The sequence below is a fragment of the Setaria viridis genome, chromosome 4 (genome assembly GCF_005286985.2).
Source record: "Setaria viridis chromosome 4, Setaria_viridis_v4.0, whole genome shotgun sequence".
NCBI lineage: Eukaryota > Viridiplantae > Streptophyta > Magnoliopsida > Poales > Poaceae > Setaria > Setaria viridis.
In genome coordinates, this window is record NC_048266.2 from 8704518 (window position 1) to 8755445 (window position 50928).

General features: G+C 45.1%; 4 protein-coding genes across 4 annotated transcripts; all 4 read right to left on the reverse strand.

The window, feature by feature from the left end:
- Positions 1–4887: 4887 nt before the first annotated feature.
- LOC117853400 (TPD1 protein homolog 1A-like) lies at positions 4888–5193 on the reverse strand. The gene has a single exon (XM_034735774.1). It carries the CDS (start codon positions 5191–5193, stop codon positions 4888–4890), a length of 306 nt encoding a protein of 101 aa, XP_034591665.1.
- Positions 5194–11593: 6400 nt separating this feature from the next.
- Positions 11594–13901, reverse strand: LOC117851497 (NEP1-interacting protein-like 2). Its single transcript, XM_034733321.2, has 5 exons — positions 13462–13901; positions 13183–13361; positions 12860–12943; positions 12590–12748; positions 11594–11917 (listed from the first exon to the last, which is right to left on the reverse strand). The coding sequence occupies exons 1-5, from the start codon at positions 13592–13594 to the stop codon at positions 11789–11791; spliced, it is 684 nt and encodes a 227-aa protein (XP_034589212.1). The 5' UTR covers positions 13595–13901; the 3' UTR covers positions 11594–11788.
- A 1289-nt stretch (positions 13902–15190) lies between these two features.
- On the reverse strand, positions 15191–18072 carry LOC117852752 (uncharacterized). Its single transcript, XM_034734993.2, has 2 exons — positions 16964–18072; positions 15191–15582 (listed from the first exon to the last, which is right to left on the reverse strand). Exons 1-2 carry the CDS (start codon positions 17930–17932, stop codon positions 15505–15507), a joined length of 1047 nt encoding a protein of 348 aa, XP_034590884.1. The 5' UTR covers positions 17933–18072; the 3' UTR covers positions 15191–15504.
- Positions 18073–18784: 712 nt separating this feature from the next.
- On the reverse strand, positions 18785–28538 carry LOC117852751 (probable serine/threonine-protein kinase SIS8). The gene is made up of 13 exons (XM_034734991.2): positions 27781–28538; positions 26691–27128; positions 26263–26366; positions 24741–26095; positions 24487–24527; positions 23675–23743; positions 22627–22727; positions 21435–21513; positions 21233–21331; positions 21076–21144; positions 20202–20251; positions 19947–20123; positions 18785–19543 (listed from the first exon to the last, which is right to left on the reverse strand). The coding sequence occupies exons 1-13, from the start codon at positions 28312–28314 to the stop codon at positions 19429–19431; spliced, it is 3231 nt and encodes a 1076-aa protein (XP_034590882.1). The 5' UTR covers positions 28315–28538; the 3' UTR covers positions 18785–19428.
- Positions 28539–50928: the final 22390 nt, after the last annotated feature.

Below are 50928 nucleotides of genomic sequence, written 5' to 3' on the forward strand. Positions count from 1 at the left end.
CTACTAAAGATACAAGAGGGGTCTTAGCCTCAACCTTAATTATATAGCGGAGTTCTACATAGCAGTCCTAAGCCTGCAGGCGGCTTGGCTCCTATGGCAGATCCTCAAGATCCTCGTCCTCTTCACCAACAACTTCTTCCTTTGAAGAAAGGGAGGGGAAGCAAGGGTGAGCACCATATAAAAGGTACTCAGCAAATCCCACATTTGTTGTATTATTTCATGCAGGATTTCAAGGAATAGGTGGTAGTTTGCCTGAGAGCTAGTTTTATGCATAGTATATATGGTTGTAACATTTGAAAAGAATGTAATGCAGATATCTATAAGTTGTTGGTCCTAGAGGGGAATCTACCTCCCTACTAGTCCCCAAGTTTTAAGAGCATCAGGATCCGTCCGAGATTACCTAAGCCGGCTTCTGCCTTATCTCTAGACACACTTCAGGACAATCCTGAATCCCACTCTTTTTATAAAGCAGGTTAAGACTAATCAATGGGAGCTTTAACTATGTGAGCTCTTGATCAAGATCCTCGGCTATTCGAATAGTTTTCTAACTCTACGCATAGGTGTACACTTTACCCGCACATTCAATTAGCCCATACCTTGTACGGAGGCGGTACTGACCTACGAGACCCGTACCCACCCGTGTTTATTCCTAGCTAGACAACATTCCCTAACTCCGTCCATAGATATGGCTGGGGTCTAAACAGGGGTCACACTATGTTCACTCATGGACTCTATCCCAAAAAATATGCATCATAACTTGACATACAATGTCAACAGGTCCTACGAACCTCAACTCGTGACCCGTGCCGACCAGACCTGGGACTCTGTGAAGGTCCTGCTCCAGTCTATCTATTACCCACCGTGGCCCCTTGGGATGGTTTATTAGGTTCAGTTTGTGGGGTGTGAATCAAGACCTCACATGTTTAGGCACTCCTAAAAGCTATACCTTTTTGGTACATATGGTTGTACTGTCCACTAGAAAGACTTTCCCATGAGCCGGTCCTCATATGACCAGAGTAAGCTTTTAGGATAGGATCCTCTATCGAGGCTACCCTCTTACTCGTGGGTCCAACCTTAACTAGTTGCCAGACTCACTTTATTTGCTTTTATGCCATTTCTAAAAGTACTTTCACTCTTCCTTAGGATTTGTGAGTCATGATATGACCTAGTCTATACGGGGTTCATGATATCAAGGAGATCTCAAAATTATTAGGATGAGCTAAGCAAGGAAATAAAGGAAATATGCAAAGCTTATAAAATAAATCAGTTATTATCTTGGTTTATTTAATAAAGCTTGGGATCAAAAGATGATGATGATTTTTGGGACTTGCCTTCCTTGTAGTCTAGGTCGTTCAAAGCTTCTTCCTCGTAATCCAGGTTGTCAAAAGTGTTTCCGACGTCATCATTTTTTACATAATCGTAGTTATACGTAAGCAATCATAGCAATACATCAAACATGGTTTAAACGAGAGTAGAATTGGGGTTTAGGAGGCTTGGGTAATTTCCTAGAATTTTCTGGGATTGTTATAGAGCTCCTCGGAATAGTTTCCTAGTTTTGAGCCACATAAAATATGGGGTTTTTCATTAATGAAAGGAGGAGGATTTAGTTACAGGGGTTATGGATGTGAGATCTGGAAAAACAAGGTATGGTTGGGTTTTAAATGGTCTCTAGTATTTTTGAGGAATTTTTGGTGATTTTTAGAAGTTTCTAACATGGCTAGATGAAAATTGGTGTGCATTTACTCGTGTGGCCGTAGCGGAACAAGGTGGAGAAAGGGAGAGAGGCTGATGGGTGGGCCAGGTGGTGACGTGGCAGGGGAGGCCCACACAGTCCGCGTGGCAGGCCATGTGGTATGCCTGAGGGTCAGGTGGTGGACCAGGGGAGGGGTGTGTGTGTGGTGTACATGAAATGGGAGCAGGGAGCGGCAACATTGCTCAGGTTAGGACATCGAACCATCGCGGGGTGCAGGGCTCCTTGCCGGAGCGGGCCACACCGAGCAGCATAGGCTACGGGAGGGGGCAAGGAGTAGTCCAAGGGGTAGAGGTGGCCAAGGCGAACAAATGGAGGGTGTTATGGGCAACAGGTGGTGACCGGCGGCGAGGCGCGAGCTCGTTGGAGCTTTAAGCGGCAACGGAGCGAATTGGAAGTAGGGCCTAGGCAAGGTTTGGGGTCCTAAGAAGTATATGGCTGTGATCAGGGACCTTGGGGCGTGCACAGGTGCATTCGTGTGGGTTAGAGGTGCGCCAGAGCTAGGCTGGCGGCTCGCCGGAGCTCCGACAGCATGGTGGCCATGTGGAGGGGGAGCTAGAGTGGGTGAGGAGGGGAGGTGGCGGCGCGGGTAGCATGACAGCTATACCTGAGGGCGGTGAGGGTTCACGCAGGCAGCGTGATGGCCGGAGTTGGCCGGTGGCGAATTGGGGTGGGGTTTGGTGGTGGCGGAGCAAGGTCGGTCAGGCTTAGCTGCTCTAGGGCTAGGACCACACTGGGGAGGGTGTCTAGCGCCGCACAGAGCTCCTCGGCTTTGACCCGGCCCGGCTCTAGGGGATAGAACATGGCGGTGGGTGGAGGAGGCGCGGTGAGGGGAAGAAGTGGAGAGGGGAGAGGCGAGGAAGCAAGAGGTGGCGAGGGAGGCTCTTTATAGCCTAGCAAGGAGGCTTGGGGGCTCGGACAGGCTTGGTCGTGCTTATCCAGGCTGGCCGGCGATCAATGGCATGGCGGCGCGTGGCATGGCCGGCGGAGGTGGATAAGGACAGGGAGGGGCTAGGGGGGCTGTTCTGGGAGGGGGGCAATAAGTGCACCTGGTGCAGGCACATGCGGCGCACTCACCGGGGTGGTGAATCCGACCGGGAAGGTGGAGATCGGGGTGGCCATGCCACCGGCGGCGTGCCCTTAGAGCGTGACGAGTGGATAGGGGTGGGCGCGTCCTTGAGTAGGAAGGGAGGCTCTGACAGGCGCGGGTGATGGAGGGGGTATGGGTGATGGCGGCGCGCTCGTCAGGGAGTAGTAGGGGCGACCGGGAGTGCAGGTCCGCGTGCGCGGCATTGTTGGGCGCAGGTGAGAAGGAGAGAAAGGGGGATGCATGTGGAAGATGACGATGACGTCATGTTGGCATCACCATGTGGCCTGGGCCGCATGAGCGAGCGAGCGAGCTGGGCCGGCTGTCGGGCATTGCGAGCGAGAAAAGAGGGGAGAGGCAGGCCGGGCTAGAAGAGGTGGGCCAAAAATAAGGGGTGCTGGCCTGGTTGAGGTTTTGTCCTTTTCTATTTATTTGGGATTGAATTTGAGTTCAAATTTGAAATTCCAAACTTCAAATTTGAAAAATTTGAGGTATAGACTTTAAAAGAGATATAGCATGGGATTTTCCTGAAGTAAAGGGAGTAGTTAGTTCAAACATATGCATATGTGTTCATGAAAAACTATATTTCGATGCATAATTCAAATGCAAGGCTCTATGGTTTAAGTTGCTAGATAAATTTTAAGGAAAATTGGGATGTTACACTCCGCGTCCGCCACCTCCGTCGGGCAGCCTACCGCCGCTAGCCTTCCCTTTAAGGCCGCCGGTGAGGTCCCAACCCCCAAAATCTGGAACCCCTGACCCCCGAACTCCTAACCCTATCGGAGCTCGCCAAACCTCATTGGAGTTAACCAAGCATCACCGGAGGTGGGGAAGATGGGTTCAACAGGAAGAAGAGAAATTCGAGTGTCAGGGGGCTCCAAAATGCTCGAGTATAGTTTAGCTTTCCCTTTTTCTTTTGCCAAGTTTAGTTCTGAATCGGTCCATCTTTTGTTTACTGGCTCTCTACACCTGTAGCACTAACTATTTGGCACACAACTAACTTCAAGAGGAGATGGTTTCCAAATGGTGAAATAAAGCAGTGGGAGGCAGATATTTCATGCCAGTGGAGTGGCATCCTGGCGTGGAATGTCTGACGGTGCACCATGCAAAGATCAAAAGATGTGGGTACTGTGTAGTGGTTTCCGCCTGCCCTATTTTGAGTCTTTCACTCTTTTGACAGAGAGGTAGCAGAGGAAAACAGATTAGCATCCTCTGCTCCCTTGTGTCCGGGTAGGATGCTCCCCAGCACAGTTTTCTGCAATGTTTATAATATATTTTACACACCACAAGATTTACTTAATTTTTCAAGTGGTTTTTGCTAGTGACCAATGACCATTTTCTATTATTATTTTCTTTTTCTCAAGTAGTCAATACATTTAAAGAAGTGTCTCGGTATCAACCAATTGAAATTTAGTTTTTCTATCAATCAACGTCTATAACTGTTGGATCTTGATCCAACAGTCCATCTGGTCCTAACTCTCTCCTTTCTCTTTCTTCATCCTCCCTTCATCTTCCACACGCGGCATCTCCCGACGCCAGGCATGCCGCCCCCGCCGCCCCCACCTCCCCCCGGCTACGCCGGCCTTCGCCACCTCTGCCACCACCGTCCTCCACTTCCCGACGCTAACCCGTCGGGCCAGATGCTCCCGCCGCCTCCGCCGCCCACCACTGGGGTTCCTCAACCGCGCGGCTCCGGCAGCACCCTCGCCGCTTCCGCTCCCCCGCCATCTCTCCCACCTCCACCGCCGGCCGGCAAGCCTCGCGGAGCCCCCTCTAGTACCGCAAGCCATAGGTAACCTCCAACCCTGAATCCTCCAAATTTCCGAAACCCATTCTTTTTCTAGTAGAGATTTTGGTGATTGATGGATAAGCAAGATTTCAATCGATTGACGAGGAGTAAATCTCTAATCTAAAAGTAGTTTTCGTATATACACTAACCTAATAATCAAACGACGTCTAATTCATCTTCCACGTGTGCCATGACATACGAGTACACGCCACAAGAAGAAGGCTTATACATGAAGCGATTATGCGAAGCAAGGTGCGGCCGTTAGGAACTGCCACCGTCGTAGGTGGTGGCGAGGAGGGTCATGTCGTATCTCACGTAGCTGGTGTAGCCAAAGGAGACGGTGCCTCCGGGCGCGATGGAGCCGCCGTCGATGAGGAGGCAGTTGCCGTGGCCGACTTCGACGATCACGTCGGTGTCGACGGGCCGGACGGTGCGGAAGTTGTACCCGCACATGAGGTGGATGCCGGACACCGCGTCACCGCCGCGGTTGGCCACCTCCACGGCGAACCTCTTGGCCCCGTTGGACTGGCGGTGCCCCTCGTCCTGGGTGACCACGACGTCCCGCATGGCGTCTCACTGGTGGCGCCGGGCGGCGAAGGCCGGCCGCACGAGCAGGATCGAGGCCACCACCAGGACCGTGGCCATGGCCATGGTTGCTGTCGCCGTAACCATGTCGAGCTGCTTGCGGAAAGACTACGACGACGATGCCGGGTGGTGGATGCGTGTCTGGTGTGACTGTGTCCCGTCTTGAATACAGTGGCGGGCGCAGGATCTGGAGTATGGGTATTCAAAATTGGAGATGGCAAGAAATTTTTTTTGACAGAATAAATTATAGTTTTATAATACAGAATTAAGTGGTAGCATCATTGATTAATAAAATTGATCACAAATTGAAATTGTCTAGCTACTAATGATCAACATATCAAACTGGCAACATGTGAAATAAAAAGAGGCTAAAACAGCAAAATGGTAACAAAGATTACAACTTACAAGCTATAGGACAACTTTCTGTTCTACAATGCTTTGAAAATGAGCGATGATGTCCTTGGAATAACACTAGTTGCATTTGGCTTTCATTGCAAGATTGATTAACATTCTCCGGTTCAGGTTGTCTCTTCTTTGCAGCAGCCCTCGCCATGAAAATCCTCAAATCAGTAGCGGCACTACCCTTCCTCTTCCTGGTTCAAACCTAAAAGTTACACAATTTCAAGTTATCGGATATTTACAATTTCACATTGAACTAAATTCATGAGCATCCACATTTTGCAAGTTGATGTGCTATCCCAATTTGACAAACAATTGAAAATTCTCACCTCAATTTCACAAACAATCAGGAATAGCAGCTCACAAAATCCTCAAATCAGTAGATAGTAGGGGCCTTGGGGGCTTGGGGCCGGCTGTCGCCGCGTGCCCGCATCGGCCGACTGGACTTGCATAGGGTGGAGCCGGCGAGTCGTGGCGCCGAAGCTTGGCGCGCCCAGCCGCCCACGGCGGCCAGTAGCGCGTTGCGCGTCCGCCGCCGCCGGCCCGTCGGCCGCCGCGGCGCCGCCGCTCCGGCTCCGCGCCACGCAGGCCGCCCGCCACCGCTTACCGCCGCCTAGTAGCGCGCAGGTCGCCTGCCGCCGCCGACCCGTCGGCCGCCGACCCGTCGGCCGCCGACCCGTCGGCCGCCGACCCGTCAGCCGCCGCGGCGTCACCGCTCCGGCTCCACGCGACCGCGCCGCGCAGGCGCCAACCACACAGTCGCACAGGCCGTCCGCCGCCGCTTACCGCCGGGCGCCCTCCCAGTCCCAGCCCGCCAGCCGTCGAGCGTCGCCACCGCCGATCCGCCGCTGCTGCCGCCGGACGCCGCCTAGGGTTCGAGCACGCTGGCCGTGGTGCGTGATTCTGGCGTGTGCGTGCTCACGCGTGGGGGTGGGGGGAAATTGAGTGGCCGGATGGGCCGGATGGGCCAGTTGGGCCAGTCGAGGGAGAACGAGGTTGGCTTCCGGTGGGCCTTTTTGAGTGAAATGTCTATGCTAGCTTCTGTATTTTTGTTTTTTTCATACATATATCTAAAATACACTATGTATATGAATTTTTTTTTCAAAAATAATGGGTATTCAATTGTATACCATTGAATCTAAGTGGGCCCACCACTGCTTGAATATATGGACGCAGGTGGTGGAGGGCGGTGGCGGAGATGGTTTGGAAGCAGGCCCGTACATCATGCATGGCAAGTGGGCCGACCGCACCGGGCCTCCAAAATTTTGGGGCCCCCATGTGTACGTGAGTACGTGACCTACTGACCTGTCAATCTCTCTCTGGTGGCCTCTATTCCTGCCTGCATGCGAGTATGCGACCAGGCCTGCATGGCTCCATGCAACTTTTTGTGTTTTTAGCCTGGGCCCTAGAGATTGGAGAATCTGTTGCCGTGTTGCCGGACCAGGACCGTCCGATCCGAATCATCCGATACTGATTAGCAGCCTAGTAGGCCTGGCCTGCCGCTGCCGCCTGCCGATTATTCTAATTTCTAAATCTAATCGCTAGAGCGCCGCCGGCCGCTGCAATCTCGCCGAGTCACCGAGCTGCATGCGAAATTGCGCTGCCGCAATCAAGCCTGCATGCAGCGACTCCACCTGCCTCTGACCATCTGACGGCAGGTCTTCTCCACAACGGCACAACAGAACTACAAAAGGCAAAAGCTACCGCCAGGTAATGTAATGCTAGGTGACCGGCTCTATGATTTGTGTGCAATTGGGTCAATGATTTGTTAAATGTTAATTTAGCTTTGTTGCTTTGTAATTCATGAAACAGGGAGTCCTATTTATTTATCATTATATCATATCTTCTAGAAATAGAAAATATGAGGCAGGTAATGAAAAGCGCAAGAAGAAACAAAGGCTTGAACAATTTGCTCGGACTCAAAAGGGTGCTCTTGATAGATTTGTTGTTAAGAACTGTCAAACTAGTGCACAAGATGAAACTCCTGAGGCACATAGTGATGGAAATCACGGTGATAACACAGACAACGTTGAAGCTCACACTTTAGGAACTGAATCAGTGCAAGTTAATCCCAACAATGCGGATGGTGTTGATGCTACCCTCGATGGATCAGCTAGTATTGAAAGTGACAATGATTTGAGGGTTCCTTTTCAGCCTAACATATTTGATCCAAGATATTGGGATGGACTAGATCAAAAATAGGTTGATATTTTGGTCCAAAAGGGTCCTAAAAGGGACTTGTCTATTCAGAAAGGTCCTTAAGATAGGTTATCAAGGAGGTTTTCTGCAGCATTATATACTAGAATTTTATCAAATGGGGAAACTTGTGATAGAGAATGGCTGGTATATTCCAAAGAGCTTGATAGAGTATTCTGTTTTTGTTGCAAGTTATTAAGAAAGGGGCATTTAAGGAGTCAGCTAGCAAATGAAGGTCTATGAAGGTATGAGTGATTGGTCACATGTTGGCACTCGACTTAAAGATCATGAAACTAGTGCAGATCATATTACAAATATGGCTTCTTGGTATGACATGCGTCTCAGATTTGATAACAACCAAACTATTGATAAAGTTGCTCATAGAGAAATTGAGAAGGAAAAGGAACATTGGAGGAAGGTTTTGTTCAGAATTATTTTGATTGCAAAATTCCTTGCAAAGCATAACTTAGCATTTCGTGGTACCAATAGCTAGCTGTATCAGGACAGCAATGGCAATTTTCTAGGCATGGTTGAAATGATGGCTGAATTTGATCCGGTTATGCAGGAGCATGTTCAACGCATAACAAATGATGATATCCATACACATTACCTCGGTCATGGCATCCAGAATGAGGTAATAGATTTGCTTGCTGCTTCTATCAGGTCTGAAATAATTAGAAAAATAAAGGAATCAAAATATTTCTCAGTTATCCTTGATTGTACCCCTGATATAAGCCACCAAGAACAAATGTCTTTGATCATAAGATATGTTGACACATCTTCAGATTCTATTTGCATTGAGGAATCATTCTTAGGTTTTCTGGATATTAATGATACTACAGGCCAAGGGTTATTTGATGTTTTACAAGATGAATTGAAGAATCTTGACCTTGATATAGACAATGTGAGAGGACAAGGATACGACAATGGATCAAATATGAAAGGGAAAAATATAGGGGTACAAAAGAAAGTTTTGGAGATCAATCCTCGAGCCTTTTATTCTGCTTGTGGCTGTCATAGTCTTAATTTAGCACTATGTGATATGGCAAAGAGTTGCGGTAAAGCAAAAAAAAAATTTGGAATCATACAACATATCTATACAATATTTGGTAAGTCCACTAAGAGATGGCAAATTTTAAAGATAACATATCAGGATTCACTCTCAAGCCATTGTCAACAACTCGTTGGGAGAGTCGTGTTGACAGTGTTAAGGCTATAAGGTTCCAAATGCAGGATATACGAGAAGCTTTACGGGAAGTGTCAGATACTGATAATGATGCAATAATATGTAGTGAAGCTAAATCCTTGGCGACCAATGAGCTTGGTGACTTTGAATTTATAGTGGCAATAGTTATCTGGTATGAAGTATTATCTGCTATTAATTTGGCCAGTAAACAATTACAAGCAAAGGATATGCTTATTGATATTGCTATTGAGAAAGTGCAGGGGTTGATTTCATTCTTCACTAAGTATAGAGAAACTGGTTTTCCAAATGCATTAGAATCTGCAAAAGAAATTGCACATGAGATGGATGTTGAACCAACATTCCGTACCAAGCGTAAAATCAAAAGGAAACGGCAATTTGATGAGGCACCTGAAGATGAATCTATTGCTTCACAATCTACAGAGGAGTTAATTAGAATCAATTATTTTCTATCCATTGTTGATCAAGCTATTGCTTCACTTACAAAGAGATTCGAACAATACCAGGGATACGAAAAAACTTTTGGTTTTTTGTTTACTTCAAAGAAATTATGCTCCTTAGATGACAAGAGTCTGTTGTCTTCTTGTGCTCATCTTGAGGCTGCACTTAAGAGTGGTGACCATTCTGATATTGATGGCAAGGAATTACATGTGGAGTTAAAGTTCCTCCAAGATTTCATTCCAAAGGAAGACATGGGCCCTCTTGATATTCTGAAGTTTGTGAAACGGATGGACTGTTTTCCTAATGCCCTTGTTGCATACAGAATTTTGTTAACTATTCCTGTAACAGTTGCATCCGCAGAACGAAGCTTTTCCAAATTGAAGTTGCTAAAGACCTACATGCGCAGTACTATGAAACAAGAAAGGCTAAATGGATTGGCGATAATTGCGCTTGAAAATGATCTTCTAGAGAAGATTAAGTACGAAGATATAATTGAAGATTTCATTTCGAAGAATACTAGACGAATGATGTTTTTTAATGGAAGCTAAGAAGTTATTAGTAAGTAAGATTCGTCATTTAATCGTTTTGTATGAATACTTATGGTATTATGGTATTACACGAGGAAGTCTACGTGCACTTTAGCTTTTTGCATTTTATAAATATAGGCCTCACTTTATGTTTTGCACCAGGGCCAAAAAAAAAAAACATAGGTACGGGCCTGTTTGGAAGTTGTGGTCGGCGGTATGGAATCTGTGCTCGGGTATGGCAACCCGGCATCGCCCTCGTATGCGACCTGCTCGCGCCATACCATAGCAAGAAGAAGACGACCTCGCTGGTTTCCCATGTCCTTTCGACACGCGTGTCCTGCTCTTGCTTTTCCTTATTGAGATGTGCGTGCTCTGTTTCTATCCCATGGATGCCTATAACCCGCTGCACTCTCGTTTCAATCCCTCGATCCACCGCCAAGCAGCATGCCGCCGGCGCTGACGGACGAGATCGTCGAAGAGGTCGTCGTCCTCCGTGCCTCCGCCTCCGCCGGGCGACCCGACGAGGCCAGCGAGTCTCGTCTAAGCGGCCCTCGTCAGCAAGCGCGGGCTCCGTATCATCTCCGACTCAGGCTTCCGCCGCAGATTCCGCAAGTTTTACGGAAAACCCCCTGCTTGCTGTTCGCCTACAACCGCGGAATGCTATCAGCTTCGGGCTTCGGCCTTGGTGTTGGAAGGGGTTGAGGTGGAAATTTAGTTCATTTTTCACTTCAACCCATACGGATTGGGAGGAAAATGATCTTTCCAGTGGTAGTACTTTGCAGGCGGATATTGCATCGTGTAAGTATAATTTTGGGTCAAAGGATGGAGGCATCAAATGGCGCGAATGCCCTCAAGCCCGGACCGTTTAGTAAAGTTCAAATTTGTACATACATCAACTTATTAATACAGCGATATGCTTCAAACATCATGTACGTATATGTACTGGCACAAATGATCAGATCTAATACTAGGTCTGATTAACAGATAAACTGATTCCAAATTTGGATGATTTCCTTTTCTATTTCCTTTTGTTAACACAATTTGAAATGTATCAAAATACCCATAGGACTCAAATTGCATATTTATTTGTATTTGATGCAACAATTCCAATGGAAATTTAATTATAAATTCATTATTTTTTTTATTTCAGAATCGATTTATAAAGTTTGAAAACAAATCTGGTAAATTTGTTTTAATGTACTTCTTATTTTAAATTTAACCCTGCTATAATATTGTTCTTTTTTTTGTCAAAGACGTGAACCATCTTGTGTGGCAGTGAAGTCGTGGTCGTGATATACGAATTGGTGCTTACCTATTTAACCAGATGTGAGTGTGCTCAGTGTTTCATGTGTCGTAGTGAGTTCCAATTCCAAAATTACTTATATTTCAATTTTTTTTTAAAAACATTGCCCAAATTTATCTATATGTAGCATGTTGTGCGCCTGTGCATCCAGACTGATTCCATTGCTTCTTCCTCCGCAGCAAATGCATTTTTAAGGACAAATTGGCTATTAAGATGAAAATTGGAAATCATTTTTATGGTAAGCCATGTGAAATACATTAGACACTGCGTTCACAGTTTAGCATTATATTGCAATATACATGTATAATAGGATGGATAAAAGAAACTTCACATTGCGATATCTCCAGTTTTATGTGCACAAGATGAGTGACTAGAAAAACACGAACCGCGCAACCTCTGATGTATGGATACAAACAAGTTATAGGGCTTGGTACTTATAATTCTTTCTATATGAATGATGCCAGTAGACACTTTACAAAGGCATGAGAACATGGAGCCGAACATAATCTACCTACACACATCTTGCCTACATACAGGGCATGAACAGTGGTCCATGAACCATCTGTCCACGCAAGGCTGGTGGAAAGTGTGAGAACACTTCGGCAACTTCCTCACTGTCTCTCCGGCAACTACATCCTGGGGGAAGAGCAAACTGTTAGTATGTACTGTACAAGACAAAGTCCAACCGTAGCATGCCATTTCAAGAGAAAAAAAAAGACAGCTAAATTTGTCACATACAAAATAAATGTGGATACTTCATATTAAAAAAAATTCGACCCAAGGAGAAAGACACCCCGAAGGCATTGCTTGGAAGGTCGAGAAAAATGAATACTATACATCTGTCCATGTACTGCACTCTAAAGGAATGGATTGCGCCCCCAGCACTCTTATAATCTAAACAGAGCACCATCAAACTGTATGTTACACTTTAGAGTTAAGATAACTAGTCGAAAAAGCTGGCAACTCTTCGGAAGTAAGCCAAGCAACCATTAGGTGGACAAAGGTGATTCAACATCTGAGTTAACTATAATCAACCTACAAGGCAGAGTGATGGGCACTCCTACAGCTACAGTCCTGCTTCAACTCCCATCATCTTACTTTCAGTGATCTAATGTGTCAAATTACATGTTCCCCATGATTAATCAACTGCCAACCTCCAAAAGAAAATGACATATGCACGTCATGTTAATTTATCAAGACAAGACAAAGGCAGCTTCTAAACTATGAAATCCCCCAGACCCCCACGACATTAAGATTTTAATGCAGGTTAGTTTTCCACTAAACAAATATGTAATGTGATATTAGTACCTGGAGGCAAATAGCGCAAGACAGGTCTTCAGCAACCGATTCTTGCTTCTGATCAGTAACGACATGATGTGGTAACTTCTTTAGGGTATCTTGTGAGAGCCCATCAGATAAAACCTCTTCAAGAACATCGTACAGATCATCATTGTCTGCAATACCAACCTGTTGGAAATATCTATTGTTCATCTATAGAAATGGATGTGACCCTCTACTGTAAGCATTTGTGCGCTTTCTGTTAGTGAGGATGCCACCAGAGGTAATACAACAACTCACCTGCCAACGATATGCCATATATGCTGATGGCTCATACTGGTCTTGCACAGATCGAGCATGAAGGAGCTGCTCTATGAAATCACCCTGGAAGCGCAACAAAGAATTCTCTTAAAAGCACGCCGGCCATGAATCAACGACAATAATGGCATCGCAAAATGTAATTTTCCATTATCTGAGCTGAAAGGAACTAACAATAGCATACAAGAATTTCCTGAAACCAATGATATTTCTCGAGTTAACGCAAGACAATTATGGAGCACTCTGGTAATTGATTTGCGCAACAATCATGGGGGCTGAATTGCTGAAGAGAGAAGCTTACGGACCATGGAGGACGTGCTCTGCGGGCTCGATCGGTCCGCGCTCCAGTACGCGCGCGAAGCCTCCAGAACCTCGATGGAGAGCACCGCCCCCGCGAACGCCCCCAGCCCGGCTCCCCGGAGGACGCCGCTGTCGGAAGCCCTCCCCGCCAATGCGCCGGTGAACGCCCCCGTCAAGCCTCCAGCTTCAGACAACAAGCACCACAAATCCGCGTCAAAATTTCAAAAACACCAGAGCACGCAAACCAACAAACACAAGCAACACGCAGGCGCGCGCGCGCGTACCGACGGCGAAGAGGCCGGTGAGGGCCCCCGAGAGGACGCCTGAGACCAGCCGGGGGAGGCACGACCCCGTCGCCGTGCTGCGGCGCTCCTCCTCCGCCGACGCAGCCGCTGCTGGCAGCGGCGGCACCTCCATGGCGCGGCGTCGTCACGGCACGGGGGGGCCGCCCGGCCCTCCGTCTCCCCGCCGCACGCAGCAAGCCAGCCGGTCGAGCGTCACGGTGGCGCGCCGCGCGCGCCTGCCTACCGGGGTCGGTTGGGGGTCGCGCCGCGCGCCTGGTGGACTGGTGGTTGGTAGACGCGTGGAGGGGGGGCTCGCCGGGAAGAGATGGGGAGGGAGCGAGGCGAGGTGAGGGGGGAGGCGTGACCGTGACCGTGTCCGTGTGACGCACTCTCCAGCGTCCAGCCTCCAGGTTGCTGCGTGTGTTCCATCTCGGGTCTGTGTGCTTCGAGAAAATTGCGCGGAATTGCAAGTAACATCTGCCGTGCAAGGGCTGCGATGCGCGAGATCTTTGAATCTACACGCAACTGGAAATTACAAGCAGATAAGCATTTCCTTTTCTTATAAAAAGGAATGTACTAGCAAAACATGGCCTCAGCCTGTCAAAATATGGCTCGTTTAGGAACTTAAAAATTGATTAGCTTATTGCGAAATCCCCCCACGTCGATCATTGCTCAACTGATGGTGGTGCTAGTGCCACCACCATTCCAACAACCGGCGTCGCATCAATGGAGCACCTTCTCGCGTTCTGAATTTTAATGGCCCAGCTGGAGCCAAATTTAGGCACCGAACGTGTTGCGGCAGCTTATCTATCAGATGATTATTTCAGGGAAAGATGTCGGATAGGATAGCTCACGTTGAATATTCGGATGCTAATTAGGAAGATTAAATATGAACTAATTACAAACTAATTGTACAGATAGAGTCTAATTCGCGAAACGAATCTATTAAAGGTAATTGATCCATCATTAGCAAATGGTTACTGTAGCACCACGTTGTCAAATCATGGACTAATTAGACTTAATAGATTCATCTCACGAATTAGACTCCATTTGTGCAATTAATTTTATAATTAGACTATATTTAATACTCCTAACTAGTATCAAATATCCATAAATATACTTCTAATTACTATCAAACATCCAATGTGACAGGTGCTAAGGTGTATTCAAACACCTCCTAACAACCGCTAGAGCATGTCAATAGCAGAATTGTGACACGAAGGGAGCCAAGCATTGATTTCTTGGGTCCACCTTCATCCCTCAAGGGCTATGGGGCAACGTCATGTCATGACGCGGCCATATACAGTGCAGCTGAATGCAACAGCGCCGGTAGGATGTGGAGACAGTAGGATGTGGAGAGTACAGGGGTGTTTGTTCCAGAGACTAAAAGTTCGTTTAGATACTAATTAGGAGTATTAAATATAAATTAATTACAAAATCAATTGCATAAATAAAAGCTAATTCGCGAGATGAATTTATAAGCCTAATTAGTTCATGATTTGACCATATGATGCCCATGATTTGACCATGATTTGACCATATGATACTACAGTAAATATGTACTGATCATGGATTAATTAGACTCAATAGATTCGTCTCGCGAATTAACCATAGCTTATGCAATTAGTTAATTAGTATTCGAACATCCGATGTGACCCGAACTAAAAATTAATCCATAGATCCAAACACCCCTAAGATGATAGGGGGGCCAGAAGAGAAGAGTCACGCCTGATGCGAAGACAAGTCCCAATCACTGAAAGAAACACCACAGGAAGAGGTACAAAGTATAACGTTCAGCCTCAACAGGCGTGCACACCAGGTTCGTCACACATACAGACGATACTTATTTGGTAAAGATTCGAACATACAAACCACAGGCACATAGCACACTTCAGGGGCGAGAAGTACCAACTCAAAGCAGCCGATAATGGTCCAGTGTCCAGAAGGCAAGCACATCCATCTTTATTTATGCAGTAACCAGATACAGTGGCCGTCGCGGTAAGACCGAGGCCACGCCCAGCAGAAGGTACCCACAATGGGTGCTTAATCGTCGTAGTCATGGCGACGGTGGTGGTGGTGCTTCTGATAATGCTGCTTCTTCTCATCATCAGAGTCATCATCCTACCGAGTGGCAACAAGAAACAGTTAGCGGTGGAGAGGAAGTTCTATTCTTAGAGCTTTTATGGAGTCATCACTTTGTGCCAGCACTGTAAACAGAATATTCCATTCCTTCAACGGGCTACCTTTTGCATAAACATGTGCTAATCATGGACTAATTAGGTTTAATGGATTCATCTCGCGAATTAGCCCTCATTTATGCAATTATTTTTATCATTAGCCTATATTTAATACTCCTAATTAGCATCCAAACATCTGATGTGACATGGGCTAAACTTTAGTCCAAGGATCCAAACACCCCCTTTATGCGCTATACCAGTAGCAAGAGTTGAAGCTTGCCAGCAATGCATGGGGGGGGGGGGGGGGGCACCTCATTTCTGACCAATTTTGTACTGTACATTTTAAATCGTTCAAATTTTTTGACCTAATTTGTAGACTTCTGCGTGCAGAGGTAAATGTGTTATGAAATATATACTGCTACCTCCAGACATGAATATATGACGTTCAGACATCATCTTTTAGCCTGCCGCTAGTTCATTTCCCTGGTCGGAAATGTCATCTATTCCTGACCGGAGGGAGTATATAACTACTGAAGCACAGGGCTGTGTTCCTACAACTGGGTCACTCAACATAAATGAATCACCATTAGTGATTGTTTGTTTAACTAGACTACTTTACCCTAAAGGTGGGGAAACACTACCCCAGGGAAAGCTTGTGGGTCAGGGACAGTCACCCCACCGCGTGAGCCATGAGCTTCCAAACGGACAGGGTTATTTGGCCTGTGGCCAAATTCCACACAGACTTCCTGCCTGAGGAAAGAGCCGGGAAACCCCAAGAATTTCGAGCTTCCAAACTAGCACTTAGCGTGAAATGAATGTCATATGCCCACAGTTTGTATTGGACTTCATAGTAATACTACAGAACTCAAACACTAAGTTAGTTATGCACCCTGAATACCACATATTTTCATGACACTATAAGCACTAACAAGCAGTTCATAATGGATCGGCTTCATAAAGAATGTTCCTCACAACATGTTTTTGACACTGGATAAAACTTCCCAACTTCTTAAAACGCCTTGAACCTATATTTGTATCAGCAGCATCTATCTACAAGCTATTTTTTGCACCAAAATGCCATATATCTTGAATTTGTCTATTCCTTCCCACCAACAGATTTTCTAAAAAAGCTGTTATCAGCTAAACAGTCACCTATCTCGGAAGGTCAACAATTGCAAGGCCTAATACAATACACAATCAAGTCTCCTGCCTTTTCTTGAACTTTCATCACATTATATAACTTATAGCATGCATAAGCGCAACAAAGTAACTAAGGTAGATGAGTAAATATCAACACACCCCAATTCGAAGGGGAAGGGACTTACATGCTTCTTGCGGCCATAGCTCCCCTGGTACTCGTCGCCGCCGCCATAGCTCGGCCTCTCATACCCACCGCTCTGATGCTCCTCCCCAAACGGCTTCGGCTTCGGCTTCTCATACCCGTACCCAGAACCACCATAGCCCTCCTCCTCAGTCTTCCTGCCATAGCCATACCCCGAGGAACCATAGCTCTCCTCCTGAGTCTTCCTGCCATACCCACCACTGCCATACTCCTCCCCACCCTGCGGTCTGCTGCCGTACCCCGATCCGTAGCCCTCCTCAGCCTGAGGCTTCCTCCCGTACCCTGACCCGTATTCCGATCCATAGCTCTGCTCCACCTGCGGCTTCCTGCCGTACCCAGACCCATACTCCGATCCGTAGCTCTCCTCTACCTGCGGCTTCCTCCCGTAGCCGGAGCCGTAGCTCTCAGCCTGCGGATTGGAGCCATATCCAGATCCATACGCTGCTGACCCATAGCCCGCCTCCGGCCGGGCCTGGCCGCCGTAGCCAGAGCCGTACCCCCCGGACCCGTAGCTCTCCTCCGCCTGAGGCTTCCTTCCGTACCCGGATCCGTAGCTCTCCTCCTCCTGGTTCTTCCTACCGTACCCGGATTCGTAGCCAGATCCATAGCCGCCGCCGCCCTCCTCCGCGGCGGGCTCGGGCCTGGATCCGTAGCTGCCGCCGGAGGATCCGTAGGACGGCTGCTGCTCCTGCTGGGGGCGGAAACCGTAGTTGGGCTTCGCCTTGGTGTGGTGCCCGTAGGGGGACGGCTCGGACGCGGAGTAGTGGGGTGCGTCGTAGGAGGTGGAAGGCTCGGAGCACGGGTAGCAAGTCTCCTCGGACGGCGGCAGCGGGCGGCCGAAGGTGACGAAGAGGTCGTAGCCGCCGCCGTACGGCGTGGGGTCGAACTCGTCGAAGTCGTCCCCCTCGTCGGCGGCGCCGCCCCGGGAGCTCTCGTAGTACGCGGACGCCATGGCGGATCGGCCGGCTGCAGGCTGCTTGATCGGATGGCAGGTGGCGAGCGAGGGTTTGGCTTGGGGGCTTTGGGTCTCGAAGTGGGGATGGAAGCGTGTGTGCGTGGCTTGCTTGTGTATCGCGTTGAGGGAAGCGCGTTGGGACTTGGGAGCCGGGGGAGGGGGGGTGGATGGGATCTGGGGAAACGTGGGGGCACGTGGGTGCTGGTGGCCGGAGGGCCGGTGCGGGGTGCGTGCCTGCGTGGAATCGGGAAGACGGACGCTGGGATGCACGGCGTCGGCGACGGGCGCGGCGCGGGGGGGATGGCAAAAATGGGTGGGTTGCCTCGCGATCTGGCGGCCTCTGGGTCGTCTGACCGGCGCGACTCGTGACGTGAGCTTGTCCCTGGCCGACTGGCCGTGCCGCTGCTGCGTCGGCCGAGAGACTCGGAGGAGCAGAGCAGCGCCGAGCCACTTCAGATTCAGGACTCCAAATCTTGACGACCAAACGAACTTGCTGTACAAGTACAATGATCAACAAGCTGATAAAATTTGATCCCATCAATCGCATCACATCCAGTTACCGGGCCATTAGAGTTCATCACAGTTTTTCCGGCAACTGACTGGTGTACAATAACTGGAAAAAGAAATCTCAGCGCTTAGCTATCTCAGTCACAGCTCTTGTGATTTGTGAATTATGATCATTCGGCAACGAGCAACTCAACTACCCGACCACGACTGCTATAAACAACAGCTATAATGTTCAAACCGTGCAGCAGTTGGTGGTAGCTTCAGTTAGTGATCTACCCTAAATATGCCATCTGTTGTACACCAACAAATAAAAGAGTCCTCAAAACTCAAAAGAAAAACAAATAAAAAGAGGAAAGAAGAGAGGCTCAACATCTCCTCCCCCGTAAAGAATGATGATTTTAAGTACAAACAACAGATTTCCTTTTGTAATCTAATTGTCAATTACATCAAATTTGTCGAGACTGATATACACAAGAGCCTGCAAGTGAGATTCTTCAAGATTGAAGCTAAGGGCGAAACGACCTTTCTGTCAAAGAAGATTACAATTTGATGGGGCCTTAAAGATGGCCTTAAAGATGAATTCTCCATTAGGTTGGGGACTAACAAAAGTAAGGCCAAGACGATGGACCTGGTTACCTGGCATGTCGACTTCTGGCTCCAGTACACCATTGTGCCCGCGACATTATTGTGCAGCAACCTTGACCAATTTTCTTTCCCCTTTCTTTTCTTTTTGTTACATTGAACTGTGTTATTTGGGTTGGCTTTCGGCAGATGGACAGTTTCTGCTGGCTTCACTGGACCAAAGGGTGTATTTTGAGGGCAAAGGGACCAAAATTTCACCTGTTTTTCATCAGAAACGCATTTGGCGTACTGTACAAAACAATGGTAATAGTTACAGATGACCACGCTTGAAGCCAGGAAGGCAAGACAGACCAATGCACTCTCTTTTTGGTTTGTGCCGTCAGCTGATACTGACCACCATATTCTTAATCATCTATTTGTTGTGTCCGCTTTCTGGTAGGTTGGTTAGCAGGCATGTTTTTCAGCAATGGTCTCAAAGCAGCCATGATATCTGAAAATGATGGCCGCATCCTCGGATCTCTGCATGAAACAGTATGCAAAACAGAATTGAGAAACTAAGTAGGCGCATAAAAAGATTGATAAAGACAAGGAAAAGTACCATGCTTCAATTTAAAGAAAATGCAACTAAGTGTTTCAGAATAGTTGTTTTTTTCAGGACATCGCAAAATATTATGTTTTATCTCTTCACACAGTTAAACTTTTCAAACGATATACTCTCATGAAGCATAAACTGAATGTGGGGGGTTCCCAGAAGTCACCTTTACTTTCACTATTTCATGGTAGTATTTATGTGACAGAAAATTTACCAATTTATGACGCAATTGTTTAAGTAAATAACTACACATTTGAGGCCTCACAAAAATTGTAACACAGTATAAATCTTAAAAATCTATTGCAGCCCAGTGAGTTAAAGCATACTAACGTCTGCCAGCATTTCTTGATTATCTCTGCTACAGCAGGATCCACACTGCCTGGAATATCAAGTCGCCGTTGCTGAAAACCAACAGCTCCAACAACCTGCATGGGATTCATACCTTCCCATGGCTGTAGTAATGTACAAAGTTCCCATAATATGACCCCATAGCTGAAAACGTCACATCTGAAAACAAATGGATAAGGCATTCATCAATCACAAAACCATTTCGAATCAAAGAGAGCAACATGTAAAAAAACCTACTTCTCATCTGATGGTTCATTTCGAAGTACTTCTGGTGCCATCCACTCTGCCTGCATTTGATGTAGCACAGACAGTTAGCAGCTTCTGGAAGTATTTAGCCTAAAGCAGAAGTTTTTGACTAAGAAAATCTATTAAACATGCAAAAGCTTATAAAAGACTGCTGATATGACATCATCAAAGTTCCAACTTCTAATAGATAAAGGGGGGAAAATCAGGAACTGGCTAAATACTGTAAATGTTTCAGAATCTAATGATCCTCTCCAATCCAACTCATCCTCGTACTCACATGATGACCTGAATGAAAATATAGTTTGTAGAGTAAACTAAAGCATAACGAAAAGACAAATCGCATGTGCAAGTTTACGTTGATATCAAGATAGAGTGAATTGTGAGTTTTAAAAAGGCTTCTGGACCTGGCCAGCATGATTACCCCACCCCTCTAGCTACACAACTTAATATTTCATCAAATGTTTCAGAATCTAACAATCCTCTCCAATCCCTCAAATTATCTAACAGAGTAAATTATGGCATGATCAATAGAAGGATCAGACGTGCAAGTTTAGATTTATCTCAATATAAAATGAACGATTAGTTTAAAATAGACTTCTAGCCCTGACCAACACGATTGCATGCCCCAGCCCCTCTAGCTACACATACCAATCTGAATGCTAAAATAAAAGTCAATAGCAAGCATTTCATCATTTTCCTACCATTGAGAGGTATCCCATATATATTCGCACAACATGCGATAGAAATGAGTCTTACAAATGAGCAGAACTAACATGCAAGCTAAATCTAAACTTGGTGTCAAGAACAAAATTTCTTATTATAAGGAACGGGAAATGTTTGATTCAACATAATCATGCAAGCTTACTGTTCCAGCTGTGGATCTTGAGGAGAGGAAGGTACTATGCTTTATACGTGATAAACCAAAATCGCAAACCTAAACACAAGGCAAGTCATAATTTTGTTATATATCTAGAAACGCCCAAGGTCCAAAGCGTGCCACCATTTATGGACCAGTTTATTACCTTCACAACCCAATTTTTGTCAACAAGTAGATTTGGAGACTTCAAATCTCGGTGAACTATGACAGGGGTGCAATTGTGTAAATAATTCATACCACGAGCCTGTGGCAGACAACGACCAAGTATTAGAAAAGAATAGATCGAAGTTCTCAAGATCAAAGTTCTCAATATGAATGAAACACAACAAAAATTAACTTAGGCATACCACATCAAGTGCCATCCTTAAACGTCTTCTTTCATCCAACTGGTTATTGGGCCGATGGATCAACCGAAATAAACTACCCCTGCATTGCCAATACTACAGTTAGCAATTGCGCATTTATGCAAGTCAACTTGTATAGGGAAAAAAAGATAAAACATAATGATTTACAGCCCTGATAACCTATACCTGAATAATGCTTTAGCAAATAAAGCATATGTAGCCATAAATGCCTACATCTTGTACTGTCATTGAGGTCCTAAAATGTGTTTCTATTTTAACTATTCTTATACATCATCTTCTATATTTACTGTTAACTACAGTGTAAACTTGGCAACTTGCTGGCACCTATGGGCGCAACCTCCCATTTTTCTTAGAAGCGTTTTACTGCACCATTCCAATACTCTACAATAAGCAGTGCATCGGTGCTTTTGTATAAATGTGAGGAGAAAATTCAATGCACGTGAGAGGCTGAGGTTAAATGATTGATTCCCCAGTAACTACTTTCTAGGAAGAGTACTTTGGCCATTTCAAAGGGAATGCCATTTGACCAAGCTGGGCCAGCAGAAATTTTAAATGCGAACTATGGACAGTTCCATATTTTATACAAGAGGGATCAGCTTGTCAAAAAAAAATCAATGGTGATGAATAGAGGAGAAAATCTTCCTCCAGTAAAAGTAACAAAATCTATGGACAATCAAGTAAAAGTAAAATCTTCCATATTTTATACGAGAGGGATCAGCTTGTCAAAAAAAAAAATCTATGGACACTATCAAGTAAAAGTAACAAAAAAATCAGCATGGGAGAAAGAAGAGGACTGAATAGAGGAGCAGAAGGACGGCAGAAGCAAAGGGTGTAGAGTTTTGGCTGAGTGTTGTAGGTTGAGTACTCCAGTTAGAGGACTTGATGATTTTACACCCCCACCACAAGTAATAACAGAGTAACTTTGAGATTGCAAAATCTTATCACCTTCTTTTACTCTGGAAGATTCATTAATTTAACCACAAAAGTAGTATCTATATAGGAAACTACACATGTTACATCCATTAAATTCTTCTTTTATAGTTATAGAACACACTTCTTAAGAAAAAGGTGATCAAGCATTAATTAACAAAGATTGGTGCTGTAATTATAATCCATGAAGTAGTTGAAGATTCAAAAAGTTAAATAAAATTTCAACAAGGATGCAAAAAGGTACCTTGGAAGAAATTCAGTCACAATGGAAAGATGAGGTACGCGAGTGACAGCCCCCATGAAAAGAACAACATTAGGATGACGCAATCTTCTCATTATTCCAAACTAAACAGAAAAAAATAGTCTTATAAATAAACATGAAAATTTTGGCAAAGAGTCCAAATTAATCATTATAATGTAGACGCGCCGACAGATATAATCATGTAATAGTTTCTAAATGTCTAATTCACTCATTTCACTTTCATGTGCCAAATGCTAAATTTTTTTTGTTTTTGAGGTTTGCTTCCAGCATTATAAAAAGAGATTTATTTCAGATGAGAGAGCACAAAACTAAAACAACAAAAAGAATAGTTCTGTGTTCAAGTCAGCTAATTGTCTTCATTAATTTTTCATGGTCTACTTCTAAAACTGGGCAGATCAACACAGCATGGTTTATTATAACACCATCTTGTGTTGAATACGTAAGACATGCCAATACAAATTTTAACCTTTTTTGAGTAAATCATACTGACGATTAAAAATATCCCAACACCAATTATTAGGTTGCCTGTTCTAACCGATACAGAAGCTGAGTCATTTTAAGCTCCTAGGGGACTATAATAAACTGTTGCTATTCGGATTTGGGATTACTAGTCAAATACAACAGCAGCAGCAGCAGCAGCAGCATAGCCTTTCAGTCCCAAGCAAGTTGGGTAGGCTAGAGTTGAAACCCAACAAGAGCCACAAATCAGGGTTCGGGCACATGAATAGCTGTTTTCCAAGCACTCCTATCCAGGGCTAAATCTTTGGGTATATTCCATCCCTTCAAATCTCCTTTTATTGCCTCTTCCCATGTCAATTTTGGTCAATATTTAGCGCAAAATGCAACCTTACTGAAATGGATGGTATGTAAGCTCTGCATATCTATGTAACTGTCTGACAAGCTCAAGATTCTTCAACTGTCTGATGGTCTAAAGATTATTGGTTCACATAGATTAAGAAAATAAATCCTTTCATTATAAAGTTAGCAGTATTCCATTTTGTAGCCTATTTAAATGCGAAAATTCATATACCTCAGTTCTAAATTCTTCCAGAGCATCACTTGAAATATCTTGTTGCAAGAATTTCTTGACAGCGACTTCCTACACAGAGAAGCAAATTGCTATGATGCAACAGCAGCAGCACAAATATAGAAATGGTATACATTTTTTACCATTTGTGCACAGAGTGAAACAAATGAGCTCTGTTTAAGTTAATCAATCAATCATTTGTAGGTTAGTTGCTTTAGTTTTAACATTCTTCACTTTCAAGTCCAAGCATCTAGTTTAGGTGGGGATACACAATAACAATATAATTGTGATAACTATTACAATGTGTCTGAAACCTTTTTTAGGGAGAATGAACTGGCTAAGAAATTGTTCAAACGCACGCTGATGACTACTAGATTGACTTAAATGTGGATCCCATGTTGATATATAGAAGAGTAATACCCCCTCAGGCAGTCAAGGTTAGTACCAAAGCTACATATGGGTCCGTATATTGTTGTGGTACACCGATACAAAATTGAAGAAATATGATTTATTGCAGGCTTGCAGCCACATGCCTAGCTGTAACTTGTAACATGATTTAGCGCCACCTCAGTTAGGTGGTGTTCAGTGTTCCTATAAAAAGGAGTGAAGGACTTCCTATGCAGTTGCAACAAAGAATGGAAAGTGTTCTAAATTTTGACAAGGTGAAATAGCGGGGGCCATTTTGTTTCTGCATGTATTATCCTATAGAACCTAATCTTTCTTTGTTACATTGGATCTCATTCTACCATAAGTTTAGGCTTATTATCCCAACCTGGACTCATTGTAATTTAAGACAAGGTAGATGAAGAACTTACTGTTCCATGCCATTCACCTCTGTACACTTCTCCAAAAGATCCTGTAGATAAAAGAAGCAAGTCAGAACAGCATTGGAAATACAAGGCAGCGTGATTTCGTGTTTCAAAGTATGTTTTATGTTATTTCCAGTAAAGAAAAGCCATGGATTAGGAATGGCCATCTTTAGCCAGTAACACTGCAAATAAATTGATAGTCGAATTATACAAGCTGAGCCATGAAGAAATTGAATTTGCAAAAATAAAGAGAATTGTACCCAGCCCAACACGTTCTCCAAGGGTAAGATCTTCCCACTGAATTTCAAACTCTGCAACATCATCTAGAGTAATCTCAGATCTTGCACTCTCTGTCCCAGTTGACCTATCAGAAACTCGCTCAGCTTCGTGAGGTTCTTGAACCGAATCCTTTTCGTGCTTGAGGGCATTATCCTGCCCATGATTTGTTTCCAGCTGATCATTATCCAATAGGTCATGTTTCCCTTTTTGGATTGATTTATTTGATGAACTTGGCAAGCAAAGCAATTGACAACCAGGATCAAGGTATTCATATTGCTTGTTAACAGCAGCAGTAGTAGCAACAACTGCAGCAGCAGTGGCTGCAGCTGCAACTGGCACATCTAACTTAATATCGCTGTTAGATTTAGCTGCAGCAACAACCATTGAAGATGCGACCACGGCAGCTGTCGCAACAGCAGCAGCTGTAACAGGCATTTGCTTTATGAGTTGCAATGGATTTTCCTGGGGAGGTGCAGATGGCTCATACAGAGGTATAGAGGGAGCAGCATTATCCCGGGAATCAAACGGATGGTAAACACCCAATCCCTGGACAGGCTTAAGGTCAAGAGGCATCCGATAAGGAACAATCTTGAGCTCATGTCCAGGATGATGTGGCAATGAAGGACCATGGCCACCAGAACCATCATGTGCTGTGGATTCAAGCTCATTCATTGTCCTTATCATTTCATCTTTCGTTTGAAATACAGATGTGTCGTAAACAATCAGGTCTTTTGGTTGTTCCTTAGATTCTTCTGAAAACAAGTCAGGTGGTGGCACAACTCCACTTTCAAGTAATACAGCATGGATCTTTTCTGCTAACTGGGGGTTCTCCTTTGCGGCACTAATCATATACTCCGAGACATCTTTCACTTTCTTCCTGCGTACAGTTGGAGTACTGCCCATCTCAGAAGATGGAGGCGAACTTGATGACGAAATATTTGATGCGATCGACTTATCTTTTCCTTCTGAAGTAATGTTATGATCTGCATTAGATTCATGAATAATTGGCACATTTTCACTTGCATATGTGCTAACTGATAGCTCCTCAAATGAACTCGATACCCCAGATCCAGATACGTCATTGTCAGTCTGGGCATTTATTGCTCCATGTGGACCAGAATGCCCAGCATTGGTAGGTGTCAATCCTTTTTCAAGTGATTCATTTTCAAATGAACCATGAATGGAACTTGAAGCTTCACTGAAAGAAGAAACCAACTGAGTGTTACTGTCATGGTGATCATCGACGAATAAGCTGTCTTCCACTTCTCTACCCAGGTCGGCACCATCTGATGGAACAAGAGTGCCAGGATCTATCATGAGATCAACAATGCATTCCCTGTAAACATGTGGGACATTATAGATGGTAATGTATTAAATGTAAAGCAATACCCATTGCTAAAACAAGGGGTTGAAATCAGAAATCTGGACAACCTATCCTAATCCTTAATACCCAAGTACTAAAAAAGATAACTTCTACCATCAAGGAGTTGGTAAGCACGGTACCTTCCATTATTAAATTTCACAATGTTCAAAGCTCCTTCATCTGATCCAGTATACTGCCTTCCTTTAACTAGTCGACAAGGAACAGCAAGGCTGTCTGCCAACACCTAGATGCAAGTATGCAGAGAATAGAAATTAAAATACTGAAAGACCACAAACAAACAATTTTGCAAGCATTAACACCTAGATGCAAGTATGTCATGAGTTGAGCTGAGTGCATAACAAAAATGAAGTCAGGTTTTATGCTACTAACTAAACAAGGATAACATTCTTGAACATGTCAGATTCTGTACTGAGCAGGGAAAGATATTGCATTTCAAAATGATTGCCACTAACGACTGCGTCTCTAGGGCTTATTGTTTATGACAGATTTCATAACAACAAAAGTAATGTTCCTCAGATTGCTGACCACAATGCGATTTGTTACTGACCTTAAAAAGCAGAGCACGGTGCCGAGCCAAACCAACTTTTAGCTGCCCAAGCGGTATAACTGCACTTCTTATACCAGCTCTCAATGTGCTGCTCATATTACGGTACTTCAACAGCATGCTTTCTGGATCAACAAATGGTCCACCCATGTGGTCGGAAACTAAATTAGCTAGAGTCTGAACCAAACTGCGGCCAACAAACTCTGAATTTTTCGAGCGAAACTCCACAGTCATTATAAATGCCTTCTGCTCCAGCGCTACAAGCTCAGAGTCTAGTGCTCTGTTGACCAATACAGCTTCGGTTTTGGCTCCATGTGAAAGAGGCAGTGCTTGCAGTTCCATCAGAGAGGGTATGGTCGATAATGTGGCCTCATTCCCAGTGGCACAAATGTCATAGAAACCATCCAAAATTTTGTCGTCGTAGCTAAGGGCATTGAAACTCTGTGAAGCACGAACAAATCTACCATATGAGGAAGTAAGAAAATGGTAAGAGTCACAAATACATAGGGAGATTTTACTTCTTTACAATATCTGACGAAGGAGAACATCTAATGGTGGCTGGTCGCTGCTGCTAATTCTAGGCTATTGATTGAGTGTTTCAGGGCATTGCACATGCGCCTCCTACAAAAGCATGGGTAGCCAGTAGCTTCTACAAAGCAAGCCAGATGTTCATTATGGTGGAAAACCCCTAAACCACTACTACAAAATCATGGACTAACTTTTGTTTTCCTCATCCTCAAAAAAGAAAAGGTTGATCGGATTATGAATGGCAGACCAATCCAAGGTGTGTTATTCCGGACTACCATAATTTCAGATATACCAGAAAAGGAAATGAGCATATATACCATAACGAGCTAAGTTACATACCTACACTATCCCATGGTTCGATACCCCATTCCATTCTAGGACAGAGTTCAACGTCTATCAGAAGAACACTACCATGATCGATACCATACATGAAGGCCAATTTCGTTTTCGTCTCTAACGTCCATTTTGCATGAACATAGCACAAGTGAGATCCCATCGCAGTAAGGGAACAATCTCGCAGTAGAAGATACTAGGATGGAGAGGTGGGGATGGAGATGCTGAGTACCCAGTATCGGAAGGCGACGACCTCCGCGGGGGAGCTCTGGAGCGGGCATGAACCGAGGCTGATCTGCTTGGCCACCTCGATCTGCATCGCCTCCGGGTTCTCCCGCACGCTCATCTCGAGAGCTAGCTGCATGTGGTAGTCCTCCAGCTCCGCCTTCTGCTTCTCCTTCTTCTCCATCTCCACCTCCCGCTTCCTCTCGTCCTCCGCCTCCTTCCGTGACTCCTCCTCCCGGGCAACCCTCCTCTCCTCAATCGACGAAGCCAACGCAGTCGCCAACGCGGACTCCTCCGCCTGCACCTCCGCCGCCGCCGCAGCAGCAGCAGCAGAAGCAGCAGGTTCCGGCAAGGACGGCGGCGGAGGCGGCGCGTGCGGCCGCCCGGTCACGGAGCTGAGCCAGCCCGACAACCCCGAGGCGTGCATGTGCTCGCCGCCGCGGCCGCCGCCGCCCTTCTTCGTTGGCGGCGGGGGATGTACCGAGGCGCCGTCGCCGCCGGCCGAGTCGCCGATGTGCAGCTTCCTGAGGAAGTTCTTCATCCCTCCGCCGCGCCCGCCGCCGCCGCCGCCGCAGCTACCGGTGGTGGGGCGGTGGATCCAACATGGCTACGGATGCGGGGGCGGGCAGGAGGTGGAGTGCGAGGATTGACCTGCCCGCGTGCACCCCAAGCCGCATTAAATTATTCCCGTTAATTTGCTTCGCCCGCTGCAACTGGCTGCTGCCGCCTCCGCTTGCTTGCTTGCTCTCCCGGCTGCCGCTTCTTACTCCTCCTACGACGAGCTGACGCAAGCGGGTAACTCAAATTAGCCTTGATCAAACCAAAAAATTCCGGGCTCGACTGCGATTGGTGGGCAGCGAGTAATCAATGCGGAAAGGCGCCCGGCTGGCGGCTGGTGACTCCACGCCTTGTTCGGATGACAAGTAGGGCCACGCCTGAACAGCCCCACGAGTCAGTGACGTACTACGTGGCGCCTGCGTGACGGCATCTCCAACAGACTCTGGCGTATTTATTCGAATTTATTCCAATGTATTGTCCATTTCGCATTCTCCAAATCCCAAAGGCTAGATTACTTTCTAAAATATACACTCTTCATCCACTCAACAGCCTCTCTATTTCGAAAAAAACAGCCTATCCATTTTGTACTCTTCATTTGGACAATTATTGCACGTAGGACCTACACTTTGACGAGGTAAATTGACTTGCTATGTTGGGTTGAAAGGAAGTTTGGCAAGAATGAAAGAAAGTTTGGCGAGTCGGATAGGCGAGTCGGATAGGATAGAGAGTTAGATAACAATTTCGTTCGAGATTTTTATACTTGCTAAATTTTAGCTGGATAGCAATTCCGCAGTTACTCTAACCTGGCTGCCCGGTGTACGAGCGGAAGTGATTAGTACGGAGAAAGCAAAGCAAAAAGGGTGACACGCAGGACGGGGCTGAGCCGGGAAAGCGAAGGCGAGCGAGCGGCTCGGACGCTGCCGCGGGGCCCAGTCGGCTCGGCTCCCACCTCGCGGTGGACAACCCACCGACTGGCGCGCGGGAGCCGGGACCCACTGCTCTCGTTCGATCTACTGGTAGCTTACCGGTGGGACCGGTGGCGGTCAGCCCACTTGCCGTCGTCGGGTCGGGTGGGCTGCAGCCTGCCGCGCTGCAAGCAGGCAGGCAAGTTGGCCACTGGTCTTTGCTCTGGCCTGGCCCCTCGTAAGCCGCGCGCCCACCACCATGTGGGGCCTAGGATCCCGGGGAGGCGCCCGCGGCCGCGGGACCCGTGCGTGGGCTGCGCGGGCGGGGGAGTGCTGCTGCTGACTCGACGGCGTACGCAGGTGGGCGGGGGTGGCTGCGTGTGGCGGGACCCACCCGGCGCAGCAACGAGCGTGTGGGCCCGCGTCGGACGGGCAGGCAGGGCTGCTCGTGGAATTTTTCGGGCTGTAACCCGGTTGGCTCGGTGCGCGCTCGTGTTGGCTCGCCGCTTGTTTGTAGTGGCGCTTTCACGCGGGTAGTTTTCTTTTTCCCATTTTTGCGTCGCGGTTTGGGCTTTTCGTACGACGGGAGGGAGCCTGCTACGCGCACGTGGAAAGTTCGTGCGGCCACGGTGGCACTGAAGATTCTGCGTTCAGACTAATCCCCCCGTCTTTGGTAGTCGGTAAACGTACCAGTACCGATCGGAAGAAAATTACTCCCATTCGTCGCTTCTTGTCAAATTTTTAGGAGGCTAATTAAGAGGATTAAATATGAGTTAATTATAGAAGCTAAATGGCGAGATAAATCTATTAAACCTAATTAATCTATCATTAGCAAATGGTTACTGTAGCAACACATTGTCAAATCATGGACTAATTAAGCTTAATAGATTCGTCTCACCGTTTAGCCTCCATCTGTGCAATGGGTTTTGTAAATAGTCCATCTTTAATACTCCTAATTTAAACATTCGATGGGATAGTAACTAAAGTTTAGCATGGAGATTCAACCGCCCCTTAAGAAGCTTTGTGGTCGCTGCTTCTTGTGAACGGTATATTTGCGTACCTATTTTGTGTGCCTTTCGTCAAAGTCATATCACAAAACTTCTCAGTTCTCACGGAGAAAATTGGTTCAGATTGCTGAACTACACACATTTGTTGCTGACTGAGCTTTTCTTCTTCCGCTGAAGTCAAGTTATAAAGTGCAGACAGGAGATGCAGGGCCCGTTTGGTTCCTTTACTTATTTTTAAGCAAGTGTCACATCAATGTTTAGATACTAATTAGAAGTATTAAATGTAGACTATTTACAAAACTCATTACATAAGTGGAGGCTAAACAGCGAGACGAATCTATTAAGCCTAATTAATCCATCATTAGCAAATGTTTACTGTAGCAACTCATTGTCAAATCATGGACTAATTAGGCTTAATAGATTCGTCTCGCTGTTTAGCCTCCACTTATGTAATCAGTTTTGTAAATAGTCTACGTTTAATACTCCTAATTAGTATCTAAACATTCGATGTGACGGATGCTTAAATTTAAGCAAGTGAACCAAACCAGGCCGCAGTATCGCAGAAAATGAGAAAAATTACAATACAGCAGGGGGCGTGGAGACTTTGGCCTTGTTTAGTTCACCCTAAATCCCAACTTTGTCATTATGAAAAAGAAGATTCCCCATCACATCAAATTTGCGGTACATGCATGGAGTGCTAAATGTATGCGAAATCAAAAACTAATTGCACAGTTTTGTTGTACTTTGCGAGACGAATCTTTTGAGCCTAATTAGTCAATATTTGGACAATAATTCACAAATACAAACGAAACACTATAATGTTGCTACAGTAATTTTAACACTCCAAAGTTGAGCAGCTAAATAAGGCCTTTTGTTAACAAAGGGGGACAGAGATTGGAGTCTAGTACGAAGCTTCCTCGCGACGCCGAATGCGAGGTGCCGAGGTCTCCTGCTAAAATCCGACAAATGCCTAGCACTAGCAGCCTGGGAGAGATCGAAGGCACAGTTGGACAAACAAGTCGCGAGTATATTTAAACACGAATTACGAGATGCACATCCACTGGGGGCTTGTTTAGTTCCCAAAATCCAAATTTTAACACTATGCAAAAAGTTTCCCATCACATCAAACTTGCGGTACATGCATGGAGTACTGAATGTAGATGAAATAAAAAACTAATTGCACAGTTTGGTTGTACTTTGCGAGACGAATCTTTTGAGCCTAATTAGTCAATATTCGGACAATAATTCACAAATACAAACGAAATGCTACAGTATGCTACAATGCTGGCACAGTGATTTTGGACAACCAAAATTAGGCAACTAAACAAGGCTTGAGCGGACAAATGGTTAACATGCCTGGATACACTCCGCTAAACTTTAGCACCTGTCACATCGAATGTTTCATACTAATTTGAAGTATTAAACATAATCTAATTACAAAACTAGTTGCACAGATGGAGTCTAATTCGCGAGACGAATTTATTAAGCCTAATTAGTCCATGATTTGATAATGTGGTGCTACAGTAACAATTTGTTAATGATGGATTAATTAACCTTAATAGATTCGTCTCGCGAATTAGACTCCATTTGTGCAATTAGCTTTGTAATTAGCTCTAGTCTCATAATTAGTATCCGAACATCCGATGTGACCCTGCTAAATTTTAACACCTCGTATCCAAACATCCCAACATCCGATGTGACCCTGCTAAATTTTAACACCTTGTATCCAAACATCCCCTAGTGGCACAAAAATATTCTCAATTATGCATGTAAAAGAGCTTGTTTTTCCCCACAGTGAGTATAGCTGGATCTGGGTTCCATTGTGTAGGTAGTATGATAACGACCTGAACAATACACTATGCGAATGAGGTGAAAGATCCAAACTGTGATGGCATAAGCATGAATTCCAAAGCATCTTATCTTATTGTTACTAATTAGATATTCTTTTTAGCCCTCAAGCTCACAAAAACACGTTAAAAAAATAAATATTAGAAAATCTCAAATTATATTACTTGTTAGAGATTCTTTTGCGCAGAAAAAAATCAGAATATATAGCCATCAATTCAGTAATTCTATTCGTCATTTACAATTAGAACCATTAGATTATATTATTTTTCTACAAACATTTACCTTTGCCATCATGAAAATAATCCTAGCCTAATATATATACATAAAGTACCCACCGCAACTACTATGAAAAAAATACGTAATGTGACCTCTAATCTTTATCTAAATTTCTCACATATGATATTACTAAAAACAACCTAAATTAACTCCTAATCTATATCTAAATTACCATCATTTTTCATTATAAAAAATATCTCAAATATTCATATATATGCTTATAAAATTTACTCACTTCTGCCATTGTTAATAAAAATGATAAAATATAGGTGGTCTGTACAATGCTATGAAAGATACTCATGTGATTTAGTAAATATAATATAGATTCCATGATTGCTAGATCGATCTGTAGGAATTGATGAGAAGTGAGATGATAATGGAATTTGTCTTCAATAAATAGGAAACTTTAAGTTTAAAACGCCTCAAATGGAATGGAAGGAATGTCCACATTGCCCAGATTTAATCCCATCCAATTCGAGGGATTTTTTAGATTCATTAAAGCAAGGCTTGCCAGAAGAATTTGAGAAGTTTCCAACAATTAAAAATCCAGTAAAAGAAATTGCATTTTAATTATTTGCAAAAGATACCAACCGCTAGAACCCTCGATAAAAGAGGTTCTTGTTTGGCTCAATTCTTAACTTAGTTTGAATGAAACTGATTTCCAGGAGCTTTATGTTGCCCCTGGAAAGATTGGTTCTCCCCGGTACAAATGTGTTTGAAGAATTGTTGATTGATTTCTTAACTTAGTTCGAACCAAAGCGGTCTTAAAGTAGTGCCCCTGGAATGATTGATTCTCCATGGTGCGGTGTGTTTTTGAGAATTGCTGGCTCAGTTCTTCTTGTTCCTCTGCCTGTCCGAGATCTGAATAGTGGAATGTTGGAGACACATCAGGCTTTCCTTTTCTTTTCTTTCTATGCAATTTCTTGCAAACAGGTTGTGCTCCTGTTTAACATTCTCATTGACTAATTCCTACCCATATTCCGAATATCCATACAGTGAAATTAAGTCACAAATTGTAAACAATATTTGATGATACAAAACAATAATTTCATAATATAAGAATTTTAATACTATGGTCCTCTATTTCACCTTTTATACCATCTATCAGCCGTACCTTCTCAAATTGCTCCTCCAATATTTTGGTATCATCAGTCGACTAATTGCACACAACTATTATCAGATAATAAAGGATGCTACCGGTATTTCCTTAATCAAGTAATGTATCACTAGCTTTTGCGATGTACAGTAAATTTTCCTCATTCGAGTGTTGACACCGTTTTTTGACATACGTCAAAGATGGCGTCAAAAGGAAGTAGAGATGCCGATGCATAGTGGAAAGACAACGGATAGTGGAATCGGCCGACGGGGTTGCAGAGGGCTCAGCCGATAAAGTTATAAGAGATCGACCGATGATGGCAAAAGCATTGCCGATAGAGGAAGATAGAAGCCTAGCGGATGGAAGATGATAGGGGCATAGCCGATGGGGTCAGCCGATGCAAGCAAAAGGATTCCAGCCGATTGGAAATGTTGGAGGTTCGACCAATGAAGAGCAGGTTTTAGCTGATGGAGGCCAAGTTCATTTCCGACTCCTGTGCGAGTCATTTTTGTTTTATTTAGAGGGTTTGTTTCTGTTGACGCCAGATTTTGACACGTATGGAATCGGCGTCAAGAAGGGAGAGAATTAGCTGATGCGGCGAGGCAAGGAGGTCACGATTGGGAATCGGCCGATTGGTGCTACAGTTGGAGATCGACCGATTGGTGCTGCAGTATTTCGGCGGATGGAGTTGGTGGAGATCGGCCGATTGAGAGGCTGGAGCAGTTGGGCCAATATGGGCTTAAAGTGGATTACGAAGATAAAAGAGGATCGGCCCACAGGGGCGCGATGACCAACTCCGATACGAGTTATGCTTGTAAATATTCATTTTCGTTTAAAATTAGAGATAGAGTCCTAGTCGGTTAAGAGATTGGTTGTAACAGGCTATAAATAGCCATCTTTAGAGATATGTAAACATCATCAAATCAATACAACAATCTACTATTTCCTCGCACTCTACTTTCAAGTTGGCGACTTCGCCGGTATTGTTTTTCTTTTCACGAGTTCGTACGGGTTGGCGGGGCTGCATCAGCTTGAACTCCGGCCGATTCAGTAAGTTCTGATTATCGAGTAACATCTAGGCTTTAACTTCGGGCGCATCGCTGTCGTTTCGTTTTGATTTATTCATCAGTTATCGATATTTGCTAGAATTCTAGGTTTTACCTTTTGTTCTAGTTTTATCACCAGTTATCCAGCTTGAAATTAGAACTTTCGGCTTATTTACACTTTTATTGGTTGCCTGCCGTTTTCGCATAGCCGATTAGATTTGTTTCAAGTGTTGCTATTGTAGCGTTCTTTAGTTTACTCTGGTAGTTTTCTTCACGAACGTTACTGAGTAGTCGGCTGCGCTATAGCCGATTCCCTTATTATAGCAAATCGGCCGATTCGCTGATAAGTTTCCTCGAGATCGGAACCTTAGCCGATCGCAACCTCCGGGATCTGACATGTTTCTTTCCTTGCTAATCAACAGGTCAGATTGGCTGGCACGCCGTGCGAACCGTACTAGGGCGATCACCCGAACAGGAGTTAAGCAGATTCTCCCGGGTCGTGTGTCCGACGCTGAGATTCAATCAGCTGATCTTTAGCGCCAACAGTTTCTTTAGAGATAAATCTTATGTTTTGTCGTAATCAACTAGGACTAGAAGTCTTGATGTTTAGGGTATAAATAGGGGCCCTGCGAGGTCTGAGAGGAGATACACATCATAATCAATACAAATCTACTATTTTTGCAATTTACTTTCAAGTCGGCGACTTCGCCATTGTTTTCTTTTCTTCAGGAGTTCTTCCAAGCTAGTTGGGTTGCATCGCTTCAATCTCCGACTAGACTGTAAGTTCCATGTTTACTGAATACTTTCTCGGCTTTAACTTCAGGCACATCGCTGTCGTTTCGTCTAGATTTATTCACAAGTTATCGATATTTGTTATATCTGCAAGCTTTATTCGTTAAATCTTGTTGTTTTAGCTTTTATCACAGTTATCCAGCTTGGAACATGTTCCAATCGGCTTTTATTTTATTTTCTTGTATCAATCTACTGCCGCATAGCCAATTAGATCTATTTTGAGTGTTGTACACGTAGTATTGTTTAGGTTGTGCTTTACACTTCCTTTGCATCTACTACGTCCACATCGGCTGATCTAGCCGATTGTCTTTTGCTTGTGTCGGCAGTCCTGCCGATACGTCTTATGAAGCGATTCGGACACCAGCCGATTTGCTCTTGTATTTGACAGTTTACTTGTCCTTGTCAATCAGCAGGTCAAATTGACTGGCACGCCGCGGATCGATAGGGCTACAACCCGAACAGGAGCGAAGCAAATTCTCCCGGGTTTTGTGTGTCAGTGCGCAAGGATCGTCTCTTGATTTTTGCGTCAACACACTTTTGGCATGCCCGGTGGGACCATACAAAGTCTCAACATGTCTGCGCCGAAGACTGCTGAAGTTTTGGATGACAACATCATCGAGGTTACTGAGAATGAGCTCCAGGACGATCAGAATAGCTAGGTGGCAAGGGCTGTAGAAGAATTCAGATTGTTGTGCCTGAAGTCCTTTAGCCGTACTAGGAGAGGGGAACCTGTCAAGAAGCACGCCCTTCCAATTACTCGCCAGATCACCATCGCTGAAGACACAGGGAAGATGCAGGAAATGATCAACTAGGCTCTCAATCATGCGCTAATCAACCAAGCTGCAGTAATGACCAACACCATGCACAACGCCGTCCTCAGCACTCTCTATGGTGGAAGCTGTAACACCCAATGTTAATGACAACTTAAGTATGACATGAAGAAGCTAATGGTGAAATTTGGATTAAAGAAAGGTAAATTGAGCCAAAATCGAATTTGATCTGAATTCGACCAAATTTGCAATTTGGAGTTTCAAATTTGGATAAATTTGACAAAGATATGAAATTGAGGCTTGAGGGTATTTAGAACTCAAAAGAATGAAGCTTGGGGTCTAATTCAAGTCATACACCTCTTGGAAATATAATCTAAGATGGAATCAACGAAGTTACTATGCATCGTCCGAAAACACGAGAATCTGAAAATAATATTGAGTACACGACTTTGGAATCAATTTCTGGAGAATTTTTCTTGTAAGTGAGCAATGTTTCTGGACATTAGTGAAATATGGTCTATGAAGAAGGAAAAAAAGATATTGTGGGCTAGAGAAAGTGGAGGATTCAAATTTATAATGAAGTCCAAAATGGCAGGTTGAGCTGATTTCAGCCGAGAAGTCGCGAGAAATTTCTAAGTCTGAAATTCATCGCAATTAGCAATGTTTGGAGAAAATTTCAGAAAAATCCAGTGTAAAAGTTATATGGGTTCTTGTGCAAAAAGGAATCTTTGTTAGTTTTAGAACAAGGATAGGCAAGGGTCAGGCTGCATGGAACAAGTTTGCCTAATTTAAATCAAGCTCAAAGAAGTATAAATAACCCTGACAAAACTGAACTGAAATTATTCGGTTACAGATTGATTGTGCCCGAACTTGGGGTTTAAAAATCTCGATCTTAGAGTGATCATTTCGGTTGGAGGCCAATCTATCAAATAAATTGCTTGGATTACTCTACAAGTTTTCTTAAAAGAATTTTACGAGTTGAGATGGAAAGTTTTGAGTAATTGAGGCCTGAACCTGTCGGTTGGCAGGAGATAAAGGAGAGAAGAAAAAAGCAGAGATGGCAGGAGCCGTGCTGTCGCCGGCATCTCGGAGCGCCGGCCAGCATGACGAGCTGAGCCACATTCGCATCCACGTACACCTACCACAAGCTGAGGTGGACGGCATGCAGCGGTAAAAATTTGTATAAGTCACCTCCCGCGCTTATCCGTTCTACCCCCGTCAGTTTTCACCGTGGCAAGAACAGAGCCCGAGCGAGCCAGCGCCATCGCCGGCCATCACCCCGCCGTTGTTCCCTTCGTGCCACCGCCCACCAACACCCCCTCTAGCCTCACCACGACGCCTTGAGGCCGACCGTTGCTCAGTTCCTCACCGTCGAGCTCCGAATCACCGCCGTTTTAATCCGCCCGCCACCACCACTATCCTCTCGGTGAGCTCCTTCGTGCCGACCCTTTCCCTTTGATTGTCGATCCTCGGAGAGTAGCTAGGTCATGTAGAGACCGTAGGTCGTGCCAGAGGCCGTTTTTGGTACCACCGCCGGGCCTCGCGCCGGCCAGCCATCAGCCATGGCGCCACCGCTCGTGGAGGGCCCGACCCAGGGCGCCTCCATGGGAGCCGCTGCCACCCTTGGGTGTGCCACAGCCTGGGGTTGCTCCCCAGCCCGGCCATGCCGCTAGGGAGGCCCCGCCGGCGAGGCCCCACCCCCCACTGTTGCGCCCTGCCTTGGGGGCGCATGGAGGAAGAAGCCCCTGGCACCAGGGGCCCACGCGCCAGGGAAGATGAGAGGAGGGGAGGGGGGCTGACGGTTGGGACCTAGGTAGAAGTGAGGGAGGGAAAGAAGGGGGCCGGCCCAAGAGGTCCCATGCATCAGAACGTGGGGTAGAAGTGGCGTGAGTGAGAAAAGTTTGGCGGGAGGGGTTGGATAATCATAGATTTTCCCATTGGCGGATAAATAGATTAAATTTAGTTATCACCATTTAATTCACTAGAAATTGTAGAAATGTCCAAAAATAGTGAAACCAATTTTATTAGGATTGTTTTATTTTCCTTTATGCATTAAAAATTCTTAAACCCTAGGAAAGATAATAAAATTTAGGTATTTATTTAATGCCTTTTTACTAAGGTATTTAAATAAATGCTTAACCTTTATTAAATGCATAAAATTTTGAATAATGTTTTCATATTCACAAATTATTATTAATCCATAGGAATTAAGTTTTGAGATTATAAAATTATTATAATACTTTTCTAAAATAAAAGAAAAGGCTTATGTAGGTTAGTAAGGAAATTAAAATTGTGGGTTAATCTTTATAGGTAGTTTAGTGTTGGCTTGCAACTTTATCATGAAGGAAAGTTATATAGTCATGTGTTCAAAATTTTGCACCTCTAACTTCTGCATGTACTAAATTGTAGACGTCGAAGCTCCTGAAGTGGAATTCATGGAATTCATTTGAAGATTGTTAGAGTCCGATAAGTGTTGAAGTGCTTCTTTTACTAAAGGGGTTTTCCGAAAAACTAACATTTGTTGATCCCAGGCAAGCTACGGTGCATTTAAACCCATCTACTTTTGGAAATTACTATTCATGAGTCCAATTGATGGTTATTTCTTTATATGTGCATTAGGTCTAGGAGTTGATTGAAAACTTGCTTTTATGCACAATCCAACCTTGTTATTAAGGACATCTTTGCCACCTGTTCAACTAATTAGTAACTATCCTATGCTTAGCAATGCTTAGATACCTATGAGTAATCTTTGGTTACTCAACGCTAAGGCTAAGATGGTCAGACATATTAATCAAGGAAATGGCCTGAGATTTTGGAAATGCGGACAGAAGCTAGAGAAGCTAGAGATGGTAGTTCTGTCTGCTAAGTTAATGTGGTTAAGGACCGTTCGTTGTCTTAACCTTTGATCAAGTGATTTTACCTGGTTGCTTACTGGGTATGGGACCAGCAAAGCCCGGTAGGTTAGTTGGCTCTCTGATCGGGAATATTTCGTACCTGTGCTTGACGTGTTTGAGAATGGCAGGGGCGTAGCCTGAAACTCACATGGAGACTAGGCCAGACGTGGGGTCCCATGTGGGGGGGTGTCCCTGGGTTTGGGTAGTCATATTCCCAATCTTTGGGTACGACTAATCGAAAGGTTGTTGTGTACAACCTGTACAGCTGTACATGGCTGGTGGTCGGGTATCTCCTGTAGGATGTAAATCGGTCCGGATCGCCGCATTTCTTGGTTATGAATGCACTTTGATCATTGTTAAGCATCGTAGTGTAATCACGTTGAATATAATGTTTTTCCTGAAATTAATATGTTGTATGACCTAGTCCCATTGAGTGCTCAAAATGTTTTATTCATCTAGACAGGTTAGGTAAAAACCAAACTGCAATAAAATAATAAAACCAAGGTTCCACCGATAATAAGTTTTTTCGCAAAATGTGAGTTAGCTAGTACACCAAACAGCTATCATTCAGTAAAAGAGAATCTATCTATTTCGGTTAGTCGGGTCAGACTTGCTGAGTACTTCGTACTCAGGGGATCCTTGTAACTTTTTTTTAGAAAGCTAGCAGGGACCCACCGAGGAGGAAGCTCCGAAGAACTAGGGTATCTTATGAGTCTCATGATACCCCAGGATAAGACCTAAATGTTTAATTCCTCACCTTGAACTGGTTAAGTTTTGAACTCTTAGAAATGGTTTAACTTTCACTACTAAGTTTCTTTCAATCTATGGTTTGTAGTAAATCTGTTGGGATACGAGGTAGGCTACACTAGCGCAATTCAAAAATTCTACCGCGTATAACCAGGAAGAACTGCCGTATAAGGATCACGGGATTACCACTCGACGCACTACTGGTGCGGAAGATGTAGATATGCGTCGATGCAGTGAAGACGATCACGTAGTCGTACGTAGTCGATCAACGTAGTTGTACGTAGTCGATCACGTCCAGCAGCTCCTCAGCAGCTCGTCTACGTGCAGCAAGATCGCCTCCGGTACCGCGGCTCGTCGTTGGCTCGTCGTGGCTCGTCCAAGTGTTGCAGGCGCAACACCTCCAAGGTATCCACACGTGCAGGGAGGAAGCGTCGCAAGCCGGACTGCTAGATCTGCGAGTTGCAACAGGCGAGGGCGTGGGAGGCGCGGCAGGTGTGTTTCGCCAAAAAGGTGTAAACCCTAGGGCGCCCCCACCCCTCTATTTATAGAGGTTCCTGACGGGCCTCTAGATCCGAGGCCCATTAGTACTTCTAAACCTAATCCAACTCGGATCAGATCCGAATTGGGCTTCCAGCCCCTTAAGTGTGTGACCCTATGGGTTCGGATACGTATAGACATGGCCCGAGTACTCCTACTCGGCCCAATAGTCGGTAGCGGCCTCTAGCAAGACGTGCCCACTCCTATACGCACACGAAGATCATATCAGACGAACCATCACAACATAATATACATGCTATTCCCTTTGCCTCACGATATTTGGTCTAGCTTCAAGCCGACCGCTCTTTCTCGATCCTGTGATTCGGAACCCCTTTGTAGGTTAACTCTTAACTGTACGTAGCATGGCCATGCATTTTTGGATCCGATCACTCGAGGGGCCCAGAGATATCACTCTCAATCAGAGAGGGGCAAATCCCATCTTGATTGACCATGTCTCATAGCATGCTTCTTGACAAACCCGAAAACTACCTTTATAACTACCCTGTTACGGCGTAGCGTTTGATAGCCCCTAAGTAGGTCGATCCACATCTAGAATACATGCGACAATCTCAGGTCTAAGGACAAAGCGTATATGTTGTTTAAAGGACAAAGCGTATATCTCAGTCCTAGCACATGTCTCCACATGTGTCCACATTATTAGTTCAACATCTCCATGTCCATGACTTGTGAAACATAGTCATCAACTAATACATGTGCTAGTCTAATATTCATGTGTGTCCTCATATGAACTCCGACTAGGGACAACTTTAGAATAACCATACAAGTAAAGAGTTTCACATACAATTCACATAATTGCAAATCAATTCAAGTAGCCTTCAATGGATATTCAATGAACACAACATACAAATCATGGATACAAATGGAATATCATCATCTCTATGATTGCCTCTAGGGCATACCTCCAACAAAATCGTACCTTTACTATGTATGTAAAAATGTAATGTTTGTTGATGCTATCCCATCATGGAAGCGATCCTGATGTAAGGCTATGAAACACACCGTGGAGGTTTTCAAGGAGTTCTGTGAACAGGACGCTTGACGGACTACCGGACTTACACTGTTTTAAGTGCGTTTTGGATAATGGCTGTTCTGACAGCGATTAGGTGCACTTAAGCCAGTTTAAGTTGGACGGTTCCGCCACAGAAGCTCTCAGGGGTTTCACGGTCCAGCGTACGGGCAACCTAGGAGCATTCTGGTCGGAAGCGTGATGACTCCACCTACGATGAGTTAGTCGGCTTCTCAGCTGATCCAGTTGTCAAGTGGGGGTTGTGGTGCTGCACTACTTAAGAAAAACAATGTTGCGACACCCTCGCTCACTCAGACAGCAAACCAGCCTACTCCGGCATACTCCGTGCCATCGTCGTTGCCAGCATCGGCGCCATGGGGGGCAATAGGGATGCCCTTCAGACCTGTTTGGAATTCGACCACTGGATATGGGGTGCTTCCAGGATCATTTGTTCCAACTATTAGGTCTCCAGTACAATCACCATCACCATTGGCTCCGTAGCCAACGGTCCAGCGTTATCACCAGAATCCACCAGAAGTCAGCAGGGAGGAAGGTGTTTCGAATCTTCACAGAGATGGGTCACCAATAGTGGTGTACGATGAGACAACCGGCGTGTTGCGGCACGTTGATCCTCCTCGTCAGCAAGTGTTGGCTCCTCAACCGATGATCCAGCCGCATCCTTCGCAACATACATCGGCTATCCAACAGCCGATCGTGGTGCCACAGATTCAGTAGCAGGTGCCGGCAGTCCAATCGATGCTCCAACCTATGGTCCAGCGGCAGCCACAACAGGTTGATTGGGTTGCAAATGTAGCCGAGGTGATGCAAGATCAGTTCAGGCTAAAACCTAAACTGCAGACCTACACATACAGGATGCCGTACCCGCCAGCCTATGATATGTTACCGTTCCCCCACCGGTACAAGGTGCCCGATTTCACAAAGTTCTCAGGCCAAGACGACACATCTACGGTAGAGCACGTCAACAGGTTCATCATTCAGTGTGGGGAAGCAGCTGTGCAAAATGCTCTGAGATTTTGGCTATTCTCGTCATTCCTGTCTGGGTCGGCCTTCCAGTGGTTCACAACCCTTCCACCTAACTTCATCATCACCTAGGCCAATTTGGAAAAATAGTCCCACAAATACTTCTTTGCTGGGGTTTATCAGATGAAGCTGATAGATCTAACTAGTCTCAGGCAGAAGAGTGATGAGTCGGTGGCCAGCTTTATCCAGCGATTCGGAGAGGTCAAGAACAAGTGCTACAGCTTGGTCTTGAGCAACAGCCAACTAGCTGACGTGGCTTTTCAGGGGCTTCTACTACATATCAAAGAAAATTATGCTTCGCAGAAGTTCAAGAGTCTGAGCTAGATTGTACATCAGCTGTTGAACCAAGACGTGCACCCATTTGATCAAAGCAAGAACTTCCAGAAAAAAGTGGCATACATAGAATGTTCGGACTCAGAGGAAGAGGTAGAGATCGATTTGGCAGAATGGGTTAAGACCAAAAAGCCGATCTCATGCCCATACGACATGGAGGAACTTGAGAAATTCGGGTTTGATATCTCCAAGGCCGATAAGATCTTCGACTTGCTGCTGCAAGAAGGGCAGATCAAGCTCTCACCACACCATACAATCCCGTCGGCCGAAGAACTTAAGAAGATCAAGTACTGCAAGTGGCACAAGGCCACATCTCATGACACCAACGAGTGCAAGGTCTTTCGCCAGCAGATCCAATCGGCTATTAAGCAAGGGAGGCTCAAGTTTGAAGTTCCCTCCAAACCAGCAAAGCTGATGAAAATTGACCAACATCTCTTCCCAACCAATATGGTGGAAGTTGGGGGCAAAAGCACACCTCCCACGAAGGTGCTGACATCAGAATTGGTCAGGAGGAGTGGTGCTATGGATCCTAAAGTACAGGTGTCGACCAACGACGTCAAAGGAAAGAGTCAGTTGTAAGAAGGGTAAAGCTTAGAAAGGCCTCACCGGCCGATCACCTCCCAAGAGTTGCTGAACAAGTTCCAAAGACAACAAGAACAGGCAAGGTGCCAGGAAGAGATGATACGTCGTCGTGAAGACCACTGGAGATGCCTGTTCTTCATATACTGCTGGGAGGATGGAATCAAGCTACCATTGATTGACAACTGCCCTGAGTGCAACAGATCATACCAAGACAACCGATCCTCTAAAAGACTATGCTTTGATGACATCAAAAGTCGATCAGCAGGGATAGGACTTACCATGATGACAGACGCATCCTAGTGCATGATCGGCTGGGGGGCAGAGTCAGTATACATGATCAGCTAGGGGACAGGTTTAATGTACCCATCAGACTAGAGGAAAGGGCCAATGCAAGGGTCCTCAACGAAGAGCCTCTGTGCCGCGAACCAGAGCGGCGGCATGCGTCACAAGACAAAGCGATAGAACATCCTAGATGGTGCCCAGCAAGTTTGACTAAGTCCCAGAAGAGGAGGGTCCAACGCCTGCAACAATGGGAATAGCAGGAAGAGGAACAAAGGCATGCTTCGGAAAGGAAAGGGGTCAAATCTCAGGTGTAGCGCGTCAAAGACAAAGCCGATGACAAAGATAAGAATCCCGGATCAGCTGCCGATGTCAATATGGTCTTCATCTTGCCGATGGAATTCATGGCTCCAGCTGGTCATGAAGCAACGGAAGCAGAACAGGGGATGGCACAGTTAGCCTTGGAGCCGATGTTAGCCACCTTTGAAAAACCTAAAGACGAAAAGCGTCGGCACCTAAAAGCTCTATTCCTCAAGGGGCAAGTCGACGGGAGACCGGTTACCAAGCTTTTAGTGGATGGAGGCGCAGCCATGAACATCATGCCGTATGCCATGTTCCGCAAGCTCGGCAAAGGCGAGGAAGACTTGATAAAAACAGACATGATGCTGAAGGACTTCGAAGGAAGTGTCTCCCCAGCCCGGGGAGCACTCTGCGTTGACCTCACCATCGGCAGTAAGACTCTAACTACTACTTTCTTTGTCATTAATGGTAAAAGGTCCTACAACATGCTTCTGGGTCGAGATTGGATTTACCCAACTGCTGCATCCCGTCTACAATGCATCAATGTCTCGTCCAATGGATCGGCGACTTAGTTGAAGTAGTCACCGCCGATTCTTCTTTCAGCATCGCTGCAGCCGATGCACAACAGTGGAACTATGAACAAGTCAGCTGCATATCTGGCAGAGTTTGGGACACAGACTTCCTAAACATGTCCGATTTCGGGCTACAGTCGATCCAAGCAGTTGGCTCTGAAGAATCATCCTAATGGATGAGTTCACTCAAGAAGACGGGAAGCTGGAGCACGGGTTTACGATGACCGACGAGTTAGAGATGGTAGATCTTGGAGATGGGAGCAAGCCGAGGCCGACGTATATTAGTGCTAAGTTAGATCCTGAGTATAAGTGCAAATTAATTAAGTTGTTAAAAGAATTCAAAGATTTCTTTACTTGGGAGTATCATGAAATACCTGGTTTACATCGATCTATTGTTGAACATCGGTTGCCAATAAAGCTAGGATATCAGCCGTATCAGCAGTCTACGCAACATTGCAATCCGAAGATATTACCTGATATTCAGGCTGAGATTACAAGATTAATTGAAACAGGGTTTATTCAGCAGTGTCGGTATGTTTAGTGGATTTCTAATGTGGTTCCTATGTACAAAAAGAATGGAAAACTGCGTGTTTGAATTTATTTCAGGAATCTCAATCAAGCCACGCCGATGGATGGTTATCTGATGCCGACAGCTGATGTGTTGATAGATGCCACTTCAGGACACAGAGTCATCAGTTTCATGGATAGCGATGCTGGATATAACCAAGTATTAATGGCCAAAGAAGATATTTCTAAGATGGCCTTCAAGTGTTATGGGCATATCGTCTTATTTGAATGAGTGGTCATGACCTTTGGATTGAAAAATACTGGGGCTACATATCAATGAGCTATGAATTACATCTTCCATAAACTTCTCGGCATCCTAGTGGAGATTTATATCGATGATGTCATAGTCAAATCGAAAGGGTACTGAGAGCACTTAGCCGATTTGCGTAAAGTCCTAGAATGCACAAGGAAACATGGGTTGAAAATGAACCCGAATAAATGTGCTTTTGGCATGTTGGCTGGACAGTTCTTGGGATTCATGATCCATGAACGTGGCATTGAAATTAATCAAAAGATCATTGGTGCTATTAACAAGGTCGTGGCTCCGCAAAATAAGACTGAGTTGCAGTCGTTGATTGGCAAGATCAATTTCATCTGAAGATTCATATCAAACCTGTCTGGAAGGATTCAATCTTTCAGCCCGTTGCTTAAACTGAAAGCCGATCAGGAGTTTGTTTGGGGGGGGGGGGGGCAGAGCAGCAAAAGGCGTTGGATGATAAAACAATACGTGGTGTCACCTCCTGTGTTGGTTCCTCCACAAGCTAACAAGTCATTCACGTTGTACCTATCAACCGATGAGTGTGCCGTCGGGTCGGCTCTTGCCCAAGAATTTGAAGGGAAGGAACGAGTAATTTATTATGTGAGCAGAAGACTCTTGGATGTAGAGACCAAGTATTCTCCAGTCGAGAGGTTGTGTTTGTGCTTATATTTCTCCTGCACTAAACTTGGACACTATTTGTTATTTGTCGAATGCGTTGTGGTATGCAAAGATGATGTGGTCAAATACATGTTGTCATTGCCCATTTTAAATGGAAGAATTGGGAAGTGGATTTTGGCCCTGTTGGAGTTTGATCTAAAGTACGAATCGACTAAAACTGTCAAGGGGCAAGTCATGGCCGATTTCATTGCTCAGCATTGTGGGCCATAGGTTTCCATTGTTGAAGTAGCCCCATGGACTTTATTCTTTGATGGATCTTCATGTGAGACTGGATCAAGAATCGGCATAATTCTCATATCGCCTCGGGGGGCAAACTACAAGTTCTCGTTGCCGATTGAGGCTTCTGCTACCAACAACCAGGCTGAGTATCGAGCTGTTTTGAAGGGAATCCAATTATTGAGAGAAATCGAAGTGATGCCGTCAAGATATTTGGAGACTCTATGCTTATTATTAATCAGATGACTGGAGGATGTGAATGCAGAGATGATATTATGAGAATTTACTATGAGCAGTACCTCCAGTTACTTAAAGAGTTCAAGAGTGTGATTATCGAGCATATTCCTAGAGATTACAATGAAGATGCTAACAAACTCGCTCAACATGCTTCTGGTTATCGGCCGATTTGTGGTGCTATGGCATTAGAGTTGATGGCTGATGATTGGAGGAAAGAGATAGCAGATTACTTAAACGATCCTTCCAAGAAAGTCGATAGGCGAGTTCGATTTCAGGCTTTGAAATATGTATTGCTTGAGGATGACCTTTATTATCGGACAGTTGATGGGGTCCTGCTTAAATGCCTCGAGGTTGAAGAAGCCAAGAATTTGATGGGCGAAATTCATGAAGGGGTTTGCAGAGCTCATCAATCGGCTTTTAAGATGAAATGGATGATTAGAAACAATGGGTATTATTGGCCGACGATACTTGAAGATTGCTTCAAATAATATAAGGGTTGTCAAGATTGTCAGAAGTTTGGCAATGTGTAAAGAGCCCCGGCATCGGCTATGAACCCTATAATAAAGCCGTGGCCATTTAGGGGTTGGGGTATTGATTTGATCGGCCAGATTTATCCACCTTCAAGTAAGGGTCATAAGTTCATATTGATAGCAACACATTATTTTACCAAGTGGGTCAAAGCAATCCCCCTGAAGAATGCGACATCGGCAAGCATGGTTGATTTTGTCAAAGAACACATCATCTATCGATTTGGTATTCCTCAAACTATCACGACCGATTAGGGGACAATGTTCACTTTAGGAGAGTTCGAAGAATTTGCTACTAGTATGGGGATCAAATTGTTGAATTCTTCTCCGTATTATACCTAGGGAAATGGCCAAGCTGAATTATCTAACAAGGGGATCATTAAATTAATTAAGAGGAAGATTGAGGAGCAGCCAAGGTGCTGGCACACTATGTTGAACGAATCCTTATGGGCATATCGGATGGCTTGTCATGGAGCCACAAAGGTATCCCCTTATCAGTTGGTTTATGGGCATGAAGCAGTTCTACCTTGTGAGTTAAAGACTGGGTCTAGACGTGTGTCGTTGCAAGACTAGTTAACAGCTAAAGAATAGTCTACTTTGATGAAAGGGGAGTTGGAGGACCTAATGGGTCATCGGCTAAGGGCTTTGATCAGTATCGAAGAAAATAAGAAAAGGGTGGCTAGATGGTATGACAAAAAGGTCAAGGTCAAAGAGTTTTCCCAGGGGGATCTGGTCTGGAAACTGGTGTTGCCGATTGGGTCTAAAGATTCTAAATTTGGAAAATGGTCGCCTACGTGGGAGGGACCATATCGGATAAACCGATGTGATCCAGGCAACGCATATATTTTGGAGACACTTGAAGGAGAAGAGTTCACTAGGGCTCTAAATGGAAAATACTTAAAGAAATACTACCCTAATATATGGGTAGATGCATGATCGACGGCGTGATGCCTCGGACTGACATAGTCGATGCCGAGGGTATCATCTTTAGTCCAAAAGGAAACAAGGAAAAAAGGCAGACATACGGATAGCCTATGAAATCGGCTGTGATATGGCCGACGTAATACAAGTCGCCCTTAGAACAAATAATACTTGCAACATTTGGAATACAGAAGGTTATTACATCAAAGTCATTGTCGTATCATGGCCAAGACATTTTATCGCAGGCAAATCTGGCTGGCTCTATATTCGTATCGGCAAATACCTACTCCCTTTGGCGAGATGTGCTTGGGAGGAACCCCAATTGGGCCTCAGTAGTGCCGATCTCCCTGTCGACTTGGCCAGTTCCCGTAGAAGTTGAATTCTCCTTGCTTCGAAACTGGTCAACTTATCTTCGAGCAATACGCGGGAGGGAGGTTGATGGCTTCGAAGGATTGGCTGCTACACTTGCTGGCTTGAGCCTGCAGCTTCGATTGAGGACAAGATCGATTTGACGTCCGCCGGCAGATGGTCTCTGATTCGGTCACGATGAGCTTGGATCAGGGCTTTCTCTGTTTGGGTGAGAGGCTCGTTGGAGTGGAGGATCTGGATGACTCGTTCAAGCTGTTCATCCACTTGATTTGGCTAAAAAAAGGAGAGAACGAAGAGTTAGGGTTTGGTTCACGATGACCAATTCAGAATTGAGAAACCATAACAATACCTGATTGACTGATGAAGAAGACGACATCTTGGACATGAGGATTTTGGTTCGGATCAAGTGCTTACAGAGGCGAAGGCTAGTGCAGTTGTGTGGATGCATCTAAAGGGAACAATTGATGCTCCTATTTATAGAACGACATTAAAGGCTTCGGATGCTGAGCAACGATCGGTTAGAAGAGGTGCATTGAATAAAATAGCCATTGGTAAGTCAGAGAAAGCTGCGAACAATTGACCAATTCACATTCAAGACGGACATTGAATTTTGACATCACGAGAGGAATGTATCGAGTGCCAGAATACATAGGGGTTGATAACGTTCATTACAAGTATTCGAGAAGAGTCTAGATTGCATCTATCGCACGCAGGCGAATCTGATCGGCAGCCTCTATTTCCCTACGGTCATCATCGGCTGAACCGGGTATGTTTGCTATGCTCCGGTGTAGCCAAATAGCCTGATGGGCGTGTGTTAACTTTTCCTGCTCTAACTACTTGAGGACTTCTGGAAGCTGAGAAAGGTTGGTTTCTTCGACGGTGATGGCGTCACCGATGCTTTTTAGTTCCTTCATCAGTATTGCTCTCCTCGTTTTAAGCCGATCAATTTCACCAACAATATTGGGGCGAGAATCTCTAAGAAATCCGATCTTATGATGGATTTCGTCGGCTTGAAGCTTATGGAATTCCTTATCCTTATGCAATTGTTCCCGTTTGTCACGATCGACTGTGCGGCGTAGAGCCCTTAACACCAGGACTTGACGACTCTCTATGTAGGCTGCGGGGAGGATGGCTTCCTCTTTGTCTTCTAGGATCTGGCCTTTGAGGTTGCGAAGGATGTCGCGCATCGGCTGTGCATCTTTAACTAGTTGGCTGATGTCTTGCTAAAGGAAGTCTAGTATGTCTTGAAGTTTGACCTTTACGTCATCAGGAATAGATCTTGGAACTGGCAGGTGTGACAAAACTTCTTCTTCCTCATGGATTTCCCCAACCTGGAAGGAGAAGAGGCTGTTGTCCGGAGTGTCCTGAGCCTGCAAGGATCAGTAAAGTATAAGATGATGAATCTAGTTGATGGGAAATCGGCTAATATGCAAAAAAAAGTGTTTACCATCTTCAATTGGGTCTCTCTAGCTTGTGTTGATGACTCTACTGGAGGCTCTTGTTGAACTGGTTCAACGGAAGGTGGCATGTTCTCGGAGGACATATTGACTACCGGTGATTCAAGGGGAGCGGCCGACGCATCTAGCATAGTCTGTATAGAAAACCGGCTGATTCTTAGCAACAAGGGTTGAAAAGGCTGAAGTAGAGCATGCGTTTACCTTAAGTATTGGGGTGATGGCCGACGCAATCTCCTGAATATCTTCAACCTACGGATTGACCGATGAAAGAGATGGAGGCATGGCCGATACTAGGAAAGGTTCTTCTATTGCTAATTGTGCGGAAGGCTGAAAGAAACAAGAGTCAGCGCTGGTAAAATATCTAAAGAGATTCAAATAAGTGAGATTACCTGGATAGCCTCTATCGAAATTGATGCTGCCACTGATGCTACTTCTGTCAGAACGGCCGTTTGGGGTGCCGCTGCTACTGTCGGATCAACATCCTGGGCTGACATTGCTATCGGTGGATCAGTTGCCTGAGCCGATGTTGAGCCCTTTTGAAGGTGCTTCTTGCGGGTAGTCTTCTCGAGGGCGGAAACTTTGCGCTTTCGGCCTGGGGCTATGTCCATTAAGGATGGCACACCGTAGCCGATGAGGGGATCAGCCGATGGAGGGGCATAGGCAATAGGCTTGTTGCTTTTGCTAACAGTTGGAGGTGTAAAGTCAATACCTTGCAAAGGGGAGAAGTATTAGTGAGAAGAACATATCTATGATAAGAGAAGACTTGGTGAAACCGGTAGTAATTACCCCTTCGTCAGGATCATTGAAGTCTGGGTCAAACTTCCTGCAGTATATCCCCATCGCGACACAGAAGAGATGATTCTTCCATTCTTTCCACCATAACTTGAATTGTTTAATAGTGAAGGTGGCAGTTGTCCATGATTCCAAGTTGATGGTGCTGGTGTCCGAGGCCAAGTTGTTGAGCCTGTTATATTCAAGGCCGCTGGAAAGTTTCTCACGGGGCTTCACAAGATCGGCGAAATAAGGTCTTATCGGTAATTGTCCAAAGCCGAGTTGACGAGTTGCTGCCGACGGGTGATAAAATTCGTATGTCGGATTTTGACATTTACCAATGAAGAAGTTAGCTGGAAGGATTCCAGGCTTGATGATCGCCTCTAAGACTTCTCCGCTAAAGGTGCACATTACGAAGTCGAAGCAATATGGCAGCTCAAAAATAGGGATTTCACTGTCATAAGCGTACCAGACGGTAGCCCCTTTGGTGAGTCCATTGTAACAACACTTGAAGGCCTCAGCTGCTGCAGAAGGGGTGAGTTT

Coding starts and splice junctions, on each gene's coding strand:
- LOC117852751 (XM_034734991.2), bottom strand. CDS start 28,314: ATGAAGAACTTCCTCAGGAAGCTGCACATCGGCGACTCGGCCGGCGGC. Junction 21,145..21,232: donor ACAAAAATTGGGTTGTGAAG/GTAATAAACTGG, acceptor CCTTGTGTTTAG/GTTTGCGATTTTGGTTTATC. Junction 19,544..19,946: donor ATCAAGAAATGCTGGCAGAC/GTTAGTATGCTT, acceptor TGTTTCATGCAG/AGATCCGAGGATGCGGCCAT.
- LOC117852752 (XM_034734993.2), bottom strand. CDS start 17,932: ATGGCGTCCGCGTACTACGAGAGCTCCCGGGGCGGCGCCGCCGACGAG. Junction 15,583..16,963: donor GCTATGGCCGCAAGAAGCAT/GTAAGTCCCTTC, acceptor GCCACTCGGTAG/GATGATGACTCTGATGATGA.
- LOC117851497 (XM_034733321.2), bottom strand. CDS start 13,594: ATGGAGGTGCCGCCGCTGCCAGCAGCGGCTGCGTCGGCGGAGGAGGAG. Junction 13,362..13,461: donor CACCGGCCTCTTCGCCGTCG/GTACGCGCGCGC, acceptor TGTTGTCTGAAG/CTGGAGGCTTGACGGGGGCG. Junction 12,749..12,859: donor ATATGGCATATCGTTGGCAG/GTGAGTTGTTGT, acceptor TATTTCCAACAG/GTTGGTATTGCAGACAATGA.
- LOC117853400 (XM_034735774.1), bottom strand. CDS start 5,193: ATGCGGGACGTCGTGGTCACCCAGGACGAGGGGCACCGCCAGTCCAAC.